General features: G+C 41.9%; 6 protein-coding genes and 1 pseudogene across 6 annotated transcripts; 6 read left to right on the forward strand and 1 right to left on the reverse strand.

The window, feature by feature from the left end:
- The first annotated feature begins 5594 nt into the window (after window positions 1-5594).
- Window positions 5595-6518, forward strand: LOC145403359 (larval cuticle protein A3A-like). The gene is made up of 2 exons (XM_080275146.1): window positions 5595-5669; window positions 6186-6518. The coding sequence occupies exons 1-2, from the start codon at window positions 5595-5597 to the stop codon at window positions 6516-6518; spliced, it is 408 nt and encodes a 135-aa protein (XP_080131272.1).
- A 4111-nt stretch (window positions 6519-10629) lies between these two features.
- LOC145403360 (pupal cuticle protein Edg-84A-like) lies at window positions 10630-11869 on the forward strand. Its single transcript, XM_080275147.1, has 3 exons — window positions 10630-10641; window positions 11240-11308; window positions 11537-11869. Exons 1-3 carry the CDS (start codon window positions 10630-10632, stop codon window positions 11867-11869), a joined length of 414 nt encoding a protein of 137 aa, XP_080131273.1.
- Window positions 11870-19975: 8106 nt separating this feature from the next.
- LOC145403361 (pupal cuticle protein Edg-84A-like) lies at window positions 19976-22527 on the forward strand. The gene is made up of 4 exons (XM_080275148.1): window positions 19976-19987; window positions 20860-20928; window positions 21138-21460; window positions 22365-22527. The coding sequence occupies exons 1-4, from the start codon at window positions 19976-19978 to the stop codon at window positions 22525-22527; spliced, it is 567 nt and encodes a 188-aa protein (XP_080131274.1).
- A 6729-nt stretch (window positions 22528-29256) lies between these two features.
- On the forward strand, window positions 29257-31196 carry LOC145403363 (pupal cuticle protein Edg-84A-like). Its single transcript, XM_080275149.1, has 3 exons — window positions 29257-29268; window positions 30587-30655; window positions 30864-31196. Exons 1-3 carry the CDS (start codon window positions 29257-29259, stop codon window positions 31194-31196), a joined length of 414 nt encoding a protein of 137 aa, XP_080131275.1.
- A 9516-nt stretch (window positions 31197-40712) lies between these two features.
- On the forward strand, window positions 40713-41768 carry LOC145403204 (pupal cuticle protein Edg-84A-like; annotated as a pseudogene).
- Window positions 41769-48417: 6649 nt separating this feature from the next.
- LOC145403364 (uncharacterized) lies at window positions 48418-52305 on the reverse strand. Its single transcript, XM_080275150.1, has 3 exons — window positions 52237-52305; window positions 50186-50248; window positions 48418-48759 (listed from the first exon to the last, which is right to left on the reverse strand). Exons 1-3 carry the CDS (start codon window positions 52303-52305, stop codon window positions 48418-48420), a joined length of 474 nt encoding a protein of 157 aa, XP_080131276.1.
- Window positions 52306-52546: 241 nt separating this feature from the next.
- Window positions 52547-56186, forward strand: LOC145403365 (uncharacterized). Its single transcript, XM_080275151.1, has 4 exons — window positions 52547-52606; window positions 54757-54819; window positions 55782-56036; window positions 56073-56186. The coding sequence occupies exons 1-4, from the start codon at window positions 52547-52549 to the stop codon at window positions 56184-56186; spliced, it is 492 nt and encodes a 163-aa protein (XP_080131277.1).
- Window positions 56187-72089: the final 15903 nt, after the last annotated feature.

The following is a 72089-nucleotide window of genomic DNA, read 5'->3' on the forward strand; positions in this document are numbered from 1 at the left end:
AACCCACCACCAACCCTTTTAGTCGCCTCGTACGACAAGCAGGGATACTGGGGGAGTATTCTTGAAACCCCCCTACCCCCAGGGTAGTAATAATACCAAGCACTCAGAAAGTGCAACACCTGCGCACACCATCTGGTCTAAGGGCCGAATATTTGACTTTACCCTGTGACTCTGAACTTCGACAGATTACTCAAAAAATCAAATTACTTCACTCTTGCCTGATCCTTAAACCTTCCACCAACTTTGGTTCAAATCAGATCAGTGCTGAGTTGACTGCCCAGTAAGCCTGACTTAATTTAAGCTTTCACTATGACCTAAAGCTTTTGACTGATTAACGTGAACTCGTCCACAAAGCTTAGTATGCATCGGATAAAGACTTTTTAAGTTGATCTTGCCATATGACCTTGCCCTTTGATTTATTATTCTTAAAAATCAATAGGTCAATCTTTTGGGTGATTCTCAACTCGTTCGCCAAGTTAGATCCAGTTAGACCAAACCTGCTTTAGCTATTTTGTCCACACACACACACACACACACACACACACACACACACACACACACACACACATACACACACACACCACACACGAAACGAACACTGACCTTGCCCTGTGACCTTGACCTTTGGCTGACTATTATTAAAACTGAATTACTCTCGTTCTTGCCTGACCTTTAACCCCCTCACCAAGTCTGGTTTAAATCAGATCAAAACTGAAATGACCTTGCTTCGTGACCCTGTCATTTGACCTGTAACCTTAAATTGATCGTTCTCAAACCTGGATCTTTTTATTCTTGTCCTATCACCATCCTTCCGCAAATCTTAGTTAAAATCGGCTCAAAACTGATTAAGCTGACCTTGTGCTGTGACCTTGACCTTTGATATATTCGTGCAAAGAACAACTGTTTTTTTTCCTTCGCCGACCCTCAACCTTCCCACCGAGGTCGGATGAAATATGACAAAAACCGAGTTAATATGTTCTCACACACACACACACACACACACACACACACACACACACACACACACACACACACACACACACACACGGGTTGAACTTTGACCCTGTCCTGTGACCTTGGCCTTTGACTAACTGTTCTTAGAATTAAATAACTTGATTATTGTCCTACCTTCAACTCTCTCCCCAAGTTTGGTTTAAATTGTAACTCTAAGCTTATACTGCTAGGTCTACGTTTGACCTACCTTTGTGGCCTATGACCTATTCTTATATATATATAGAGAGAGAGAGAGAGAGAGAGAGCGGGTCCTGCAGTGGATACTCAAACGGCTGCTGCTGCTGCTGATATATATATATATATATATATATATATATATATATATATATATATATATATATATATATATATCATTATGGATTCTCCCTCCACGCTTCCACCAAGCTTGGCTAAAAACATAACGCCTGCTGTCACTCCGCGAGCGCCTGTATAGTAATAATAATAATAATAATAATAATAATAATAATAATAATAATAATAATAATCACAGTTATTCACTAAGTCTAGCTAAATGAATGTTATGCAAATCGCAAATCAGGTTACGTCTGACTTGAAACTCTGACCCATAAACATGTTTTTTGCCAGCTCTTGTTTCTCAGGCAAGCACGATTTTGCAACCAGGTTGTAATATCCAGCAACGCTCCTGTGTTATGGCACCTTACGTGGAACTCTCCGTTGTATCCTCGCTAGTTTAAATTTCTCAACGTCTCTTCCTCAGCAATGTACTCCGATTATTACACCTTTACATCCTGCGTGTTACTGATGCAGTCTTAATCACCCTCTCATAGCACTGGCAGAACTTTGGCATTTTACTCTGGTTAGCGCCTAATGGTTTTATATAGCAGAGAAGTCCTAGCGGTCAGAAGGTTATTTTGTTCTTGTTGCAGTCTTCCGGGAAACTGATGGTAAGGTACTCCCATGTTTACAGTAAGACGGAAGCACAAATGGTCAGGGACGAGTGTGGATGGGTAAAGTCATATGACGGGTTGGGATGGGGGTAGGATAAGCAATAAGTACAAAGGATAAAACAGAAGCTAGTGACAGTAGGCAGTGGTATGGTGTGGGTTTGGACAGGATGGATTAGATGCAAGGCACACACGGCGAAACAGGGAACATGGCAGTTGATAGTAGTGTGGTGTAGGTCAGGAGGAGGATGGGACAAGTACGAGGCAAATTCTGTGAAGCTGAAGATCATGGCAGCAGACAATGGTATGGCGTAGGTTAGGGCGAGGGCAGGGTAGATACCAGGCAAAGGCGATGAAACGGAAGATAACAGTAGTAAACAGTAGTGTGACCGTCATCGTTTCTTACTCCCTCCGAGCAACACCACTCTTACACCCAATTTCTTAATTCCTCAAGTTCAAGGACATCTTTCTGTTGTGTTCTTACTATCCCCAAATGAACATATGTGACTCAGAGGAGACATCTGGTGGTGAGAGGGGGTTAGAAACAATCAATATTAACCCACTGACTGCGGGACGTCCTTCCTAAGACGAATTGCATCGGCTGGTGGCAGAAAAATTAAAATACAAGGTACATTATTTCAGTCATGAAATAAATACTTCCTACCAAGCACCTGACATTTCCTCCAAAGAACCATACCAGAAGAAGACCTTTGACACTCAGCTGTTACCGTAATACCACATGTGTAAATCCTTTTTCTTATTACTGTCATACGATTTAACTAGCTAACAGAGACCTTTCGAACTTGACAGGTTAGACACTTCATTAACTTTAAGTCTAATGGATTTCTTCCCTAGGCTGGACAAAATCGCCAGGTAGCAACAAGAACGAATGGTGCTCTCTCTCTTACTTATCATCTTCTACCCTCCTCAGCGAACCACGCCAACACAGGACCTTTGACACTAAGATGTTACCGTAATACCAAGGTAGTGATGCTAAGTTCAAAGTTTACGCCTAAGAAGATGTACACACACACACTGCTGACATTTTCACAGCATCACAACGCCCCAGGAATGTCCAACAATGTCATTTTTCTTCTTATTAATATGCCCTTGCCCCCGGAGTGACCATTCTCCTTCCTTGGGCAACGCGGGAGTGAAAGCTTGAAAACTGAAAAGCCCTGACCCTCATACTAATGCAATCTGACGTGGTATATATAACATTTACGTAGCAATATTACCAAAGTTAATCCAACAAGTTTACTCTAAAAACTCGCACAGTCACCCTTGTAATGATTTTTCACCGATACAAAAAGGTAGGTCAGGACTTGTTACAATAGTTTTAATTATCTGTCAAAGATTTAACTTCGCCAGCTCACTGACGCAGTTTTGATTACAGTCTTCCTACTTCCAGACAATTTTATTGAACTTAGGAATGTCCTGGTACTGAAAAGGTTAATAAAGACTGCAGTACATCCAGTTCCTGCATTTCGAAAAGTCTCCCCAAAGCTAAATAAAATAGTAAAAAGACAGTAAAAAAGGTCATAAGATTTAAAGGGGTTAAGCAGAATGAATACCAAAACTCAAAAATCAATCTTACAAATGAAGCCCCCTAAAAGAAAAAAAAAAAATCACAGTAACCCTCGTAATGATTTTCCATCACCTCGAAAGCTAAAAATGGCGGATCAGGCCATGTTAGTACAGTTTTAATTATTGGCTGTCAGAAGTTTAAGGTATGCATTAATCAAACTCACTGTGCCGCGGTCTTTGCACTTCCTCCACATTCTGGCGGCCTCTACCGGTACAAGCTGTGCGGACTGTAATGCGGTCAGCCAGCATGTCACGTTGAAGACTGCTGAATGCTCCTTACTCCCATCGTGGTGCTCTAGAGGGAGGCTTTCATGTGGCAGCAACGATATAAACAGGTGGCTTCAATGCTTGTTTTTTTCACGTCACCACGTCGGCGCTAAGAACCACCGTCTATATGGAATACATGTTAGGGCTGTCTCATACAGGCCTGGTGTAATGGTATTAGCGGGGTGTTTTTACGATATGTCGGCGGGTCTTCTGGTAGATCAATAAAGTCTGCTTTAATGAAATTCTGATCCTTAAACTGTTCCCTGCCCCAGCCACAATTCGAACCAGGGTTCATTAGGACTGCAAGCCACCTCTCCTCTCTACTGATTCGTCCACCGTCTCCGTCGGACGAGAGAATCATCAGCTTGCAGTCCACCGGGTTCACTTTCAGTTGTGCCTGGGGTTGCAATCACCACCACCACCACTGCTATTTCTACTACAACTACTGCTGCAACTCCCATTATGGGATTCACAAATATGCGTAAAAAACTGATGCCTTGCGTGCACCTTTTCCTCCGACATTCAACCCCTTCACAGTAATGACGTATTTTTCATATATTCTTGCTATCCTCGAACGATTTCATTCAACTTAAGTATATATATATCATTCATTGCCAGACGCCATGTATCCCAGACGGGGTGGCCAAGGGCTTAGAGTTAATTGTTTTACAGGGAGGGGCACTAATCCTCCACCAACCCCACTTGACACGTAGGGAGATTCAACTTAAGACAAACTTTTAAAACGGGAGGCGTTTAGCCTCCCTTAACCCCTTCACTACCACAGATTTCCCTTAACCTGAATAAAATCATGTAGGTGGAAAATATTAATTAACAGGTCATCGTAGCGAGAGGGTTAATTATCTTCATTCTCAGGGATTTTACATTCTTTTAATTATCTCCATTCACAGAGGCTCCACACCCTTGCGAGTTCATCTTTTCATTATCTCCATTCCCAGCGAGTCTATGCCCATGTGAGTCTGCCCCCTCACCGCCTTACGAAGGTCACAAAAAATCGCCTTGCTCTAGAACGGTGGAAAATGAGAGCATCATCTCACCTTGAATCCTGTTGCTATAAACCGACAAAAACTCGACCCCGTGAGCGGAGGAGAGGGAGGGGGCGGGGAAAGGTGTGGCGGAGGAACAGGTGAAGAAATGGAATGATCGGGGTGAGGGAGAAGGGGAGGGGAGGGGAAGAGTGGGGCGGGATGAAGTATAAATAGGCTGGAAGCACAAGCCCAGTCAGTTAAGTCTCGACCTAACCACAGTCAACAATGAACGCTAAGGTAACAGCCCGAGATTCACTGTAATGTATATGGATCGTTTGGATGAGGTAGAGGAACAGATTACTGCAGGGATACACAGATACAACACATACGTCTGTAATCATAACATTCTATTATCAAACACCTTCAGACAGCACATCCTTTATTCATTAATCCTGCTAGCTACAGGTGATATTAATCAGTTAAGGAAGGCCCTCTAGAACTGATGGGGTTAGATACAGCCTTCATTAACCCCTTCATTACTAAAGGTCTCTCCTAAGCCGAATACAATAGTCTGGTTGCAGCAAGAATAAGCAATAAAAAAGACGGCAAGAATTTGTTGGGTCTGACAGAAGAACGGAGTATTGCCGGGGTACACACACAACACACATTTTTCTATTATTAAATTTTATTCTGCTGTATTTTATGTGTGTGTGTGTGTGTGTGTGTGTGTGTGTGTGTGTGTGTGTGTGTGTGTGTGTGTGTGTGTGTGTGTGTGTGTCAATATAATGAAAAGTGAAACAGTAGACAAACCTCTGTCTCTGTAATAAACGATAATATGCGTGTACAGATCGTGCTGCTCCTGGGCCTGGCTGCCGTGGTCGCCGCCGACAGAAGCTACGGTCGCCCTAGGGTGAGTCACAGCACACGTTAAACCAGCTCTTAGCAGCATCAACATTAAAATTTTCATGACATTTATTTCAGTCTGCAAAAACATTCAGTGTACATATCTTTGGTCACAAAAGTATCGGTGCACAAGGGGTCCGATGCCTACCGTAAACATTCGCAGAACTGCTGATGTATACCAACATATTGTGTGTGAACAGTGTCTGTTTGCTATATGTTTGCAAGAGGATATTGCTAGATGGCGATATATGACGCCTCCCGACATCAGGGCTACCAAAGTGTGGTAGGTCGGACACTAATATTTCGGTGCCCTTCGTTATGTGGTGCCAAATGTTTCACGCAAATTATGCACCGATACTTTTGTGATCCATAGTACCCACTGCCGACTAAGAGCAATCTCGGGAAACATAAGGAATTATGTATGCACGAGTAATATACAAGTGGTAGGTGTAATTGTGTTCAGTTTATGAATGTGTGAGTAATGTTTCAGTAAGTAACCAAGGTGTTGTCTCCACTCTGGCAGTATTCCTCTGGATCATTCGAGTCCTTTGAGTCCGGCGAGGCGAAGTACGACTTCGACTGGGCCGTGCGCCACGGTCCATCCCGTAACGACTACGGCCAAAAGGAAAGCCGCGACGGCGAACACACCCAGGGATCCTACTACGTCCAGCTGCCCGATGGTCGCCTCCAGACCGTCAGGTACCTCGTGGACGGCGGTAGCGGCTACATCGCCGACGTCCAGTACGACGGAGAGGCTCGTTATGACTCTGCATCCTTCGAGTCCTACGAAAGGCCTTCCTTCGAGTCCTACGAGAGGCCTTCCTTCGAGTCCTACGGGAGGCCCCGCTACGGTTAAACTACTTTGACACCAACAAGTCAAAGTAAACTGACTCCTCCAGTGACCCGCCAGTGTGACCCTACCTGCCAGTACGACAGACCCACCAGAATGACGTATGCTAACTTTTCTTACTACTCGACCCGATTTCCCGTAATTATTTATTTTGTGATGTGTAACTTAATTTATTGAATAAACTCTATTTTACATAAAAAGATGATTACATCCCTCTTACTCTAATTCATATATCATCCTAGCTGCATAACGCTTTTTCTTCAGTTGACGGAAAGAACTCATACGTTCACAGCTGGTCTGCATCATTAAGGTCTAACACTAATGATGTGCTGGAGCACACATATGTAATTCAAATAACTGTATATGCACCGCAGAAATGAAAGAACATATACTTCATTTCATAAAACATCACTGAAAGAGTAGGGACATTGCATTATTCGATCACTGTCTGGTACAATAACTATGAAACAGTATCCTCTGATTAAATGATAACTAAATTATAATGATATTGTCTGGTGTCAAATAGTACGTCACCTCTACACAAAATTTTCATAAAATGATGTACACGTGAACAAAAAGTGTCTGCTCGAACTCTACACCTACCACTACTGGAGGGAAGTCGTGGCCAACGTCAGACAAAGAAAAACAAAATCTGCTGTCCAGTGTTAAGGCAGTAGTTTACAGGTATGTTTGGCCACGCAAGGAAAAGTTGTTAGTGGCACTACTGCTCGTACACTCTACACAAGCTTCAAATCATCAGTAACAATTGTTTGTTCAGTATGAAACTCTGTCTTCGACTGATTTCATCCAGAAGTTGGGGGTAGATGGTAAGAAATTTTGGCTCATTACGACCTGCACCAGTGAATCAGTACAAGATTGCTATGGTGGCAGTATCCAGGCCAGAAAAAAAAAAAAAAAGTGTCATTTCAATAACTGTATCTGCTGCTGGCATCAGCAACAACAGAAAACTTCTCAACTATTTAAAAAAAAAAATCTATTTTCTCCAAAGTTCAAAACAAGACACCTCACCACACAATGAATAAGTGCACATATTCTCTATAATAATTACTCGGTAATCCGGAAAGTTTTTTTTTTTTTTACTTAATATCAAAAATTGTTTAGTGATGCAACAATGAAAATTATCTTCCTGCATCGAAAGACTAGCAAGTTATACAGTGCAATATGGCGACAGTTCTACTGCTAACAAGTCAGGGGGAGGGCAGAGTGGGCAGCTGGGAGACTATGGGCCTCGTCACACTGTGGTCATTACTCAACATATTCTGACGCGTATTGTTCGATCACGCAGGTTTATGTAAAAGCTAAAATGAGAATACTCTTTTCATTAGGCCACGTTCTAGATATTTTGTTTCTCAGGTGCAAGTGACACTGACAAACGTTATACCCAGAAACTGGCCCAATGAAACGAGGTGGTCATAATCCAACATACCCCGACCTACATAATCAGATAATTTGTGTCAGAATATATATTCAATTACGACCTCAGCGACGAAACCTTAAGGGTGCATTTACTGTGCAACTGGAATAAATTTCTGACACAGTTTGCTGGATCATGAAAGAGTGGACATTCATTTGTGTATATACCATTCGAGAAACAGTCGAAAACAATTCAAGGCATTCTTGTTATAGTTTATATGGTTTTATGAATGATGAACAAGACTGCTGGACCGTCCTAAAGGTCGCACTTATAAACGCAAATGTTCCTGAATTGTTGCATTTCTCAGGAACCAGTTATCTTACATCAACCAGCGAGTTCATTACTTCATGTCACCAACCCTGGTGAAACTTTCATTAGCAGCCTTCATTGTCATACAGTGCAAGTCACTGTCTTGTGATTCGTGTTTTCAATTCAGCTCTTTTGAGCCTTCTTAGAACCCTCAAATATAAAAGCTTTATAAAATAAACATTATATAGATTTCTCACAAAAATGGCTAAATGAATAAAAACCAATTTGACTAAAATACAAAGCTGGCAATAAATCACAAATCTTGTTCGCTGCTGCTGAGACAAAGGTTTGGCAATGAACGCTTGGACGGCACTGCGCCTGAGTGGCACTGTGACGGTGGAGTGGGTAAGATGTGTGCCGCCCACTCCTCTGTCTCCTTCCCCAACCTTTCCTCTTTGTGACAATTGTATTAAGTATGTATTTTGATGTAGCTAAGTTGTGTTCTTCGGAAGGTCCGGCTGCAAAACAGCTTTCCCGTTGTAGCTTCTGTCTATCTATCTACTTATCCATCTATCTATCTATCTATCTAGAGAGACGGGGGAGAGGGGGTCTGTAAACAGCGCTCTACTTGAAATTTGCCTGATGGACTGGTGTTGTGTGGTCAATCAACGTGCTGGTGCGGGCATGGGTCTGACAATGGGAGTAGGAAATGATTAAATGACACATGGTGGGCACTGACAACGATTACTGAGCCATTCCTTCAACACAAGAGAAACTGCCTGGTGGAGCGGATGAGGAGTTTTATATACCCTATGGCCTACCCTGTATCTATCTATTTACATCTGTTTGTCGGATTGTCTATCTGTATCTTTCTGTCTTGGTGGTAGGTGGTGGCGACCATCATGCACACATTTGATGTAGTGCTACCAACTTCTTTCGTCACCTCTATCACTTTTTCTGTGTCTATCCTCTTTCTTCTTATTTCTCTCATCTTTCCTGTCACTTTTTATTACTCATCTTTCCTTTCCAGGTGGCTTTACACTGAATGACATGCCAAATGGTTTCCTGTCAGCTAGGAACCCATTTACAACGCTGGGTAATAACCATATAACCATCCCATACGTGTTCCTTACGTGTCAATAAGTTGGTTGGCGGAGGGTCACTGACCCAGTAAACCATTAACTCAATGACAAACGACCACACCTTACGGGATTATGGCGTCTGTCTATAGACAGATAGATAGATCTTTCCATTTACCTATGTATCTATTTATATTTTGTGTCCAAATATCTATCTGTCTGTATCTATCTATCTAATGACTGTTCGAATTAAAAGCCATAATTTTCACAGACTATTGCATATACTGTTACGAAAGGTGAATTGTACAAAAGATCAAGTGCAGTAGCTAAGATTTACATCCCAAAATTCACACATGTCAGTAACAGCATCATGAGTAGGTCGAGCGGTGACAAACCGATATCATTCTCCTGCCACATTCCTTCCGGATCATCCTGGATGACCTTTGTAAAAACCCTTGTGCTCTGTGTCTTCATATCTGGTAACGCTTTCAGTAATGCAAGGAGGTAGGAAGTGTCCTGAACAAACTCCCAAAGAAAAAAATTCCAGTGGTCTGGTGACCAATCAGTACAGACATAATTACGATACGTGTATACTGTTAAATGTTTTAAAAGTAAATCTCTCTCTCTCTCTCTCTCTCTCTCTCTCTCTCTCTCTCTCTCTCACGCACACACACACACACACACACACACACACACGTGTGCGTATATATATATATATATATATATATATATATATATATATATATATATATATATATATATATATATATATATATATATATATATATGCTAAGGTAGTAACATGTAAAGGTGTGTTTCGTCATTTGTTGATGCATGCATGTGCTGCTGGTCCTCAGAAAATGTGCGTCATTGCATATGCCGACTATAATACATATAAAAAGTTGGCCCTGTGGAATCAGCATTGGTATGTATTCGGGATATGAATAACTGATTATAGTGGTGGTTCACAGACAGGAGGCACAGACATCAATTATAAGTCATTCAAACGTAATATGAAGAGGAACATGCACGTGACGAAAAATTCTGACATACTGATAACATACCGTCGGCTTGCACAAATTCATAGCAATATTCAGTATGATCTACAATCTAAATTATCAAAGGATTATGTGTTTACTATATAAATCTCAGCCAATAAAAGACTCCTTACGATTATCATGTGGTTCAATCAGGTCACCTTGACTCTTGTTCCTATCAGTCGGCAAAAACCTGACCTCAGTGCATTAGTGGGAGGAGGAGGAGGAGGAGGAGGGGGAGGAAGGGGCAGGTAAGTATATATTAGGCTGTAAGCGGGAATCCAGTCAGTTAAGTTTCGACCTAGCTTCACTCAACAATGAACGCAAAGGTACAGGTGCAGTATTATAATATGTTATTGGGGTGCACCAGCGTTACCTTTGATTGCTGAATCATAGAAACATAATCAGATATTTATACCGTTCATATAAAAAGGCTGGGAAGTTACATACTAATAAACAGCAAGGTATTCATAAATAACACTTTCCAGGCAACTGATTGTGGTAGCCTAAGGGAAAAATTATGATTACTGCTAACCAGAACAATGATTAAAAAAAAAAAAAAGCAAAAGGAATCAAGCTTCCTTAATCAGCATATATTAAATGCGACAATAAAAACGACCTTCAATATGGCTGATAGCTTACAGCCTCATCATGAAACAAACGGTAAAGATAAATGTAATTCGCAAAACACCATATCACTTTACTTATATGGATAAAGGTATTCTGTTAAATAACTGGGAAATGACAAAATATGAATGCAAACTGGCTTAGTTATGTGTATGTGTGTGTAAGCTGTGTATGTTCTTGTCCCCCAGATCGTGGCTTAGTTATGTATATGTGTGTGTAAGCTGTGTATGTTCTTGTCCCCCAGATCGTGGCTTAGTTATGTGTATGTGTGTGTAAGTTGTGTATGTTCTTGTCCTCCAGATCGTGCTGCTCCTGGGCCTGGCTTCCGTGGTCGCCGCCGGCGGTAGGCCCAGCTACGGTCGACCCAGGGTGAGTCACAACACACGTTTAACCTTAACCTTAACCTTCACTTCTCATGCGTTAAAATCAAACCTAATGTCAAAACTCCATTAGTCTGGTGTATTCAACCCTTACCAACAAGAGTAAGCATGAGACACATTCGGAACTATGTAATACATGTGGTACGTGTCACTGTGTGTAGTATATGTATGTGAACGTAACGTGTTACTAACCAAGATGTTGTCTCCACTCCGGCAGTATTCCTCTGGCTCATTTGAATCCTTTGAGTCCGGCGAGGCGAGGTACGACTTTGACTGGGCCGTGCGGCACGGACCATCCCGTAACGATTACGGCCAAAAGGAAAGCCGCGACGGCGAACACACCCAGGGATCCTACTACGTCCAGCTGCCCGATGGTCGCCGCCAGACCGTCAGCTACCTCGTGGACGGCGGTAGCGGCTACCTTGCCGACGTCCAGTACGAAGGAGAGGCTCGTTATGACTCTGCATCCTTCGAGTCCTACGAAAGGCCTTCCTTCGAGTCCTACGAGAGGCCTTCCTTCGAGTCCTACGGGAGGCCCCGCTACGGTTAAACTACTTTAACTCCAACAAGTCAAAGTAAACTGACTCATCCTGTGACCAGCCAGTGTGAATCAACCCACCAGTCTGACCTCGACCGACGTCTCTCACCACTCGACTCGATTTCATTTGTAATTTATTTCCACATAATGTTATTTATTAAATTATTCATACAGTAAGATCTCTGCTAACTTTCTATCCTGGCGCTATTCAATTACGTATTTACCAGAACCTGCTGTTGGCAAATGTTTAACTCACTGCCTGAGATATTTTTGTTTAGTTTTCATCAGGTACTATATACAGTACTCATAAATTCATACTGACCTAACATCAACCCACTCTAAATTCAGGCATCAGATCCAATACATTACAATGCCTGTGAAATAGACTTTATTATTATTATTTTTTTTGACAATTTCAAGGTCGAAGGAGGGTCACTCTTGTCACGTGCATTACTCATCCATACATATATCTATCATTTCTCTTGTTCCCCCAGATTCCATGCCCCACAGTCCCACACTCACTCTTGGTACCCAGTCACCTTCATCTTGGCCTTCCACGACTCCTAGCACCATCAGACTCAATGGAAAACTCGCTCTCTCTCTCTCTCTCTCTCTCTCTCACACACACACACACACACACACACACACACACACCTTTTCTCCCTTCCTTCCTTCCTCTTCTGTCTTTTTTTTCCTTCATTCTTTCCTCCTCTTTCTATCTACGAGTGACTCTACACTGAGTGACAAGCCAAATGTTTCTTGTACACCAGGAAACCATTTACTACAAGGGTGGTAACCATATAACCAAATTATGCCGCCTGGTGGTTTAGTGAGTAATTAAGGTGCTTCAATCGGATTGGGCTGATGCAGGTTTATATCCAAGGGGTGGTTGGGGTTTATTGCTCACGTAATGCCTCTCAGAGATGCGTGAGGCTGGCCCCGTGGGGCGTGGTCATCAGGAGTCCCACACTGCTTAAAACGGGGCCGGGGTAAACGCTTACCAGCTGCAATTTCGTGTTCCTAGGTTAAAAAATATCGACGAGCATAACGAATTATTGTGACTCTGGAGGCCGTCCTCTCCCCCATGAGGGGTGACCCTCAGTGGTTCCACCCGTCCTAAACCGTGGCCAGGGTAAACATGTGTCATATGCAAATTTTAATGTTCCTTGGTTAAAAACTTTGCCAGTGTAAAACGGTTTCATCAGAGATCATTGGAGGCCACCACAACCCCTCAGGGAATGGCCTTCGGAGGATCCTACAAGGTTTATAACCTGGTGCGCAAAACGTGTATTCCTTGGTAAAGAACTGGCCATGTCTAATGGTTTTGCATGGGACAACCGGGGGCCGGGTCCCATTGTGCCTGGGACCTGGTGTGAGGGGAGGTGTACCACTGTGCAAAATTTCGTTTCCCTAATACTCCTTCTGTAACCCTGAACCGTCTACTTCAAGAAAGTACTGTACAGTAATTCAGTGAGAAAGGAAGAAAATGATGTAGTCATGGACAAGCACAGTATTCGGGCGCCCTTGTGGGTACAGCAATAATACTGTTTTTCTTACATAAATCTTATTCACCGAAGTTAGTACTGTGCAACCTATTGTTGTTTCCAGACTGAAGCGCTTGATCAAATGACCTTATTTTGGCGAGATTAAAGACATCTAATCTGAAATGATAACACCCTAAAGAGTATCAAGAAAGAAAACTTCAAGTGATGTTTCCATCATCGAACTGTTGACGTTGTTGTGGTCCCAGGCTCACCTGAACGTATGTCCGGTGGAATGCAGGCTCAAGCTGCCTTTATGCAATCAATAATTCTCGTTTTGGTGGACAAGGGGGTGCTTAGGGGCTTTTGTATATCCAATCAATGGAACTACCAGGCTATACCGGTACCATATCGTGAAGGCGTATGTGTGTAATGCAGCCAAAACTGGATCCAGTGTTCAGCCGCCATCAGATTGTTCTGAAGATGTTTCCAGGAAGGAACGACACACTGCCTTATACATCATCATTTGGACAGCCACTCCGAAGTCTAAATTAAAATCAACGTATCTCAGCCCGACGCATCCAAAGCCTTGAGCAAGGTTTAAATAACGCAGAGACAGCAGTTGCATTAAGCCTAGTTAGATTACAAGAAATCTTACCTGGCTATATAATAAAGAAGTAAATAAATATACACATAACGGTATATATATATATATATATATATATATATATATATATATATATATATATATATATATATATATATATATATATATATATATATATATATATATATATATATACAGTAAATATATATATATATATATATATATATATATATATATATATATATATATATATATATATTTCTATACATCTATATCTATCAATCTATCTATATTTATCTATCTATCTATTAATATATCAATCAATCAATCAGTCTACCTATCTATATATCTATATATATCAAACTATATCTATCTATCTATCTATCTAGAGAGAGAGAGAGAAGGGTCCTTAAATAGCGCTCTGTTAGAAACTTCCCTGATGGATGGTGTTGCGTGGACAGTTCAACCTGCTGGTGCGGAGGCGATTTTTTTTTTTTTTTTTTTACCCCCGGGTATAATTAGTCACCCAGTTGTACTGGCCAAAACAACCATGTTCAGTACACTTACGTAACTTTATATATGAAAACTATGGAGCTTGTCAATACATCTTAGACAGGACTAATAAATGGACACAGTATAAAACGTATCCACACATAACTTGATGAAGGGCACAAGATATCAGGGGTGGTAGCGGTGACTCTTCACGTTAGTTACTGGACACTACATTCTTAACTCTGCTGGGTGTTTTCTCTTGGGTTTTCTGAGAAGGGTATTTTCCTGAGGGGTGTCGACGAAACACAGTACTGTAGATGGCCTTTCCTTATTAACTCTGCTGTATCTTCACACATATTAATTGACGCCAGGGACTCTGAACTTGTTCCAGGTTAGGGCAAGACCTGAAAAACAACTAAAAGCCAGATGCTGGACCCAGTCTCAAAAGTAGAATACTACGCCAGAACTTCGTTGAAGTCCACTCCCAGACTTGCACCCCTGAAAGTGTTGAAACTTTAACGTAGTTTCAAGCTAAATACTAAGGCGAAATTATTATATTTAAATGTGAAAAAAAATTAAATCATATGAGTATTTCAATGAACTAAGACAGTTCAGCTGCACTTTAACCACTCTAACCTTTATTCTTTAGAGTGACACCGATCAGGATAAGAACTCATCACCCTTATTTCATGATTATACAACAAATTTCACTATCAGAATGGTGTACAAGACTGCATATTTTTTCTCTAGGGTGGAAAGATGCTTACTCGCTGTTTTGTACCTTTTCCCATTTCTTAAGACTTTCATGCAAGTTTCACTTCAAAACATTAGAAATGTAGGCCTAATACTATCAAAATATCCTTTAGGGGCTTATAAGTCGATGTACTAATAATTCATAATGGGGCTAGGGGAAGAAAAAGCTTCCGCCTGGAGGACAGGCCGTCACGCCTCAGGGAGACCAAAACAGAAAGAGGACCTTTGTCCCCTCAGGGAAGCGCACTAGTCTCCCCTCGAGGAACCCTTATGATAAAATCTGTAAAACTGTCTAGTATTTTTTCTTTCAGGAATACGGATAAATATCACAAAATAGATAGGAACACACTGGTAATACATTAGTCTCAGGTATCATCGTTCAACTGAGAAAAAATAAATACTGAGACGATGTAATGAATACACAGAACCCTGGCGCAAGTGTATAAAAATATGGGATATCACGGTGCTAGAAGTAAAAATATCATACGCATTTATTTTCAAGGAGTACACAGTCACGTAGGCAATATCGGCTCGAGTGCCTCGAGAAAAGAGTCGGCAACGTTGCACCTTCGTCATCCCCCCAAATAAAATAAGGTTAACGTTAGATTAGGCCCCTGTTGATTAGGTACAGGTGAGTTTCATGTCAAAACACGGCGTTCCGGATGATTTTTTGGTTGATTAGCCGAACTGTTTCATCTATGCCCGAGCGAAAGCGCAACGTTGCAGAATCACCTCTCGCTTTACTCGCTTCGACCTTGGCAATATGACTGGATGACTATTGCATGTGTAGACGAAGGGAAAAAAAAAACAGGTGTGCGGGCATGGGTCTGGCAGTGGGAGTAGGAAATGATTAAATGATACAAGGTAGGCACTGACAACGATTACTGAGCCATTCCTACAACACAATGAAACTGCCTGGCGGAGGGGATGAGGAGCGTCGTATATCCTATGGACAACCCTGTATCTATCTCTTCATTTACATCAGTCTAAATATATATCCTCCTGTATCTTTCTATCTATCTATCTATTTACATTTGTTTGTCAAAATATCTACCTACCTGTACCTTTTTTCTATCTTTTTACATCTGTTACTCTAAATGTCTATCTGTATATTTCTGTGTACCCTATCTACCTATCAATCTACATGTCTAACTCTCATTCCCTTTAAAATCCATAATTTTCACAGATGATTATACATACTGTAACGAAAGGTGAACTATATAAAAGATCAAGTGCAGTGGCCAAGATTTACATCCTAAAATTCACATATATCAGTAACAGCATCATGAGTGGGTCGAGCGGTGACAAACCGATATCATTCTCCTGCCACATTCCTGGATCATCCTGGATGACCTCCACACTCCTTCTGGATCATCCTGGATGACTTTTGTAAAAACCCTTGGGCTCTGTGTCTTCATATCTGGTAACGCTTTTGCTAATGGGCAGAGGCAGGCAGTGTCCTGAACAAACTCTCAAAGAAAAAATTCCAGTGGTTATGGTCTGTTGACCCATCAGTAAAGACAGCATTACGATACGAGTATACTTTTAATGTTTTCAAAGTAAATATCACACACACACACACACACACACACACACACACACACACACACACACACACACACACACACACTCATGCTTCCCCTATTGTTAATGATGAGCTCCCCCTATTGTTAATCCTGTTTTCTTGCTTGGATTCTTTCTTCTTCAATTCTGGCGGCACATCTACCCTTCTGAATTAACCGATTCCGACCAAACTTGGGTACAATGACCAGCCTATGACCTAGCTGTGTCCATAAGATTTTGGCGGCTAGGCAACAGCTCGTTGCCTAGCAATGGCCGGAAAACCGCTTTTTTGGTACTTTTCACGTTTTGAGCTGTAGAAGCATTACTAATGGTGTAGAAAGCTCTGACTTCTTCAGGTGTAATCTTGAGGTCATATCCTATCGGAAGTGTGGCATCCATTTTCCTCTCTCTCCTCTAGTTTTCGAGTGGCAACCCTGCGAAGATTGGCCTCAGTGTCCCTAGCAACCAGTACCAGTTTTCAGAACTGCCCCCCTAGTTCCCCAGCAGCTCGATGGAATTGAAAAAAACTTCGCATGCTTATAGACACTGACTAGTACTACAACTTCCTTTTGTAGACCTATGAGTTACATTGGCCAGGTCATGGGACAGATGCTATCAAATGCAAAAACGGTGAAAATAGCTAAAATCACGAATATCCTCGCACGAAATGCTGAGGTTCCGAAGATTATTAAGTCAGGGCCATGATTCTTGGGTAGAATGATGCACTGTAGTAACTCCATCCAAAACTGACATTTTGTGTCGAATCTCAATTCCAGTCGCTGGCATTGCCACTTAGAAGTTGTATCTCTGGTGGGTCATACCACAAATTTCAAGTTCCTAATCTCCACAGTGGGTGGATGGAATCGAATGAAGCTTTGCATGGTTATAGACGTTAATGAGTACTACAAATGTGCTTCGTACATATATAGCCCATATCTGCCAGGTCAGGGGTCAAAGGTCAGCAAGTCCAGAATATAATTATGAAAAGTGCTAAAATTACGACCATGCTCGCACAAAATGGTAAGGCTCCGAAAATTATTAAGACAGGATCGTGATTCTTGGGTGGGATGTTGTTTCGGTACCGCCATACAGGAGTGACTTTTCATAGTGAGACTCTTCCGGTCGCTGACCAGGCTTGGTCCACAAAAAGCTGGCCATCGTTGCCTACCAGCCTTTCTATCTGTCTCGGTGATAGACTATCTATCTATCTATCTATCTATCTATATATATATATGGGTCAAAGTTTTTTTATTTCATTAACTCTTCTCTTAAAGGCTCCCTTCAACCTCTCTCTCTTTGCTGCACTGTTGCATCTTTATCTCTTTTCTATTACTACTTTAAAGGTCACTGCTCCTCTGAACTGTCTGCCTGCATCCCTCCACCACTACGGCGGGTGCTTAGCACCTGTCTAGCAACAAACTCTCATCTCTTTTCTGTCCAACTTTCTAATGCAAGAGTTAACCGTTACTCCTAGTCTTTCATGGTATGCAACAGGTGTATTCTGGAACTGTCTCCCTCTTTCTGTACTTCCTACTGTCTATGACCTCCAGTCTTTCAAACGCAGTGTCTCCAGGCATCTCGAAATGAATAGATCTTGAATTTGGCTCCCTGTTATCTTGTTTTTATTTTATTCTTGGACAGAACAGCCTTGCGGGCTTCTGGCCTTTGGTCCCTTCCTCCATGCCTATCTGTCTGTCTGTCTATCTATCTATCTATCTATCTATCTATCTATCTATATATATATATATATATATATATATATATATATATATATATATATATATATATATATATATATATATCATCAGCCGTTTGAGTATCCATTGCAGGACCAGCCTATCCCGACCGAAGTGGGGACGATACGGCCTATGTAGCCCTACCAAGTGGCTTAGGCTGTCTGGCCGAGATTGTATGTAGAGTAAGAAGTGCGTGTAAGTGTGACTGTAATGGAGTGGTTTTGGATGTGTGTGTAGTCAGTGAACCAAGTGTAATCGGCACACACAAGCCAACTGGGTGCAAGCATACTTTATAGTATGCGACACAGGCTCAACCACAGCACCCCTTATGTCCGCCAAGGCAGTACGTGACCGAGTGAACACTCACAAAGTTTATTACCCAGGCGGGGCGCGAACCCTTGTTCTCCCATATACGAAAACGCACATTCGACCACTGTACCACGGAGGCTCCATATATATCTCATCTCATCTCATCTCATCAGCCGTTTTGAGTGTCCACTGCAGGACCGGCCTATCCATACCGAGGTGGGGACGATACAGCCAATGTATCTCTACCAAGTGGCTTAGGCTGTCTGGTACAGATTGTGCGTAGGGGAAGAAGTGCTTGTAAGTGAAATGGTAGTGTTGTAGTGGCTTTGGATGTGTGTGTAGTTTGTGAACTAAGTGTAATCGGCCTGCGCAAGCTGACTGGGTGCAAGCATACTTTACAGTATGCGACACTGGTCCAACCACAGCATCCCTGATGTCCGCCAAGCAGTATATGGCCAGAAGAACGCTCCCAAAGTTTATTACCGTGGTGGGACGTGAACCCTCGTTCTTAAGTGTACAAAAACGCACACTTTACCACTGTACCACAGAGGCTCCTCCATATATATATATATATATATATATATATATATATATTTTCTCAGGTGGTGACATCTACAGGTGTTTCACCATTTGTTTACTGATACAAGTACAGCTGGTTCTCAGAAAATGTGCGTTATTGCATACGAGTATAACGAGCTTAATGCATTTTTAAGGGTTGGCACTATGAAATCAGAATTATTAAGTTTCTGGGACACTAATATAACAGATGGTAGTAGTGATTCCCGGAAAGGAGGCACAGACTTCGATTATTATTCATTCACACCGTATAATAAGGAGGAAATGTCACTAATAAAAAATACTTATACTGATAACGTACCGTCAGCTTGCACAAATTAATAGCAATATTTAATAAGAACGACAATACTAAATTATCAAAGGATTACGTGTTTACTATATAAATCTCAGCCAATGAAAGACTCCTTACGATTATCATGTGGTTCAATCAGGTCACCTTGACTCTTGTTCCTATCAGTCGGCAAAAACCTGACCTCAGTGCGTTAGTGGGAGGAGGAGGAGGAGGAGGAGAAGGAGGAGGAGAAGGAAGGGGCAGGTAAGTATATAACAGACTGCAGGCGGGAGTCCAGTCAGTTAAGTTTCGACCTAGCTTCACTCAACAATGAACGCAAAGGTACAGGTGCAGTATTATAATATGTTGCTGGGGTGCACCAGCGTTACCTTTGATTGCTGTATCATATAAACATAATTAGATACTTATAACGCTCATATAAACAGGCTAGGAAGTTACATTCCACTAAACGGCAAGGCAATTATAATTAACACTATGCATGCAAGCAACTGATTAGGTTAATACTTTTCAAGGAAAAATAACGATTACTAGTAACCAGAACAATGATGAAAAAAAAGCAAAATCTATCAACCTTCCTTCAACATTATATACAATATGAGATATTAAAACTACTTTATATATCGCTGATAGCTTACAGCCTCGTGATGAAATGAACAGTAAAGATAAATACAATTCGCAAAGCATCATATCTATTTATTTACTTGGATAAAGAGCTCTGCTTAAAAACTGAGAAGTGACAAAATATGAACACAAACTGGCTTAGTTATGTGTAAGTGTGTGTAAGCTGTGTATGTTCATGTCCCCCAGAACGTGGCTCAGTTATGTGTATGTAAGTTGTGTACGTTCTTGTTCCCCAGATCGTGGCTTAGTTATGTGTATGTGTGTGTAAGTTGTGTGCGTTCTTGTCCCCCAGATCGTGGCTTAGTTATGTGTATGTGTGTGTAAGTTGTGAACGTTCTTGTCCCCCAGATCGTGGCTTAGTTATGTGTATGTGTGTGTAAGCTGAGTATGTTCTTGTCCCCCAGATCGTGGCTTAGTTATGTGTATGTGTGTGTAAGTTGTGTATGTTCTTGTCCCCCAGATCGTGGCTTAGTTATGTGTATGTGTGCGTAAGCTGTGTATGTTCTTGTCCCCCAGATCGTGGCTTAGTTATGTGTATGTGTGTGTAAGTTGTGTATGTTCTTGTCCCCCAGATCGTGCTGCTCCTGGGCCTGGCTTCCGTGGTCGCCGCCGGCGGTAGGCCCAGCTACGGTCGACCCAGGGTGAGTCACAACACACGTTTAACCTTAACCTTAAACTTCACTTCTCATGCGTTAAAATCAAACCTAATGTCAAAACTCCTTTAGTCTGGTGTATTCAACCCTTACCAACAAGAGTAAGCATGAGAAACATTTGGTAAGTGTCACTGTGTGTAGTATATGTATGTGAACGTAACGTGTTACTAACCAAGGTGTTGTCTCCACTCCGGCAGTATTCCTCTGGCTCATTTGAATCCTTTGAGTCCGGCGAGGCGAGGTACGACTTTGACTGGGCCGTGCGGCACGGACCATCCCGTAACGATTACGGCCAAAAGGAAAGCCGCGACGGCGAGCACACCCAGGGATCCTACTACGTCCAGCTGCCCGATGGTCGCCGCCAGACCGTCAGCTACCTCGTGGACGGCGGTAGCGGCTACCTTGCCGACGTCCAGTACGACGGAGAGGCTCGTTATGACTCTGCATCCTTCGAGTCCTACGAAAGGCCTTCCTTCGAGTCCTACGAGAGGCCTTCCTTCGAGTCCTACGGGAGGCCCCGGTACGGTTAAACTTCTTTGACTCCAACAAGTCAAAGGATACTGACTCATCCTGTGACCCGCCAGTGTCATCGAACCCACCAGTCTGACCTTACCCGACGTCTCTCACCACGCTGCTCGATTTCATTTGTAATTTATTTCCACATAATGTTATTTATTAAATTATTTATCCAATCACAACTCTGAGAACTTTCTATCCTGGTACTTTCAATTACGTATTTACCAGAACCTGCTGTTGACAAATATTTAACTCAATACCTGATATATTTTTGTTCAGTTTTCATCAGGTACTGTACCGTATACTTATAAATTCACATTGGCCCTAAATCACCCCACTCACCATTCGGGCATAAGAGCCGGAGCTTTACAATGCCTATGAGATAGAGCCTTTTTGTTTTTTTTTGACAACTTCCTGATCAAAGAAGGGTCACTCTTGTCACGTGCATTATCGATACATACACATATCTCTCTGTCATTTCTCTTGTTTCCTCAGCCTCCATGCCCAACTGTCTCACACTCACTGTTGGTACACAGTCACTTTCTTGGCCTTCGACTCCTCCCACCATCATACTCAGTGGAAGTCTCGTCATACAACTCGCAAATAAATGTTTTTCACCTCCCTATTGCATTCTTTCTTTATCATTATACCTATTCAGCATACTCACTTCTACAATTCAATCAACACACCTTTAATTCCATGTCTTTTCCCATCGACGCGGGATACTTACATACTTTCTTTAGAATCTCATCTCTGCTAGATTTGTCTCAATTTTTGATATCTATGCCTTACCAATGTTGTTGTAGTTAATGTAGCTGTCACTGAAACTCCACGTTCAAGTGAATGTGAACTCGGAAAACTGCAGGCTGATGCTACTTTTTCCTGTTGTCCACCATCCTTTTTTGCAGAGGACAAGAAAGGGACTCAGGAACGTTTGTACAGCCGGGCAGCAGAGCCATCCGGCTTTGTCGGCGCCACTACGGGAAAGTGTCCCTCACTATGGTCGCGGCGGGCAACTCTGAGGTTGTTATTATCGTGCCCTTGCAACCTACCATTGAAAAGCGCATCTGACTTCGTGTATAATATGAGACGCATGATTTCGTGTATAATATGTTCGTGTATAATAATATTCATGTATAATAATATTTGTGCATAATAATGTGATTCGTGTATAATATGATACGAAATCGGACGCACTTTTGAATGATAGGTTGCCAGGGTACGATAATGACAACCTCAGAGTCGTTTGCCGCGACTATAGTACCTTACCAAAGTCACAGTTGGTAAAGACGAACCTTTGAAACAACTTCTCCACTTTCTTTACACATTTACTTCTCCTTTCTTTGACTGCACCAGAGTAATTAAACTTCTACCAACTAATGTCTCTCTCCCCCTGCACCAGCTCATCACACTGTCAGTTATCTTCCCTCTCGACTAGCATCACTACACTGTTTGGATTATCATCTTTTATATCTCACCGATCACCGACATGCACAAAACTTGGCCCGGACTCCATAAATACACTTCCCTCTTCGCAGGCAACACAACATCATCATCAGCATATATCAGATATGAGCACACTGTTTCATCCCTCAATCCTTATCATCGGTATCATTCCCACATCTTTAATTTCTTGCTATGACCTTGCTCATGACCACAGTATATATCTATAATGAATAACCATGGATACATACGTATTTCTGTCCCATTCTAGCAAAGATTCTTTTTCACAACATTTATCTACCCCGACACATGCTTCGATACTAGAAACAAAATCCTCAGAACAGTTTGCCCTTCACATCACACACATTCATACCAAACTTACCACCACCACTTCTTTCAAATTTTATTCCAGCAAACATCACACGACTGTACTCAGCTGAAAGTGAGTCATTTCGGACGATTTTTTTTCAGCTAATGAGCTATGAGATGTGGTATGTGAAGGAGTCCACTGTCCACGCAGATGATGTAATGCGACCTTCAGTCACTCTACAAGACATTACAAATTATTTGCTATGAGCCAGGAAACCATTTACTAAGCTGGGTGTAACTACATCATTATGTGGGCGGATGATGATTTAGAGGGTTAAAGAGCACTAACTGGATGAGGTCCGAAGAGGTTTATATCTGAGGAATGATTAGTTGCTTACATACTGACATTCAGAATTACAGGTAAGGGAGACTGATTAACCGTGTCTCAAATATCGTGACTGAAACAGCCTAACTCTCCAATCGAAATCACAGGTGAAGGTCATGCTGCTTGGGTTTGCTAACCTATAAGGAACTGTGCCCACAAAATTTCCCTCCAAATGTACTACTTGCATATTTCTACCTGAAATTCTGGAGATGTTTGCACGAGGCAGTAAGATGCAAACGACGTGAAGTGGAATGGCGGGTGGCTGCTTCACCATGACAACGCATCTAGCTGTGCGACACTCATTACCAAACAGTATGAAAGAGACAAACAATTATTCTAACAAATTACTATATTCGCCTGACTTACAATAGTATCATGCAACCTCTCGTTTTACAAGATATGTAATATGATCTTTCCAAGATAAGTCCCGAGTAAATGAAACCCCAAGCATGTTCAAGGATGATGCAGGATTAAGCTGAATATTATTAAACATTAGTGGGTATACCTGTGGAAGATTTTGTCGAGTTGATAGGTGTAAGAACTGAGTCTTTGATGCATTAAAAACAACATGATTATTTTTACCCCAGTCAGAGATACGAGCCAAGTCAGACATTAGGTGTGCCATAGCCTCATCCCTTGTTTGCTGAAGTAACTGCTGAGATGGACTCTGCGGGAACCGAATGAAAAGGTGAAGGGTGGAATCATCAGCGTACGAGTGGATAGGGTTAGATGTACAGCTTAGATGGTCATTGATGAATAAAAGGAACAGAGTTGGTGATAGGACGGAGCCCTAAGGAACACCACTGTTAATAGATCTAAGAGAAGAACGATGGCCGTCTACAACAGCGGCTATAGAACGACCAGAAAGGAGACTATAGATGAAGGCACAGATAGAAGGATAGAAACCGTGAGAGAACAGTTTGGAAATTAAAGATTTATGCCAGACTCGATCGAAAGCCTTTGAGATGTCACGTGCAATGGCAAAGCTTTCGCCAAAGTCCCGAAAGGAGGATGGCCAGGTTCTGAAACGTAGGTGAGAAGATCGCCAGTGGAGAGTCCCTGACGGAACCCATACTGACGATCAGAAAGAAGGTTGTGATAGGAAAGATGTTTTAAAATTTTTCTGTTAAGAATTGACTCGAAAACTTTTGAGACACAGGATGTTAAAGCCATTGGGTGGTAGTTAGAGGGTTGGGAATGGTCACCCTTCTTTGGGACTGACTGAATGAGAGCAACTTCCAGCAAGAAGGAAAGGTACAAGTTGACAGACAAAGGAGAAAGAGTTTACCTATGCAGAGTGTAAGCACAGAAGCACAGTTCTGGAAGACAACAGGCCAGTGATGGCAGAAAATACATTAGCTGAAGAAATTTTAATGTCAGCCATGAGGTAGTCAGAGGGGTGAATTGATGGAGGAGCAGCACCGGAATCGTCTAAGGTGGAACTGGAGGAGAAAGTCCGAGCGAATAGATCTGCTTTTTCAGTAGAAGAAATAGCTACAGAGCCATCAGAACAGAAAAGAGGAGGGAAAGATGATCAGGTAAAGTTGTCAGAAAGGTATATGGCAAGGTGCCAGAAGAAGAGGGAAGAATTCGAGTTGAAGAGTTGAGAGCATTTAATACGGATGAAATTATTTTTAGCAGAACCAAGAACAGACTTAGCACGATTCCGGGCAGAAACATAAACAAGATGTGATTCAGGTGTGGGTTGGCTCTGGTACTTTTTATAGGCCCTCTCCTTGTTGTGGACAGCATTAGAATATATATATATATATATATATATATATATATATATATATATATATATATATATATATATATAGATAGATATAGATAGATAGATAGATAGATATAGATATATAGATAGATAGATAGATATAGATATATAGATAGATAGATAGATATAGATATATATAGATATAGATATAGATATATACACACACACACACACATATATATATATATATATAATATATATATATATATATATATATATATATATATATATATATATACCATAATACGAGAAGGAATGGCTACTTAGATCCAGCCTCATCATTTTCCTCCGACTGCATGGCATCCGCCAAGCTCATTAGTGCCCCTCAGTGCAGACCCTCAGAATTTAGTGCCTGGCCCTTGTTACCTCAGTGCTTATGTCATGGGACGAGGAGATAAACACTAAGAATACAACGATGAATCTGAGCAGATGTACACTTGAACCACGGTAGACCTCCACTCTAAAGAGTTATCCTGCAATCCACGTAGCATGAACAAAGGCAAATTCCTGCACCACGAAAAATACAGCTATCACCTAATGCTAACCGGACTGGAGACACTTCATGACCATCTTTATACTTAAGAAAATGTTGTCAGTGTCTTGACCACAGAAGACAGTAGATATTCTGAAAATTTTCTTATGTAAAGATACGCAGAGTGATTGCCTTATCAGTAGCCTTACCTGGGGCTAGGCTGGAGTTGTCCCTCGGCTACTCTTCGATATAAGGAACATACAAGCGGCCATATCACTGTCTGAACAAGGTGGGCTACTGGTTACTCTTCAGTAATCATACTAAACAAACAAGTGCAGATGGAACTGCCCCTACACGTACCTATTACACCCGGAGGACAGTGCTCCCCAACTCACCAGGTCTCATATCGAGAGTTGTGCTTGATATATGGAAGTTCCTTTCATAGACCCTTCAATGCATTTTGCACATTATGCTATAATGTGCACAATATATGTATATTTATGGTCTCCACCATTATCGTAGTAAGCATATTGTATTTTACTGTTTCTTCTATTTCTCTGAAGCACTTATAAAATAGGTTGCTATCCCTCCATTTCTTTACCAGTTTACTTCAAACTTTCTACATGTGTTTGCTGGGTAAATACTGCAGAATACTTTCTTCATTTTTTGTAGGCTACACTTCCGCTTAGACTTAGAGTTTGATTTTTAAAATGAGTTAAAAGATATTATCGTACAGACACACATACTTTGCGTAATACCTGAAATGTGGCAGCATGAATCCGCAGAATTTACAAACTTTCGTGAAGAGACAATTTTGAATGATTGTGACCTTTTCTTTGGGGGTGGGTGGGGGGAGGGACCATCGTGCATTCCCCTGGGAGTATTGGCCTTGTTTTCCCATTTCCTCTGGAATGACTATGACTATATCGCAACTACTTTGTGTTCTCCGTAAAATTACCTCATCTAGACTCTTGACTGATGGTACGAGTATCTTACGGGTTTTGGGGACGGCTGTCTTAGATGATACAAGGTACATATTGATAACGATGACAGAGCTGTCCCGCATCCCAAGTGTGAATGCCTGATGGAATGGAAGACAAGTGTTATGTGTGGATTATCTATCTATCTATCTATCTATCTATCTATCTATCTATCTATCTATCTATCTATATATATATATATATATATATATATATATTGCATATAGGGTCGTCAGCATTTAAAACAAATCATGATTTTTGCCACATGCACAGATGCATCCAAACAGTGCTTGTCCCTAACTGTGTCACTCCCTTCCCTCCCTCCCTCACGCACGCACTAAAGCACTGATTACTTTACTCACTTGAAGGATGTGGTACCGGACCTATGGAAGGAGTGTTTGGAAAAAGAAACTTTGCACACTGCAGACTTCCTCCGCGGGGCAGGTTTCAAGCAGAGTGGGACTTCAGACAGCCACTATCCATGGAGGTTGTGGCCCCCATGTGTTTCACTTAAGTCGATAGATACCGCCAGGCTTTTTAAAAATAGGAACACGAATATTTGCACAATGGCAGAGCTTCAATTGCGCCAAGTTAAGAGCATGATGGGATTCCCGAGGGTCGCCGCCAAGGAGGTGGGGGGTGAGTTGGTCTCGGAAAAAGTCGTTATGAACGACCAATGTTATTCGCCAAAGAACATGAAATTCTGCCTATTGACAAATGTTTAACCCGAACACGTTTTGGTATGAGTGGAAAGCACCAAGGGTCGCTCTTCATGAGGTGGAGGTCACCCCTCAAGATCCTGAAAAGTCATTATTCACGGCCATATTTTTTAAATTTACAATCGCGAAAATTTTGACTATTGGTAACTTTACAGTATATCCAGGCCACGTTTTAGGCAGGGTGAGATTCCGACAACCCCCCACCCCCCATTATTGGTAACTTTATATCCAGGCCACGTTTTAGGCAGGGTGAGATTCCGACAACCCCCCACCCCCCTTCATCATCCCTATGGTCTGCGTGTCGGCACCCAGGAGGGACAATATCATAGTGTTTACCTACGAACATAGAACTTTGCTCAAAAGTAGATCTTTACTAGGCCAACATTTTAGGCGGAGTGAGCCACTCATCGGCCACCCCCTCGAGGGGTGGAGGAGGCCCGAGGGGGTCCTGGTCAAAGCCTTTATGCACGGTCATGGCTTTTATCCTAGAAACACCAATGTGTTTTTAAGGGTAGACGTTCCCCCTGAGGGCAGTCCCCCCCAGGGGGACGAGGTCACAGTTTCAACGTAGGCACACAAAATTGTTCACAGCAGCAAATATTCACCCGGACCAAAGCCCATAGAGGGTGGGACCCCCGGTGTTCGCTCCTCCGCCTCCCTCGTGAATAATTATTTTTTTCCCATACAGTATAGCAGGGGTGGGTGCAACTATCAAAGGTGTCCTCTATCTTCATCTTAGTCCACAACACATACTGTACTGTTACGAAGGTGGACTGTCCATGAGATCAAGTCCAGCAATTAAAAGTTACTGTGTGGAATTCATAAATTTCAGTATGAACATCATGGGTTGATCAAATGGTGTCAAACAGATATTCATTCACCTGCCACAATCTTCCTAAAACAACTTGGTTACTCACTTTGCTCAGTGTCTTTATATCTGGTAACGCTACTGATTATGAAGGGAGGAAGGCACTGTCCTGAATAAGCACCCCCCAAAAAAAAAGTTCCATATGGTTACAGCATGGTCACCAGTCGGTACATGCATTATAATGAGAGAGAGAGAGAGAGAGAGAGAGAGAGAGAGAGAGAGAGAGAGAGAGAGAGAGAGAGAGAGAGAGAGAGAGAGAGAGAGACAGACAGACAGACAGACAAAGTGTGTGTGTGTGTGTGTGTGTGTGTGTGTGTGTGTGTGTGTGTGTGTGTGTGTGTGTTCAAGTGGTGACAATGAAGAGCGTGTTTCATCATCTGTCCATGCGTGCAAGGACGGCTGGTCCTCAGAAAATGGGCAACATTACATAGGCAGCGAGTATAATGCACAAAATAAAGAAAAATAATGATAATAATAGTGGGCAATAAGATATCGGCAATGATAATTTTCTAGGCTGTTAATATAACTGATTATATCGGTGATACACCGACAAGAGGCAAAGGCGTGAATTATACTAATTCATTAGCACAGTACCACGAGCACAGAAAAATGCTGCAGCTGCACAATCTCGAGAAACCCGTAAATTGCCATCATACTAATGACTCCTTATGATTATTATCTGGTGCAGTCAGGCCACCTTGACTCTTGTTGATGTCAGTCGGCAAAAACCCAATCTCACTGAGCTAGTGGAAGGAGGAGGAGGAGGAGGAGGAGGAGAGGGCAAGTAAGTATATATTAGGCTGCGAGCGGGAGTCAAGTCAGTTAAGTTCTGACCTTGCTTCACTCAACAATGAACGCAAAGGTACAGGTGCAGCATACGGACCACTAATACCTTCAAGAGCTGTTAAATAAGAATATACTTACAGATACAGTACTTATAAGGTTCATATCAATAGGGTGCAAAATTGCATAGCTATATATATATATATATATATATATATATATATATATATATATATATATATATATATATATATATATATATATATATTGGGGTGGAAAGGTATATGAGAGAGAGGGGTGTGAGTTGGGAGCAGGGCAGTGAAATGACGGGGGACATGGCGACTTGGAGGCGATTTGTTTGTGGCCACCCCAAACGGGATTGAGGCGTCTGGCAATATATATATATATATATATATATATATATATATATATATATATATATATATACACACACACACACACACACACACACACACACACACACCATGCCACTCATAAATAACAGTTTATAGGCAACCGATAGGGCTAACTTTTCTAGAGGAAACATAGTGATTACCAGAAACCAGAATAATGATGAAGTAAAAAATACAAAAGCTACCAGCCTCCCTTCGTCACTATACGTAATATGCGATAATAAGAATGACCTTCAAGATGAATGAAATTTTAGTGGATTATGAAGTAAAAACAGTGATGATACTATAAATATCACTTGTTAAACACCATGAACATTTTTCTGTATTCTTAAAATTTTCTATTCACAAGCCGAGTAATGACAAAACATGAATGCCAACTGGCTTAGTTAGGTACATGTGTGTGTAAGCTATGTATGTTCATGTCCCCCTGATCGTGCCTTAGTTATGTGTATGTAAGATGTGAACGTTCTTGTCCCCCAGATCGTGGCGTAGTTATGTGTATGTGTGTGTAAGCTGAGTATGTTCTTCTCCCCCAGATCGTGGTTTGGTTAGGTACATGTGTGTGTAAGCTGTGTATGTTTTTGTCCCCCAGATCCTGGCTTAGTTATGTGTACGTGTGTGTAAGCTGTGTATGTTTTTGTCCCCCAGATCCTGGCTTAGTTATGTGTACGTGTGTGTAAGCTGTGTATGTTTTTGTCCCCCAGATCGTGGCTTAGTTATGTGTATGTGTGTGTAAGCTGTGTATGTTCTTGTCCCCCAGATCGTGGCTTAGTTATGTGTATGTGTGTGTAAGCTGTGTATGTTTTTGTCCCCCAGATCGTGGCTTAGTTATGTGTATGTGTTTGTAAGCTGTGTATGTTCTTGTCCCCCACATCGTGGCTTAGTTATGTGTACGTGTGTGTAAGCTGTGTATGTTTTTGTCCCCCAGATCGTGGCTTAGTTATGTGTATGTGTGTGTAAGTTGTGTATGTTCTTGTCCTCCAGATCGTGCTGCTCCTGGGCCTGGCTTCCGTGGTCGCCGCCGGCGGTAGGCCCAGCTACGGTCGACCCAGGGTGAGTCACAACACACGTTTAACCTTAACCTTAACCTTCACTTCTCATGCGTTAAAATCAAACCTAATGTCAGAACTCCATTAGTCTGGTGTATTCAACCTTTACCGACAAGAGTAAGCATGAGACACATTGGTAAGTGTCACTGTGTGCAGTATATGTATGTGAACGTAACGTGTTACTAACCAAGGTGTTGTCTCCACTTTGGCAGTATTCCTCTGGTTCATTTGAATCCTTTGAGTCCGGCGAGGCGAGGTACGACTTTGACTGGGCCGTGCGGCACGGACCATCCCGTAACGACTACGGCCAAAGGGAAAGCCGCGACGGCGAGCAAACCCAGGGATCCTACTACGTCCAGCTGCCCGATGGTCGCCGCCAGACTGTCTCCTACAGAGTGGATGGCGGTAGCGGCTACCTTGCCGACGTCCAGTACGACGGAGAGGCTCGTTATGACTCTGCATCCTTCGAGTCCTACGAAAGGCCTTCCTTCGAGTCTTATGAAAGGCCTTCATTCGAGTCCTACGGGAGGCCCCGGTACGGTTAAACTACTTTGACTCCAACAAGTCAAAGTAAACTGACTCATCCTGTGACCCGCCAGTGTCACTGAACCCACCAGTCTGACCTTACCCGACGTCTCTCACCACTCTACTCGACTTCATTTGTAATTTATTTCACATAATGTTATTTATTAAAGATTTCATACAGTAAGAACTCTGAGAACTTTTTATCCTGGCACTATTCAATTACGTATTTACCAGAACCTGCTGTTGGCAAATGTTTAACTCTACTTGACATATTCATCCTCACCATTATTCTATACGGTGAGGATATACGAATCGCCCCTGTTCGCCCGTCTGTTCGTCTTTCCGTCCGGGCCTGTATCTCAGAAATTACTGGGTTGATTGGCTTCACATCACACAAAAACATAAAGTATGGGTCGAAGTTGATGCCCATGTATGTAAAATTGCCAAACTGTCTACTTTATGAGCAATGACCATATAACAGATACTGTCTTGTGTTATCCATCTTTGTCTTTCCGTCCGGGCCTGCATCTTGGAAACTACCTGGTGGATTGGCTTCATATCACACAGAAAGATAGAGTATGTGTTGCAGCTGATGCCCATATAATTATGTACAACCGTCATATTGTCTGTATTTTATGAGCTATGACCATATATGGAAAATGTCTTGATAAATTGGTTGTCTACTGGAGATTTCAATCAGACCTGCACAAGTACTCTGAAGATGAAACTTGGCGGACCGATTCCTAAGGGTTTATTAGCAGTAGCAGAGGCAGAATCATCCCCGCCATTCGTGTATGAGTCCTAGTTTATGCCCCTATATAAGAAATTGCCATACTTATTAGTGCATGTCTATACAGTATATTCTTTACCATATGGTGGGGATACGTCTTTGATAAAGGATTGTTTTGTTTTGTTTTCATCAGGTACTATAAACTCATAAATACTGGCTCTACATCAACTCACTCACCATTCAGGCCTCATATCCAGAGCTTCACAAAGCCTGTGAGATAAAGACTTTTTTTTTTTTTTTTTTTGACAACTTCCAGGTCAAAGAAGTCACTTGTATCACGTGCATCATCCATATATATACATTTCAGTCTCTTTTTTCTTGTTTCCTCAGCTTCCACACCTCACTCTCTCACACTCATTGTTATATCTAGCCACCTTCTTCATGGCCTTCCAGAACTCCTCACACCCTCGCACTCAGTGGCAGCCCATCATCCAAATCACACGCATATACCCTGCCCCTCCATTCTCATCTACTGCATTCACTTTTTTTTTTTTTTTTTTAAATCATAACATCTAAGCACATACATTTCTAGCTATTAATCAAGAGACCTTCTACATCCATGTATTATACATATCCCTGTTTTTTTTCTTTTTTTTTTTATATCGAAAATTCATGCCTACATATATTCGTTAATAGTCCCATTTCTGCTACATTACAACCTTGCTTTTTGAAGCTCATGTCATACCAAGGCTGCTGTTGTTGAAACCTCAGGCTCATATAAATGTGAACTTGGCAAACTGTAGGCTGAAGATGCTTTTTCCTACAGTCTACAGTACTTTCATCCTTGCGTAGGACTGGGAAAGAGTTTAGGAACGTTTGTAAAACCGGGTAATATAACCTCCGGGTTATATCGGTGCCATCACGGGAAGGTGTCCCTCACCATCACCTTACTACTGCCAGTGTGGGCAGTAGCATACCTCCTTTGAGCCAACTAATTATCCGCTTGCTTTACATATTTGCCCCCCTTTTTTTTTTTTTTTTTTTTTTTTTTTAATGAACCAAAGTAATTGAACCTTTACTAATTGATGGTTCTCTACATGCACTATGGTCGCGGCGCGCGACTCTGAAGTTGACATTTTCATGCCCTGGCAACCAACCTTCAACTGTGCGTCTGATTTCGTGTGTAATATGATACTCTTGTGATTCGTGTATAATACGTTCGTGTATAATAATATTCCTATAATATATTCGTGTATAATAATATGACTGGTGTATAATATGATACGGAATCGGACGCACCGTTGAAAGGTAAGTTGCCAGGGTACGATAATGACATCCTCAGAGTCGTGCGCCGCGACTACAACACATCACACTGTCAATCATCTTCTGTCATAGCCAGCATTGTTTCACTATTAGGATAATTAACTTTTAGACCACGTTGCTCACCCACATTCACAAAATTTTGCCCGTTTTCCATAGATCCACTTCACTACCAGGAAGCAACACAGCATTATATATATCATAGAAATACTGCCTCCCTCACTGGATGAGGAGGAAATGGAAAATGTGAGTAAATTTAAGTACTTGGGTAATGTGATGAGTAAGGATGGAAGTTTGGAGGGTGATGTGGTTGAAAGGGTACAACATAGAAGAAGGTTGCTGGTTCCTTGAAAGCAATGATAAGAAACTGGGAAGTGAGCATGGATGTGAAAAAGTTACTACATGACAGTATTGTGATACCAACTCTAACGTATGGAAGTGAAGCTTGGACCTTGTTGGAGGGACATAAGTCAAGAGTGAGAGCAGTGGAAATGAGATTTTTGAAAGGAGCATGTGGAGTCACAGGGAGAGACAGACTGACAAATGAGGATATGAAGGAGCGTTGTGGTGTGGATGTGGATGTGATTGGAAGCGTTAGGAGAAACACACTGAGGTGGTTTGGCCGTGTGGAGAGGATGGAGAGTGAGAGACTGACGAAGAGAGTCTATGTAAGTGAGGTGGAGGGGGAGAGAGGGAGGCGAAGGCCAAGGATGAGATGGAGGGATGGAGTGGAGAGGTATATGAGAGAGGAGGGTGTGAGCTGGAAGCAGGGCAGTGAAATGGCGGGGGACAAGGCGACGTGAAGGCGATTTGTTTGTGGCCACCCCGTATGCGATTAAGGCGTCTGACAATAGACAGATAGACTGTTTATCACCAGCATCACTCCCATCTCCAAAACTCTTGCTATGACCTCCCTCATGATCTCATATGCTGCATGATTGTATGTAGTCTACACAAACTGAACAATCATGGAGACATCACACACTCTTGTCTCACTCCAACGCTGATTGCCATTCACACCATTCATCTACCGTTACGAATGCTTTGTTAACCTGAATAAAAACTGTACAGCATTCATCAGTCTGCCTTCAGCACCACACACACTAAACCTACCACGATCGCTTCTTTCGGATTTTACTTTAGCTATCTCCAGACGACTTTACTCATCTGAAAATGAGTCAGAAGAGTTTAAAATTTAATTGTGTCCCCATTAATCATCTTACGTTAGGAACAATTCTAGTGTTATATTCCAGTCAGTTATGTTAGGAACAACTCTAGTGTTATATTCCAGTCAATTATGTTAGGAACAACTCTAGTGTTATATTCCAGTCAATTATGTTAGGAACAACTCTAGTGTTATATTCCAGTCAGCGTCAGACGACTTTATTCAGCCAAACGAGTCACAGATTGTGGTAGATGAGGCACCACCGTCCAATCACTCGATGTTGTGCAACACGGACAAGCCGTGTGGTTTCGTGCAATGTTGGAAACCATTTACAATGTTGGGTGGCAAGTATATAACCACATGGACGTTTGGTGGTTTAGTGGATTAAGGCGCTCCAACCGGATGGCACCCGTAAGGGTTTACATCGAAGGAATCGTTAAGGTTAACTAGTCACATAATGCCACTCAGCTGTACTGGGTAGTCTAGCCACGGGCTCATACGCTCTAGATAGAAAAAACAAAAGTTTGATGATCGGCAGATAGTAAGCCCGAGACTGATAACATCTCCCATAATTCTGCAATGTACATATATGTCATGAATGTCTTACAATTCTTTGTACATATTTGCTTCACTATCAGTATGTAATTATGAGGGATTAAACATTCATTATCGACATGGAAATATGGGAGGTTATAACAAGGGGAATTGAAACCGGAGCACAGGAGGGGGATGGTGAAGGGGGTTCTATAGCAACTTTGATTCACGCAGATACTTCGGTGATGTTTGCCATTTGTGAATATGGCCTTGCAGAATGGCTAGTGTATTTTGCGATCCTTTGTAAGCCTCGATACTTTAAGACAGAAACATAAATATAAAGTAAAAGTTAAGTGACAGATGTTAACCTTCTGGGGAGCCCACCATCCTCCAGCAGGAGTAGAGTAATAGGTCATTTTCCAAAGTTATTTAAAGAGTAAGCCTCGTGTTTGGATTTACGTGCTCCCAGACTATGAACGAGAGGGCGAAGTGCTGTAGGCTATGTACATTCCCTATAAATCGGACGTATAGTAACCTCGGGCTCTGGAGGGACAAGTGCTGACAAATCCTACTGTTTCCTGAGTCCCTTTATCACGAGGACGCACTTTGTAACTTATTAAGGCTAACCAGGTGATTTTCTCTAGCTTAAGATATATTCCTCGGGATGAAGGTGTTTAATTCTCTTGAGCTTAGTGTCCTCCAGGAAGGGTAGATGGGTGGGAGATGCCTAATGTTTGGACCTACTACCTTCACGAGTATGAGTAGGGTGGACAAAAGGGTGGTGGAGAGAGAGAGAGAGAGAGAGAGAGAGAGAGAGAGAGAGAGAGAGAGAGAGAGAGAGAGAGAGAGAGAGAGATTCGTGAAATAGGTGGAATTTGTGAAAGGTGTGGCGAAAGGAAGTCCATGGACTAAAGGACTGAAGAGTATGTGCTTTGATGTAATGGTCAGTGGGCGCATGGATGTGACAGAGGCTGTCAAAGACTGTATATGAGTGAGTCTGAAGGTACAAGGAGGCAAGGACGACCAAGAATAAGATGGCTTGATATTATAACATCGGCGAATCGAGGAATGGAATGATGAAGAATCAAACGAAGTGACAAAATGTAAAAGTTAAACTCAGTTCCACGGAGTCTGACGCACTGATTTTGCCCGCCGAGGACAGGTGGATCTGGTAACACTGTGCGACGTACTCGGGCGGTGAATGGTGGATTTCCGTTGTGTTTGAATGTGCACCAAATTGACTTTGTATTCCAACCAAGGCCCTCATTGATTTATAGAATTCCAGAATATACAGATACAAATTAAAGCAATGATATCTTTAAGGATAAATATGTGCCTTTTAAATTACTAGAGATAAACCTGAACGACAATGATAACAAAAAGTAAGTAAAATCGTGACTGGACGCAAGCGGACAAGTCAGCGACTGATTTAAATTCATTTCATTATGTTTGATTTCGTTTATACTGCACGCGGTTTTATTATAGCAGCAAATTTCAACTATTATTTTCTTATGGAGTTTGCTTTTATCTTACTTTCCTTTCTTCCACCATTAACAAAAATTCGGTTCATTCTATAATGATGTAATCCATTACTTTCCCGGCTCTTTGTCGAGGGGGCAGAGATACATGCTTGAGGATGCACTGTGACCAGGGATAGGGTGTCCGTCTGTATGTCTGTCTCTTATGATACGAAAATGTTAGGGAAAATCAACACCAAACTTATTCATGTAAGAAATAATTCTACTGAATCTGACTATGAATACAAACAAATGCAGATTTTTAAAGCTACTGTTACCTATGAAGGTAATGAAAATGTGTATGTACACTATATATACTGAGAATAGAATAGCATGTATTGGCCCCAGTGAGGTGTGTGTGTGTGTGTGTGTGTGTGTGTGTGTGTGTGCTTACACAAATCATAATTATTAGAAGCTAAGCTAAGCATATCTAGGGTAAGGTTGTATATTAGCAAATGAGGTAATGAAGGGCATGGTGAAGACTGTAGACTGTAACACTGTGTAGCAGTGGTGGGAAACATTCGAACCTTCACAGGACCTCGGGACCACCTTGATATGAACGTCTGAATTCCCGCCACAGTCGCTGACTTGTCCGCATGCATCCAGTCGCGACTTTACTTACTTTTTGTTATCATTGTCGTTCAGGTTTATCTCTAGTAATTTAAAAGGCACATATTTATCCTTAAAGATATCATTGCTTTAATTTGTATCTGTATATTCTGGTATTCTATAAATCAATGAGGGCCTTGGTTGAAATACAAAGTCAATTTGGTGCACATTCAAACACAACGGAAATCCACCATTCACCGAGTACGTAGCACAGTGTTACCAGATCCATCTGTCATCGGCGGGCAAAATCAGTGCGTCAGACTCCGTGGAACCGAGTATAGTGGATGAAATATGCATGGTGAAGTTTATGACAATGGTTGTACGGATTATTTTAGTCCACGGCACTACAGTACATCACAGATGTTTCAAGGATGACTCAATAACGTGATGCCTGTTAGTATAGATGGTGCACGGAATAAATGCAGGTGTGGCTGATATTGCATGAACGCTACTTCGGTGTCCTACTTTTCCGGAATCTACCGACTCACTTTCGTCTTCAGTGTCTGAACTGAGTAGCCTAGATTTGCGTCCCCATGCTCATGATGGGGCAATTATATATATATATATATATATATATATATATATATATATATATATATATATATATATATATATATATATATATATATATAAGCGTTTACAGCTCTGGTCAGTAGAAGCATTGCACTAGCGCATCACAGTTCAAATCCAAACGGTGCCTGGAGTCTTTTCGATCATGAAAAATGCTGCCAGGAGTGTACGGTGGCCTCCCATCTCTAAATGATTTGGACTGTGGTAGCCTACTGTAGGCTTGGGCCCTCCCAAGTCCCTGGAACCCTCAAGGGGAAATATAGGAGTGGTTGATACAAGTGAATCTGAAAAAGAAATATGAAGGAACACTCAGTTAGTCTGGGGGACGAGCAATGGACCTCGCCCTGTGACCTTAACCTTCAAGTGACTTCTCAAGATCGCATTACAGTAGTTCATTCTTCACTAAATAACCCTTTCCACCAAAACTCATCCAAATCGGATAAAAAATGTGTTGGACTTACCCTGTGACCTAATGTTCTCAAAATCCAGTCAATTCATCCTTGGCTAACCCATAGTTATTTTACCATGTTTGGTCAGATCAAATCAAAACTGAGTTATAGGGTCGAAGAATTGACCTTGCCCTGTGACCCTGGCCTCTGACTGATAGTTATAAAAATCGAATCACTGCACTCTTGCTTTATAGTTAACCTTTCCACTAAATTTCATCTAAATCAGATCAGAACTACTGAAATTTATCTTGCCATGTGGCCTGGACCTTTGATCTGCAGTTCTTAAAAAAAATGTCAGTTTCCTATCTGACTCTCAACATTTCCACCAAGTCTGAATTAAATCAAATAAAATCAAAATTATTGTATTTATTTTGTTCACACACAGACACATGAATGCCAAACTTTGACCTTGTCCTGTGACCCCGGACTGACTGTTCTCAAAATCGAATCTCTTCTTCCTTGGATTACCCTCGACCATTGCATCAGGTTTGGTATAAACTGGATTAATGTTTAAATTTGCCCTCCCATAATGATATCTGACTCTGACCTTTGACTGATCATTCTCAAAATCGAATTCCTTCATCCTGGCTTTACTCTTAACTCTTCCATTAGCTTTCGTCTACCTCGAAAAGAAAAATCTACTTAAACTAATCTTGCGATGTGACCCTGGCTTTTTACCTACTGTTCCCCAACATATTACCCCGCTTCCTTGATGATACTGAATTCTTAAACCATATATTGTCCACTTTACATCAAAACTGGTATGGCTATTTAGTTCACACACAGGCACAAATGGACTAAGCTTTGAACTTCACCTTTGCCTGACTGTCAGCAAAACTGGCTCCCTCCGTTCTTGCTCTAAGCTCATACCCTCCACTAAATTTGGTCAAAATCATATCAAAACTGGTTAAGCTATGTTATGTGACCCTGACCTTTGACCTATTGTCCTCGAAAACATTAAGTCAAAATCGGACAAGAACTGTTTGTCTTATACTGTAAACACACACACACACACACACACACACACACACACACACACACACACACACACACACACACACACACACACACACAGTAAAATATTACACCCTCAGCACTACATGTCTGCAGGTGTAAACTACGTTCTCCATGACCAATGCTCAAGACCTATTTACACTTTCTGTATGGTCGTTGGTAGCATAATTAAAAGTACCATTTGCTTATTTTCAAAACATTCTAAAATATACTGATTTTTGAGCATGCAAATAATATGCCGATTTTCGAAGCATGTTAATAAATAATGTGCTGATTTTTAAAGCATATTAATAAATCAATATGCTGACTGTCACAGCATACGAATTAGTAAATAACACTCATAGTTATAGTCAAAGTCCAAAATTTCCAAGAATAATAGAGTTGAAGCTTTTATGCTGACCACTACTAGCTGCGGTTCTTACCTTCATTGATTTGAGTCGTAACAAAATATCCAGTGACGAATCATCTAATAACGAAGTGTTCGGTTCCAACCCATGTGATGACGAATTAAGCTATGTGGTGGAGACGTGGTGAGCAGTTCTTTGGTGACGAGATATGTGATCATAAATTGTCTGGTGATGAACTATGTGGTGACGAATTATACTGTGACGAATTACATGATGGAACCGTTTGGTGACGAACTGCCTGGTGATTAAATATGTGGTGACGAATTATGCGGTGACGAACTGGATCGTGACGAATTATGTAAGGAATGGTATAGTTATGTACTATGTAATGACGAACCGTTTGGTCATAAACTGCCTAGTGACAAATTAAATGCTACTTGTTCGGTGACTAACTATTCGATGACGAACTGTCTGGTGATGAATTATATGGTGACGAGTTATCCAGTGAAGAATGATCTCGTGACCAATTATCCGGTACAAAATTTCCTCGTGACATTATCCAGTGACGAATTTTCTGGTGACAAATTATCCGGTAATGAATGATCTGGTGACGAACTGACTGGTGATGAATATTTCTAAAGGCCCGGGTATATTTTTTCTTAACTTCATCGGTCGGCGTACTCGTAGTGATGCTCTTCTCTGTCTATTATATCTACCTATCTATCTATCTACCAGTTACAGTTTCTTTTAGGACTACTTCTGCTAATGTCATCATCATCATCATTTTGTTCACTTAAGGATGCCGTGCGGTAGGATCCAGAAACAGAGAAAGTCAAGAGTACAAAAAAGGAAGAACTATCAGCAGCATGCCCGGTGAAATAGACCAGGCAATCACTGACGCATCATTTAGGCCCGTGGAAACAGGGTTAGGATGACGATGATAATGATGGCGATGATGAATGATGATAATGATGATGATGATGATAATATTGAAGGCCATTTCTAAAAGCGATGTTATTATTCTTTCAAATCTAATGTTTAAATCTGTCATAACCATCACTATAATGTGGGATAATCAGGTCGCCTTGACTCGGGCTGCTCTCGGACTGCAAAAACTCGACCTCTCTGCCTTTGTGGGAGGAGGGAGAGGGGAAGGGGAACGAGGAGGAGGAGGAGGAGGAGAGGAAAAGGGACGAGGGAGGGAGGTGGGAATGTAAGTATATATATTAGGTGCCAAACGGGAGACCAGTCAGTTAAGTTTCGACCTAGCTACAATCAACAATGAACGCTAAGGTACAGGTGCAATATTATGCATACTGCGGTTCTTGAATGTTACCTCTGACTGTTAGATGTATGCACACATTCAGATTCTTATAATGCACATATTAAAACAGTGGGTAATTATAAGCCAATAATTACAGACAAATGATCAGGTCAATTTAACTGACGGGAAATTGCAAAAGTCATCCGTCTTCCCCATTACCATATTTTCAGCCCTTCATACCCCTGATAATATTGAGCAGAATTGTCTATAAACAGTAAGGATATCCTGCATCTTATTCATAGGGACAGATATATATTTAGTCACAAAATATCCAATTACCAAATACTGCAAAATGAAACTACTATCTGGCTTAGTTGTGTAATCAGTGCTTGTTTATGTTGTTTACGTCCCCCAGATCGTGCTGCTCCTGGGCCTGGCTGCTGTGGTCGCCGCCGGCGGTAGGCCCAGCTACGGTCGACCCAGGGTGAGTCACAACACACGTTTAACCTTAACCTTAAACTTCACTTCTCATGCGTTAAAATCAAACCTAATGTCAAAACTCCATTAGTCTGGTGTATTCAGCTCTTACTAACAAGCGTAAGCATGAGACACATTCGGAACTATGTAATACATGTGGTACGTGTCACTGTGTGCAGTAGATGTTGTGAAAGTAACGTGTTACTAACCAAGGTGTTGTCTCCACTCTGGCAGTATTCCTCTGGTTCATTTGAATCCTTTGAGTCCGGCGAGGCGAGGTACGACTTCGACTGGGCCGTGCGGCACGGACCATCCGGTAACGACTACGGCCAAAAGGAAAGCCGCGACGGCGAGCAAACCCAGGGATCCTACTACGTCCAGCTGCCCGATGGTCGCCGCCAGACCGTCTCCTACAGAGTGGATGGCGGTAGCGGCTACCTTGCCGACGTCCAGTACGACGGAGAGGCTCGTTATGACTCTGCATCCTTCGAGTCCTACGAAAGGCCTTCCTTCGAGTCTTATGAAAGGCCTTCCTTCGAGTCCTACGAGAGGCCCCGGTACGGTTAAACTACTTTGATTCCAACAAGTCAAAGTAAACTGACTCATTCTGTGACCCGCCAGTACGAACTTCCCTGCCTGTCTGACCTATCGCTACCCGACTCGATTTCATTTATAATTTATTATCAAAATGTTATTTATTAAACTATTCATACAAAAGATCCATGAGTACTTTATATCCTAAACTTTATCCCATCATGTATTTTCTAGAAATTCGTGACTGGAAAGACTGCGACAGTAAAACAAATAGTGCCTCTATACCCTGTGCTTAAAAGAGAGAGAACCGCAGCACGTCATGTGGGTTATGGTAAGCAGTTCCTGTCAAAGACCAAAAAGAAACTTTTAAAATGCATGAATAACAAGGAAACTGGCCTCCTTCCGCTAACCAAATCATCGAACCGAAAATGCTCAGAGTCGGTGGCATTAAAACAATAAATTCTGTAGACATTTTAGTATAAAAAAAAATATGAGCGCATTTCCCTCATATAACTTGCATGTTGTCAATCACTAAAAACTATATGGAAACTGTTGTACATTATACAAAGAATGGCGAGGGAAAAAAGGGTGATCACAAACAGAGTCTGCTTTCAAGAAATGGTGAATGAAAGCCAGCCATCTGGACACACCCAACACTGCAGTGATTTAGGTCGTGATACATCCCAACCAGCCAACCAGAAAAATGCCATCAGATGATGGGAACTCCTACCTCCGTGGTCAGTAAAGGGAAGATGAGAAGCAAGGAGCAACAGGATGAATGTGACCAGCCATCAACTAGGCCTTCGCTTTAGTCATCTGTTATTAAAGCCATATCTTAATTCTAGAGATGCCTCGTGGTCACCCTCTGGGATCAAGAGGTGTAAAGTGACTGTCTGTCCCACCTGGATAGAATGGTGGGTAACCCAGCAACCTGGTTGTATTGTGAAGCACAGAGTGAACCTTCCAATACCCACATTACTATGCCAGGAGGCAATATATGGTGATATATATAACAGTCTCAGTTCAGTACTGTACTATTCAAACATCCATCTACATTTATGCAAGCTTTACTACCATAATCCAAAAAACAAAAAAACAAAATCTCAATACGGCATTCAGCTATTTTCCTTCCCGCACCATAAGGACGTAATCTTTCACAGTTCTCCCCTGTTTACTTTGTAAAATGCTTTTTCCAAACAAAACACGCATTGAATACCTGGCACTGCCTCACATGCTTTCCTCATTATGCGCCTTACTGCAGTCAGTCGGTCCACATATCACCTAACACCCCAGAAATCACCCTGTCCATCACCCACCAACTGATACTCGTCCTACCTTTTCTGTCATTCTTCGTCTATATACCTTACCCACAGCACGCAGACTTATTCCATATTAATTCTGCATAAGCTTCGGTCACTTTTACTTTAATAAAGGTCACATTTACACCCTTCTTTCAACCTGGTAGCAACACGTTCATGCAGGGTCTTTGGCATAGGTCCCACAAACAGTTCACTGCAGCTTTTCCACTATATACTATCTGACACGCCAAAAACATAGCAGTTACGATTGGGTTCACTTCTACTTATGTATCAACGTCCATCCATCCATCATCCAATCCTACGCTGCCCCATGAGAAGCGTAGGAGCCCGGGGCTAGGCAGTTGGTCCTGACATTTAAGATGAGAGTGACCAACCTCACTCATCCCTAAGTGGCATTACCTGAGCAATAAACCCCAACCATCCCTTGAATATAAACCTTCACCGGCTCAATCCGATTGGAGCACAATAATTACCCACTAAACCACCAGGCGCCAAAATATGGTTATATGGTTACCACCCAGCGTAGTAAATAGATTCCTGGTGTACAGGAAACCATTTGGCTTGTCACTCAATGTAGAGTCACCCATAGGCGGAAGGAAGAGGAAAGAATGAAGGAATGAAAGACAGAAGAGGGAGTGTAAAGTCACCCGTAGGCAGAAGGACGAGGAAAGAATGAAGGAAAGAAAGATAGAAGAAGATGGAAGGAAAGAAGGATGGAGGAGAGGACAGGGCAGACACCCGAGATCAGCACTACATTGAGTGAGTGGATGGTGAGCGCCATAAGTATTTTAAAAATGCCACATCCGCTCTGCATCAAAACTGGCAGATACATTGAGTGTCAGTCTGGTAAAGGATTATGGCCAAGATCGATCAAAGGTCTAGGTCACAGGTCAAGGCTAAATTTCCACTCGTTATGTTACTTCATTAATGCCTGATTCGGTCTGCAGCAAAACAAGTATATACGTCGTACGAGGGAATGGGAAACTGGGATTTGATTACTACGTAGCTCAATCAAAAGCCAAGATCAAATCTCCGAGAGCTTTCCATTAGGGTACTTCTGCATCAACAGCCGCTGCTTTCCTATTTTTCAGTCTCTTCCCACCTGTGATCACCTCAGCTACTGACATGTTTTCTGGCACCATTTCCTTCCTTGTGCACCATCCAACCCATTAATGTTTACCGCTACGGTGAACCATCAAGCAACACATTCATCTGGTAGGTGTCATGTTACCGTAAAATAGCGCCATAGAAATCCTGCCTTCCTCTGGCCACTTTGTCAGTCATCTTCCTTCCCTTATACCTGTACCAAAAAGCCGAGTATCCAAAAAACCTTGCCAACACAAATATCATAACAGTGTACTGTGTGTGTGTGTGTGTGTGTGTATATATATATATATATATATATATATATATATATATATATATACAGTATCTATATATATATCTATATATATATCTATATATATATATATATATATATATATATATATATATATATATATATATATATACACAACATAAAAAACGAGTCAGAAAGCACGCACACACACACACACACACACACAAAGCACACACTATGACACAGAGGACACACAACAAACACAAAGTACTCTACGCACACACAATTTGGGAGCAACTGCGTCAGACTAGAATGCTTGGCTGTTTCTGACAGCGCCTCTGGCCAGACTGTAGTATTTTCACCAGCCATGCTACAAGTAACCATGCTAGCGATTTATGCGTTAGGTCGGACATCCATTTGTACGTGATCCGTGGTTCGTGTTTGCGTCCGTGTCCTTATCCAAGTCAGTGTATCCGTGAGGTGGGATGAATATTTATATATCCGTGAAAACTACGTATGTGAGGCCAGGTATCTCGGGAAGTCTCAGTAAGACAATTTGTCCGGCAACAAACAACTTAGGCCCGATTCACACGACCCGTTTTGGTTCCGACAGGCAGTCCGCGAGCTTGACGCCGTCAGAATGTGTATTCACATGACCCGTTCCCGGTCCGTCCAGCATCGTGTGTGTGCTCATTGTTGCGTGAGGATGATGACCGGTCAGTCTCTAAGGAATTTGGCGGCAACTGCTCTACTATTAGAAGAGGAGGAGGGAGAAAAGGTTCGTGGAAAGAGGAAAAGGTTATGGGTACACCAGTCTCTGAAAAAGAGAAAGTTTGAGGGAGAATTCTGGACCCTGTATAAAGAACTGGCAGATGATGAGGTAAAATTTTTCAGTAGTCCTGCTGGAGGACTACCTTGGAAGTGATACAGCATGTCCTGTATTAAAGCTAGAAAAAACAGTGAATTTTACCTCCAAAGATTATGAGTTATAATTTTTTGTATAATGACACACTCACCTGGTTTGTTTACTTCCTCGCCAGTCACTTTCCATATCATATCTTTATGCAGATTATCACTGTACTCTTGATAGTCATATCAAATAACTCTTCATAAGAACGCACAAGTTCGATCAGCCTTTCGTCCATGATGCCAAACAATGAACTGTATGTTATGTACATGGACAAGGCAGTAACAGCGAGTCGTGGAATGGACGGGTACGCTACGTGTCCTCGTTCACATGAGCCATCACCAACCCGTCAGGCCGGCGTCAAGTCGCCAGCTATCCGGCCAGGATTTCTCTAGAAGATATCCGTGACGGGTCGGTCGGCTGACGGACTGTTGCAGACGTCGGGTTTGCGAGTCATGTGAACAGTTACATTAGAATGCATGTAAGAAATCTCGACGGTGTCTAGCCGGGACTGCCAGTCGGAACCAAAACGGGTCGTGTGAATCGGGCCTTACTCCGTCCATCAAGCTGGATCGACGCATACTAAATACTGCATGAGCAATAATCTTCCTGTTGCAAAACACTTTATACTGTCTGACTTGGATTTGCTACAATACTGATATGCCGCGATAAATACATACATACAGTACATGCATACCTGCATGCATACATACATATATACGTACATACATAGAGTACATAGGCCTACATACATATAAACATACAGATACACATACATGCATACAAACAAACATACATACATCATCAACGTTAGGGGTCATATGAGGCGATAAAAGGTGAGCTTCCTGGATAAGGAAACATACAAAAGTAGAAGGTATAATGAAGGAAAAAAAATTGATGTGGGCAGATCACGTTTTTATAAGAGATATACAACCAGGGTACCTGAGTGGCAATCCAGAGACTAAGACATAGCAAGGAGCGGACAGAGAACAAGATGTCGACATGAGATTCGGATGATTCGCAGGGACTGGATGAAACAGGCGAACAGCCAATAGGTAACAGTCGAAAAAGATGGGAGAGGCCATTGTCCTGCAACAGACCGAATCAAGATGGTGATGATGATGATATGATGTGTTGTGGGACTGCTGAGATTATAGCATGTCGCTTAATGCACTGAACAACGATTGTAGTCCTACAGGCAAGAGAGAAGTAGACAGGCCTCAGAGGAGACAGGTGACGGGAGAAGGGCTTGGCAATTTGAGAGAGAGAGACAGATAGCGAGACAGGGAGGTAGCTACCCGGGACTTATACTCGTTCCGGTGAGAGACTTGTTAATATTTCCAAGACAAATAAAAATAGTCCCATACTATTCTTTACCTCTCCTGTCACTACATGACACGATTACTGTTGTTCTGAATAAGCAAGTTGCAGTTTCCCCTGTTAATTCATGGTGACTGTTTTAGCTACGAAAACTACAGTACATTAAATATTTATCTTAATGTAAATTTTCCTTTCACCCCTCATGGTAATTCACACTGAAATAAGTCGGGTCAGTAAATGTGAACTACTATTTGTGCTACAGTCAGAAGTGGTTCCCCACGAAAGTCTCGTTCCGTAGTTGTATGCATGTATATATGTATGTATGTGCAAATATATATATATATATATATATATATATATATATATATATATATATATATATATAATAAACAGATTTTGAGAAGATGAAGTCATACCCCGTAGTCAGTATGAACCTGAGTGTTTTCAATTATCCAGGTATGAACAATGATGGGTGTTTAGATGAAGAATTGCAAGAAAGTGTATAACAGGGAGGGAAGGCTGCTGGTACATTCAAGGTCTATAACATTCATTCATGCTCCCCTTTTCGCGGCATCAGCACATGCCTTTCTACCAGCGAGTCACAGTGTGGTGGAAGAAAGGTAAGGACAAAGGGGAACAGAGACCCATGAGGGTGGAGGAGAGGGTAAGTGTGGAGGGAAGTGGCAGAGAGGAATGGGAGGAAAGAATCAAGGATGGGGTATGTAATGTAGAGGGGATCACAACCATGTGCTCAACCTTCCTTCAATCACGACGAAGGGTATGAGTTGAAACTTGCCTGGTAATGTCGGACTAGGTAATATATCAGAGTATTAGCCTAGTGATCCAGTTGTATAAATGCCCTAGTCGGTGTGACGGCATTCCATAGGTTGGATCTTCAAGAGGTAAGTACAAGTTTTTCGTTTATTTGATGTCAAGTAGGGAAGCAAACCAGTTATCTGTCTTTAAATGTATTGCTGGTTGATTTGTTTGGTTGGGTTGTTGGTAGATAAGGGTTGATTAACGATATGGCTGGCTGGAGAATGTTGACTGGAGCTCTCAAAACAGCTGACGTTTGGTGGTCGTGGTAGCTGTTGCTCACTGTTATATCACACGCCCGTTTGATAGCACGAAATGAACTGAACTAAGGCAATGGCAGGATGTGACTTTTTATAAACTTTAAGAATGTAAAAAATTATGACATAAGGGAACGGATTAGGGGTACATATCAGTATGGACTACAGGAGCCTTGTCTCGGACTCCTACACATTCAAAGAGATACAAAGGGACTGGTTATTGCCACTTTCTTTTCTTTGTTTCTTTGTTTGATAACATGGATGGGCTGATTCGCAAAACAGCTAAACTGATAGATTCAAAACAGATCCTTCAGTGATGTTCAGTTAATGAATGAAACTGCAGAACGAATAAAAATGATTTTCTAGCAGAATGAAACATAAATAACTATACTTATCAAATATCAGAGGGAAGTAATTATATGCTTACAACGCTTTGCATGGTGTGTGTGTGTGTGTGTGTGTGTGTGTGTGTGTGTGTGTGTGTGTGGAGGATGGGGGTGATGATGATGTAACAAAAACAGTGTTAGTGGTGTGTAAGTCTTTTTTACAACAGCATTTTTGTTACATATTTGACTGGATATGACAGGATGTATAAAACTCACAATTCTTAATACGTACATGGTTTAATTTCTGCGTGATACGAAAATAAATTACAAATGAAATCGAGTTGGGTAGTAAGAGAAGTCACGGGAGGTCACGGAAGAGGGTCACCAGATGAGTCGGTTTACTTGAACTCCTTCGAGTCAGAGGAGATTAACCCTTGTAGGGCCTCTCGTAGGACTCACGGGAGGGCCTTTCGTAGGACTCGAAGGAAGGTCTCTCATAGGACTCGTAGGATGCAGAGTCATGACGAGCCTCTCCGTCGTATTTGACGTCAGCAATGTAGCCGCTCTTGCCTTCCACGTAATAGTTGACGGTCTGGAGGCGACCGTCGGGCAGGTGGACGTAGTAGGATCCCTTGGTGCTGTCGCCGTCGCGGCCCTCCTGGTGACCGTAGTCGTTACCTGACTTCTCGTGCTTCACGCGCCAGTCGAAGTTGTACTTTGCCTCGCGAGACTCATAGGACTCGAAGGACTCGTGTGACCTAGAGGAATGCTGTCAGAACAGAGACCACACCTTGGTTATTCAGTGGCATCTTACTCAGCATCACCTTAACACCTTACTCAACATCACCTTACTTTACATCTTACTCAGCACCACCTTAACACCTTAACTCAGCATCACCTTAACACCTTACTCAGCATCACCTTAACACCTTAACTCAGCATCACCTTAACACCTTACTCAGCATCACCTTAACACCTTAACTCAGCATCACCTTAACACCTTACTCAACATCACCTTACTTTACATCTTACTCAGCACCACCTTAACACCTTAACTCAGCATCACCTTAACACCTTACTCAGCATCACCCTACTTAACACCTTACTCAGCATCACCTTCCTTAACACCTTACTCAACATCACCTTACTTTACACTTTATTCAGCACCACCTTAACACCTTACTCAGCACCATCTTGCTTAACATCTTACTCCGCACCATCTTACTTGACACTTTACTCAGCATCACCTTACGTAACACCTTACACAGCATCACCTTAGCACCTTACTCAGCATCACCTTACTTATCATCTTGCTCAGCATCACCTTACTTAACTACTTACTCAGCATCACCTTACTTAACATCTTACATAACGTCTTACTCAGCATCACCTTACTTAACATCTTACATAACGTCTTACTCATCATCACCTTAACACCTTACTCGGCATCACCTTATTTAACACCTTACTCAGCATCACCTTACTTAACATCTTACTCATCACCTTACTTAACATCTTACTCAGCATCACCTTACCTAACACCTTACTCAGCATCACCTTACTTAACGCCTTACACAACATGACCTTAATAACATCTTACTCAAACCCAAATTACCTAGCACCTTACTCAGCACCACCTCACTTAGCACCTTACTCAGCAGCACCTTACTTAACCCCTTACCTTACTGAACACCTTACTGAATACTTTACTCAGCATTATATTAACACCTTCCTCAGCATCACTTTACACCTTACTCAGCATCACCTTACTAGCACCGTCTTTCTTAAACCTTCACACCTGACTCAGCAGCACTTACCATGACACTCCGTTTATCTACACAGTGACGCAGTAGTGCTCATACATACATACTGAAAACATTGACACTATTTTTCGTAAACATATACTGAACATACACACTCTACTGCTGATACACACCCCGGATACTGGCCAGAGTGACACGAGAGTGCTCATACACACATACTGAACACATACACTAATGCTCCTACATATGCATGCTATACACACTGACAACCTAGTGTTCATACAAAATTATCTTTAAAAATTGAATGAGCTTATCTTTGGCTAGGTTAGGACTAAGTTCTGATAAAGCTACCTTTGACAGGAAGCTTTATTTCTGATACTGTAACATAAGTAGAGGTGAAGACAAGAGCTGGTGTAATGTGATGTAACTCACCCTGGGGGTACCATAGCTATCGTCAGCAGCCACCACGGCAGCCAGACACAGCACGAGCACCAACTGACAACACAACACAGTACCACCAAATTAGCTATACTCAAACTGGAAGTGGTCTTGTAATCACTCATCACGATAAATATACAAAGCTCGTTTGAGAATTTTGAGAGCTTCAGAGAAAAAGATTTGTTAAAAAGTATCTATTTTCCTATTTTATAAGCTAATATCGATACTTCTCTTTGTTTCCTTAACACCGAATGACATGATAATTTTTAAGTCATATTGTTATATTATTTCTGCAAGAGTTTGGGGTGTCAAATCAACTGATATCAGTTTTCTTACTTCCTACACAATAATTACTTAACCTGCTACAAACAAAACTGGTCATTGTATCTCAAGAAAATCAAAGAATATCAGTCTCTCTCTCTCTCTCTCTATCGGTATATAAAACATGATGATAACTGTACCTTAGCGTTCATTGTTAATTACAGTTCAATCGAACCACAACTGACCAGGTTACCGCGTCTGGCCTGTTATATACCCGTTCTCTCCACCACACACACCTCCTCCTCCTCCTTTGCTTGACCATTAAACTTTAATCCGTTTTTTCAACAGCACTTGCCTGACGCAACCTGATGTGCAACTTAATAAGTACTCTACTTATGATTATTGTTCATTTTCAAAGAATTCTTTAGAGTCATAATATTATAAAATGATTTCGTCATAACTGGACTTTCATCTGAAAAGATTAATTTTTATGTAGTCATAAGAATTTGCGATGCCATGTTTATGTAAATAGTCATACTTTAACTAAGATATTTTCTGAGTACAAATTTACTTGTAAACTAGAAGCACGTAGGTCCTTCTCTGGTATACACCCTCAAGGATCAACCCCACCCATCTGTTTTCCCCCGAGGACCCTGTTCTTGCACTGACTTAATTTTCCTCACTGACCAATTACCCCATGGGCGAATTTCCCCTATGGACCTTTTTTTCCCCATGGACCAATTTCACCCATCCACATACTTCTCCTATGTACCTAGTTTCCGCCACGAACCTGAGTTCCCTCTGGAGCTATTTCCATCAGGAGCCGATTTGCTACCAGCAACCTATCTTTTACCACGATCTACTTTCCACCATGGACCAATGTTCCCACATGGTCCTTATTTATCCCATGGACCAATTCTCAAATTCACATATTTTCCACCATCCTCCCACCTTCCCACATACCTACCCACTGAACTCAGTATAATCTCAGTAGCAACATAATGATTCAGGAAGTCCCCCACCCCAGCACACACACACACACACACACACACACACACACACACACACACACACACACACACACACACACACAGCAGATTTGATAGGATAGATGAGGGGACACTACAAAGTATGAGCAAGCTAGTGAGTGGACTGAGCTTATGGGAAGAATATCTGATGAGTAAGGTTAAGATGTGTATAACTACTTTGTTGTGGTGATTAAACTGGTCTCCAGTGGCTTAAATGTTTGGTAACTGCAGAAGGGGCAGATATCATCACTTCACTTTAGTAACATTACTTCTTTGTTCCCTACAATACTTTCTTGATTCCATACATTATCCGTTCTTGACCCAACTGCTACGTGCAGATGAAGTGATGTTGAGACGATGCACCATTTATCTTTTTGCGCTCATCCGTAAGTCAATAAACTTGTACAATTGCTGAATCCCTCCCTGGTGGGCAGCGGTGCTGTGGTGTTGCAACAGGGCAATGTCAGTCGTCCAGTTTAGGTGTTTGACCCTCGCACAATTAATGAGGTTACTTGTTATGTCACACAATGATCTCAGCTTGGCTGTTTCTCGATCATTATCAGCACCTGCCGATGGATGCTGACTGCTTCTGGTGAAATGTTCAAGGCCTCACCCTCAGTATGACTGCCTCTTATACTTCTTGAACTATGAAAAACAATCACTGGTTCTATTCTAAAGAAGATAATAATGAAAGTAATCCTTATTTAACCAGAGTCAAATACGCTGAAAAATAAAACTAATTCAGGCCAAACTCACATTGACCGTCACTGGTCCTTTAACCTTTTCGTCCCGCTCTGCCCACGCCCCATCACCATCTTGGCTCATCCTAGCAACCCATCCACTACTCTCCATCCGCCCATCCATTTTTTGCCTTCCCATCCTTGAACTTTATTTTAACAGTCTACGACACCTATCTTACAATGTACATTTCCCCGGTATGCAGATGGAGAAGGATATGTGGCATTAAGTCTGAAAGATTTGCCTGATTTAGATGCACGGGTTATCATCCAGAACGAGGAAGACCGAGCTATCCTACTGGCAGACGAGAATCTAGTAGAAAAGGACTATGGAAGCAGCTGATCACATCACTACCAGCAAAAAGCAGGCAGCAGTAGAGACGATGATGGTGACTGAGTCCTGGATAAAGGAGGGAGCATAAGGATGCACCAGTGTCATCCTGGATGGTGAAAATACAGCAGGCTCTTCATCTTCTATCACTAATGAGGAGTTTTGGGATAAACAATTTCTTGTAGAAGAAAAACAGGAAGCGTACGACGGACCAAGGTCTCCAAACAAGGGGGGGAGTGTGAAGACGATGGTCACTTCCGGACTTGCCTCTGCACTGCTCAGGAATGGATGACCATATATCTGCTAAGGAAACCTGCCAGTAGTCTGGGTAACAGCTCTATGGTGTTGAAAATCAGTCAGTCTTTGATTATGTGCTAGAAAGAGTGACACTGCAATCAAACTTTATGACAACTGCAGGTTGATTTTAAGACGAGCCATGCACTGTCTATTGTGCGGAATTATCTGTGCAGTAAACTCAAAATTCTCCTCCGATGAAAACCCTTAAGGGTCCCATTCGGACTATGAGTCTTAACTCGTTAAAACATTAGGTATCTATTTGGTTACATGGGTACCACCCAACGTAGTAAACTGATTCTTGGATTTCATGAAGTAATTTGGTTTGTCACTCAGTGCAGAACCACCTGAAGGTTTAACTCCGTCGAGTGAAATGATTTTGGACGCCTCACCTATCATTTACAACTATATCTATACCTATCTATCTGTATCTATCTATCTATCTGTGTGTGTGTGTGTGTGTGTGTGTGTGTGTGTGTGTGTGTGTGTGTGTGTGTGTGTGTGTGTGTGTGTGTGTGTGTGAGCTAGTGTGTACACATAGTGTAGGTGATGTGAGTGGTGTACATGGAATGTGGAGGGTCAGTGGTGTGCCGGAAGAAGTAATGGTGGTTCAAGAGAGGAACAGTAAGTGTACAGTGAGTGTCAGGTGTCAGACAATATCGTTTCTGCCGGGGCGTCTTCTTCTACTACCAGGATAATATGGCTTGGGTTCTTCTGCCGCAGACTTCAGTGGCAAAGGAGACAACTGGATAAAGAACCAGTGACCGACTCAAGGTACCCTGCTACTGCGTGAGGAATGACTGGTGACGTGGAGGGTGATACGTGTTGACTACTTTTATAAGCTCAAATGTATAGCTGGTGCATCTTTACAACTTCACTTTGTTAAATGACAACTATCAAAGTGTTGATAAACCGAGGACTCAAAAATTTGTTTAGTTAAGGGAACGAATAGCACAACTACCAAACTAAAGTGATAAAGATATCCAGTTCTTATGCTACTAAATGTTAAGCCATTGGAGATCATGATAACCACAACAAAATACACATACCTTACCACAGTTCAGTAATATTATTCAGTCCATCTCGGTACTATCATAAGCCTGATCTTACCATTTCATAATCTGTCACAAACCAGTACTCGGAAAACATCCTGGTAAAAGCATGCATGATTTCTAAATATACACACGGAAATATTCGCCATCTCAACATTTGATGACGGTACACAGACATTGGTATTCACAGATAAAAATCCAATCACGATGATAAATCATTTTACAGTTCATTACTCCACGACTTCTTGAAAAATCAGTTAACATTATGAAAGAAGTAATATTCATACTACATAACAGAGGTCAGACGAGTTCTGGTGAAAGAAAAAACACAAGTTAAAAAGTAATTTGGAAGCAAAGTAAAAGGAGAAGGAGGAGGAGGAGGAGGAGGAGGAGTGGATGAGTGTGGTGGAGAGGAAGGGTATATAACAGGTCACAAGTGGTAACCTACTCAGTTGTGAATCGACCTAACTGTAATTAACAATGAACGCTAAGGTACAGTGCCTGCTTTGCAGTATACACACTGACATTCACTTTCCTCGAATACAAGAACTTGTTATGTGGCAGATTAAGTAATTTCTTGTGCAGGCAGTCAAGTTTGAGGAAAGGCATTGTTTGGCTAGGCACAGGTCTCTCATACTGGGATGATAAAATATGTGACTTATCAGTTATTATGTCAGTCAGTACAGGGAAAGAACAACACACATAACCACAATGGCTTATATTATTAAAAATAATAACATGCGATATAAGAACATAACTCAGTTTAATCTCTGAAAGTATTCAGTACACCATGAATGGCTACATGATCACTTTCTAGTTGAATATAGTTAATTTGCTGGTATGTAATGCGTTGTGTTGGCAGTTGGTGCTCGTGCTGTGCCTGGCTGTCGTGGTGGCTGCTGACAGTAGCTACGGTCCCCCCCGGGTGAGTTACATCACACGTTGTAACTTGGTGCTGGAGAGAGATCGATATAACTGGGTACCTTCTCGGCCTGGTTATACATACGTCCCTCAGCTCTCTCCCCATCCCACGAAAGAAGGACGATGGACTGAGGGAGGAGGTGGTTTGGGCCTACAGTTCACCAGCTTCACCTCCAGATGAGTTTGGGTTGCAGTTACTACGGTACTAATACTCCAACCTTCAATTCTGTTACCCGTATAAAATGTAATCCTGCCCAGGTTACCTCAATCTGCGAAACATTTCACTGCACAACCCATACCAATCAAGAATACACTCATAAACTGTTAGGAACTTCACGTATTCCAGTACTAGTGTGACAATGTATCCAGTATGTATGTACTACCACATACGTATTACAATGTTCAGTAAGTGCGCATGTGCATTACTGTGTTAGAGTGTTCAGCATACAGTATGTGTACCAACATTAGTGTATCAGTGAGTTCAGTATGCGTGTGTATTGGCAATAGAGTGCCATTGTGTTCAACGTGGTTTATGTGCAGTAAGGTGCTTAGTAAAGTGATGCTGAGTAAGGTGCTAAGTAAGGTGATGATGAGTAGCGTGGGTGTTAAGTAACGTCATGCTGAGTACGGTGTCAAGTAGGGTGATGGTGAGTAAGGTCCTAAGTAAACTTGACATCGCTGAGTAATGTGTCAAGTAAGGTGGTGCTGAGTAAGGTTTCAAGCAAGGTGATGCTGAGTAAGGTGTTAAGTAAGATGATGCTGGGTAAGGTGTTAAGTAAGGTGATGCTGAGTAAGGTGTTAAGTAAGATGATGCTGAGTATGGTGTTAAGTAAGAAGATGATGAGTAAGGTGTCAAGTAAGGTGGTGCTGAGTAAGGTGTTAAGTACGATGATGTTGAGTAAGGTGTTAAGGTGATGCTGAGTAAGGTGCCACTGAATAACCAAGGTGTGGTCTCTGTTCTGACAGCATTCTTCTAGGTCACACGAGTCCTTCGAGTCCTATGAGTCTCGCGAGGCAAGATACAACTTCGACTGGCGCGTGAAGCACGAGAAGTCAGGTAACGACTACGGCCACCAGGAGGGCCGCGACGGCGACAGCACCAAGGGATCCTACTACGTCCACCTGCCCGACGGTCGCCTCCAGACCGTCAACTATCAAGTGGAAGGCAAGAGCGGCTACATTGCCGACGTTAAATACGACGGAGAGGCTCGTCATGACTCTGTATCCTACGAGTCCTATGAGAGACCTTCCTTCCAGTCCTACGAGAGGCCCTCGTTCGAGTCCTTCGAGAGGTCCTCACACGAGTCCTTCGAGAGGCCCTCACACGAGTCCTTCGAGAGGTCCTCACACGAGTCCTACGAGAGGCCTTAACATGGTTAAGCTACTTTAAATTCAATTGGTCTTTATAAACTGACTCACTTGTGGATATGCCAGTGTGACCACCAGTTTGACTCCAACCTACTTTTTTTGCTACATGACTCGATTTCATTTGTAATAATTGTCTCATGTGTATTTTATTAAACGTTTTTATCATTGATAATCCAATACTTTTATGTCCTTTATCACTTCAGTATTTGTTTTGTTTCTGTGGCTGAGTACTACATACTACAATCCTTAGTTTAGTGATTGTATGAAGATATCATTGAACTTCCTTTAGTTTCAAGATCTCTCTTTCTTTTAATACAGCAGGATTCAGCAGGATTAAGGCACGCAATTTTTTAGTGAATGTCTAAACATCCAGATGAGAACCTGGCATTACGATGTCATAAGTGATAGTAAGCAGATTCAAACTTTAATCAAGCTGCTATAACACCAGTTGAACGGGGCGGTACTCCCGAGGTGGATGGCTAGCTGGTGAAACGAAGAGGTGGAGTTCCTGTTTCACCAGCCCTCAGCACCTGATCCTGACCATCTCCTTTTGCTGAGCATTTTCAGTGTTTTCATTAACACAGGGAGTAAGTCAGCATACTCTCATGAACATCTGCCTCCAACCGTCTACACCATATTAGACATTACACTTTCCAGTCCATTACCCCCTTAACAATGGGCACTGCAATATTAAGACGAAATGCGGTGATACCTTGGATTGCCACCACCGGTAGGGTAGGGCTCTGATGGTCGTCATCAGGCGACTGTGCCGGCTGTGGCTGTTGCCACCCAAAATCATACTCGTCAAAGAAGAAGTGCAGGTTCAGCTTTATATTTTACCAACATTTGTTGTCTAAGTACCAATCCAAATTCCCTTCACAAATTACATGAATCAACTGCTTCTCTAGCCCTATTCCTCACGGAAACCCAAAGCTCTCCCTCTACTGACTTATCCCCATATAGTTTTCCTGGTTACCACCTCCTCACTAACTTTAGTAACAAGGGTGGCACTTGCTGCTATATTAAATCAGAATACGCAACTGACACAATCATCAACTTCTATTAATTTTGACTACCCATAATTCAATATAAATTACCTTAATATAACTAAATACATTTGTATAGTTTAGCGTTCCCACAATGCCTCATCAGAACCTAGTGTAGTTGACTCTACATCAACAATGACAAAGCTTAATCTCACCGTTACTTTTGAAACAACCGCGTTGAGTGATTTTAACGTCCATAAAGTAGAATGGTTATTGTATTCCGCCAGAAATGAATACTGGTCTAGAGCGCCAGCTGTTAGTTGAATCGTCCGATCTCATGCACCTGTAAAACAACCAACCCAAATACCATAAAATACTGACCACAGTGCCTATCTCTTGGACCTATTCCTGACAAATAACGCTATTAATACAGAATAGAGGTACTTTCAGCTTGGATCCTCTAACCACAATCTCATCAATGCTATATTCGTCAGTTCCCTCAAAACCTCTCAGTTACGAACCAGTCAGGGTGACCAGATGGCACTTTGATATGGCAGACTGGGATGGATTTAGAAACTGTCTTGCTGATATTACATGGGAATCTTTCTCTCCACTGACACCAATACTACCCAGTCCCAACATTCCTCTGAGTCGCACGAGTCCTATGAGTCCTTCGAGCCCTATGATTCTCGCGAGGGAAGGTACAACTTCGACTGGGTCGTGAGGCACGAGAAGTCAGGTAACGACTACAGCCACAACGAGGGCCGCGACAGCGACAGCACCAAGGGATCCTACTACGTCCACCTGCCCGACGGTCACCTCCAGACCGTCAACTATCAATTGGAAGGCGATAGCGGCTACATTGCCGATGTCAAATACTAAGGAGAGGCTCGTTATGACTCTGCATCCAACGAGTCCTATAAGAGGCCTTCCTACGAGTCCTACGAGAGGTCAGATTATGGTTTAGCCCAGGTAAACTGATTATTCTAGTGAACCACCAGTGTGACCTCACCCACCAATCTAATCTCACCCAATCTCTCTCGCTGTCCAGCTCGATTTCAACTGTAATTTATATCAACATCATGTTATTTATTAAACCGTTCACACTGTAAGACCTCTAGATGTCATGCAGTACATCCTTTTACTCAAGAACTATGAGTATCATGCAGTATATCCTGTCATTTATCCAGTCTGATATTTAACTGAACTTGCTGTCGGAAAAGAAAATACATCCCTTCACCAAATCTACCAGTGTCTCATCCTCTCCAACCACACACACACACACACACACACACACACACACACACACACACACACACACAAACGCGCAAGCTAGTAAGCTAACTTGAAGGCGAATGTCAACTAGAAACAATTTTCATTCCCATTTCATTTATAAGTCGAACACCACTGAAATAACTGGTTCTGAAATTGTTAGTCTAGTAGTTTTACAAATCCAGTATTCCAAGCGATCAAATTCTAACTAAAAAATGATAACATCCAATCCCGCTGTATCTCCGAAGAAGTGTAGGGCCCCAAGGCAAGGCTACCGTAGTCCAATACAGTTCTGGAATGACGAACAGTGTACTTCTGTTTATGGTATGAGATGACTGAAACCCCACTTGTCATGCCATGGGGACCGATACTATGGAAGGCCGTCTTTCTATCTAAGGCGCTTTGGCAAACTGACCACCTGGCTAAGCATATATCACCTGATCTGTCATCACCAAACAAAACCCTGCTCATACCCCTCGTTCTGAGTGGCGGAAGGCTGAACACATAATTTTGAACTCAACCTTACATAACATAATTATTCCAGCCTTGATCCCAACTTTACATCCCATATCCCATCCTTGGTTCAAAAATTACATTCACATACTCCATCCTTCATCCAAACTTTACATCACATATTTCATCCCTGATCCAAACTTTACATCACATATTCCATCCCTGATCCAAACTTTACATCACATATTCCATCCCTGATCCAAACTTTACGTTCACATATTCCATCCCTGATCCAAACTTTACATCACATAATCCATTCCTGATCCAAACTTTACATCACATAGTCCATTCCTGATCCAAACTTTACATCCCACATCCCATCCTTGACCCAATCTTTACGTCACATATTCCATCTTTGATCCAAACCTTACATCATATTTTTAATCCTTGATCTTACTTTCTTACTCCAATTAACCGCTTCCCACCGCTGTTCTCCCAACACCACACGTCTATTAGCCCTCTTCTCCCTACCCTCCTCCTATCCCTCTGTGATTTGCTGGTAGAGTGGCATATGCCCAATGTTGGGGGGAAAGGCAACGGGGAATGATTATTATTGCCTCTTATTTAGTACCTGCTTCCCTCCTTCCTCTCTATACCCTTCCTTCTAATTCCCATCCTTGCTCATACCTAGAAACTTTAAGTCTCTCACGATCTTCATTGTCTGACCACTCAGCTTCACTACGAATTTCATGACTTCATGCCTCCTAAAAACCGTAACTTTACAGCAACATTCACTTTCAAGTTTAGTTTCTTATACAAACTTCCAAACGTATGTACGAAGTCTGTGCAACTCTCATATCGTCTTCACGTAACGAAGCAGTATCCTAGGCGAACAACAGTACACGTACAGACAATTGCTACGCCCAGACCTCTCTCACAGGTGACACTCCAACTTCCACTGTCCCACCTTGGACTTGATTTTTTAAACAGCATCATCCTTCTATACATGCACCGTCGCGGTGGCTGAGTGGTAAGCATCGCTGACTGCGAAGCTGGTGCCCATTAGCGACAGGATTCGAATCCTGGTGCGGGCAGCTGGAGTCACTCTACTCAAGTGTCCATTCATTCTTAGAGGATGGGTATGCCAAGTACAGTACCTCACTTCTGTTTCCACCACAGTAATGTAATAACGAAATGAATTCAAAATAACTCTCTGTACTCTCTAATTCCAAGCCTGCTCCCTAATGTTCAAGTGGTGGTAAGTGGTGGCGACTATCATCCATTCATTAGATGTAGTGCTACCTACTTTTTCCTTCCTCTTTCTCATTCTGTCTCTGTGTCTACCTCTCCTCCTGACTTCTCCCTTTCCTTCCTGTCTTTCCACTTCAGGTGGTTCTACACTGAGTGACAAGCCTAATCGTTTCCTGTAACCTATCGTGGGAAACCAATTACAGTGGGGTAAAGTCGACAGTGCTATGGTGCCCCTGTTAAACGGGTAGAGAGAAAAATGCGGCGTCCTTTCAAGAACCAAACCTCCACACTATTCCCCACTGCTCGCTGTGGCAAGGCGCTGTTAGCCACATGACGAACATCGGTTCACTGCATGGGAAGGCCCTGCTGGGGCGGTTGCTTGCCTGCGGTTGATGGGCCAACTCGTCCAGACCGACTGTGGTTGATCACCACCAACAACAAGCCAATTCCAGTTTTCCAACTCATAACCTCCCCCCACTCCCTCACGTCCTGTTCTCCCTCTTGGTGAAGATGTCTTAGGTGTGTTGCCGTATTGTATATAAGGCTTGAAACTGGTACTCGAGAGATTTCTTCCATCCCTCCTTTTCTCACTCCAATTCTGATGCCAAGGATACTGACTCATGTAGAAAGAATGTCCTGCCTACTGGCAATAGTAACATTTCTTGTCCTTGGCTCAACAGTTGTCAAGACGATGATGTCTCCACATCTCCAGCATGGTTTATTTTGTATCACAACATGTAGTGGCACATCCTTTGGCGTTGTCGTTATTGCCACTCCTAATTCATATTTTCTTGCAAAGGAAGAAATCATCAGCCTTTGTCCCTAGTGCCAGCAGTTTTGCTTCGCTTGCAACTGTTCGTCTTCGATGCCTATAATCAACTGGTCAAGCAACATCCGATCTTGCAGGTCTTTTGAAAACGAGCTGAAATTGCAGTACTTTACGAGATCCATGAAGGCAGTCCCGTGAGTTGAGAAGTGTTCGATCCTGGCTCCAGCGGCCAGATCATCGCTGCTAGACTTTGTATACCAGTATTGGGATTCAGTAGAGACTGACTGCATCTTTGTTTGTATTCGCCGGAGTATCCCAGAAATGCAGAGTTATCAGGAGTACAGAGTTCTTCGGGACTGATCACAGACGTTGTTGATACCCTAAGGCTACAAATCAAAAGTGAGAGAAGTTCAAGATGATATTCCCCAAAATAAAAAGTTCAATCTTGAGAAACTCAGGGATGAGGAGTGCGCTGATGAGTACCGTAAGCAGCGGCAACCTTGAATGGGTTTGAAGTGCTCGGTACTGTCAAGGCCCCTGCCGAACATTGCGATGCCTTTAAGCATGCTACGCTGACAGCAGCTGATGAGTGCGTTGGAGAGTGCCTAAGATCAAGGAGGGATTTTGTCTCGCCGGCGACACTGGCCACAAGCGAGGAGAGATGTGTTGCCTGACTGGCTGGGGATTGGGAGCAGCACAGGCCTTTGCCTTGACAGGCACAAGTTTTACTGAGAATATACAAAAACTAGGCTGGCTGAAGAGTATGTTCCATGTAACCGTGAGCACTAATGGTGCACTGTTTTTAAAGTACAACTACGGACAATGAGGACATAAATATAATCACTCCTTTACGATAAATAAAGAGACGTGACCAGTGACTATTGAAAACCAGCCATACAATCTTCGGAGCCCAAGAAGATTCAGAACATTGTGTAAGAATATCACAGCTGTTTAGAACGATACTCTTGTCCTACACTGTATACTCGACACGATCAATATTATCATACTTGCCAAACAACAGCGATTGTGGGTTCAAATCAATGTGCAGAATACTCACATTACCGCATGTTCGCCGGGATGAGTATGCAGTTTCGATATGCTTTGAAATTGATAATCATACGCATCTACTTTTTATAATAATTCCTTTTTTAATACTTGTGATGCTTTACTATTTTAGAAGTCAATTGATGGAAATGTACGAATATATAACCTCAGTTTAAGCCGACAGTTTTGAAGGCTATATTAATGACAGAAGGTACTTTGGTATGAGCTTGTGGCTTAGGATGTTAACCTCCTTAACCCGATGAGTCGTTCTCACTACTCTGAGACGATTTTATATAACTAAAGAAAAGAAATCAGACCATAAAGAGGTTCAGGGAGACTATATCCTCGTCATTACAGAAAGCTCCTCCAAAGTTAACAAAATCGTCTGAAGGCAGCAAAAAATAAACTGAAAACATCCATAACTGGAGTGAAGGTGTTAAGCTATACTGCTTGACAATGAGATAAACTTATCTTTTACCAATGCCCGAGAGCGAGGTCTTGAAATAAAACAACTATTAAGGGCAACTATTATGATGAAGTATTTCCAGTTACACGTAAGAGATCATCATGAAAATACTTCTAACCTAATCAACCTATTCTATTGCTAAACTGAAGAGAATCATCGGAATTCTTCTTCGATGCCTTCTTTATCAGCATCACCATCCCAGTTACGGAGGGTGTGTGCGGCAGACTCAGGTGTATGTCCTGTGCCTTTGGTGGACTCACACGGAATACTTACCAGTTATTGAGAAACTGCAATGACAAGAACTTGAGTTTTTGGTTCGTATGCAAGACAAGTTTACTATAATTCCAAATGTCAGCGAACTCCGTCTGTAATAACTAGGGTCATATGTTTAGGCCTCAGTATGTCGGTGGCACTTACGCAACCAGGAATGTAGAGCACACGTAACATGGCTATTACCGCACAGTGTCACGGTCTAATGGCTTCCACTCCACCCCTTTGCCGCAAAAACTTAGCTTGAGTGGAAATGTGTAAATCTAGTGAGATCGTACCTAATGACACTCCATGATGTGCACACGGGCTCAGCCTACTTAGTACTGAGATATAAAGGCTTTTTTTTTTTTTTTTTCCGTGTCGCAATACGCTTGGTCATGGCCTGACCCAAGGGTGTTGCCCTGGTTACCCAGACAACACTTCAAGTTTTTCACCAGAGATTAGTATACTTTTAATGCGTATTTCTCTTACTGTTATATTTATTTTCCTACACATGACAAATTGTAACGTTCAACATCTAGATTCAGTAGTTTAAAATACGTTAAAATATCGAACGTTGCTTAGTTAGCTGGAAGTAATCTGGGCAACACCTCAAAAACATTTCTGGATCCGCCCCTGAAGGTATATGAGAGCAACACGAACTTGCTTTGTTCATGTAGCTGTTCACGTTGGAAAAAAATTTGAAATAGACCTTCACTGCTCTCAACCCGTAATGCAACAACACCCACTGCACAGGGTGTTCACGGTGCCTTCCCACTCCCCATCACAATTCAAGTTCATACCACCCATTCCCTTGTTCCCCACATTCAAGTCACTAACTCATTATTATCGTTGGAGAATATTTTGGAATAATCTTTCACTGCACGCAAACCACATATCTTATAAAACCCATCTCTATAAATTATACTTTCCTGCCCCTGACTCGCCATCCATCAAATTTTCAGCCCATCCCACCAACTCCTTTGTTCACCATGTCCATTTCTACAACCCCTCTTTGAAGATTTACATGAGGGAAATGGGAAGGAGGGCAAGGATGGATGAGGGTCGTGGCAGGGGTGGGGGGACGACGGGGTTATGTTGGTAGTAAGGGTTACGGGGCCACAAGAGTTACGAGGTGGCAGGGGTGAGGGTGGTGGCAAGCGGTAAGTTGACAGAAGGGGTGAGGCAGTGACAGACGTGAGGGGGTGGCAGGGGTGAGGGGGTGGCAGGGGTGAGAGGGTAGCAGAGGTGAGGGTGATGGTATGGGTGAAGAGGGTGGCAGGACGGTGAGGAAATGTTGATAAGGAACCTAACTTTTTTTACCTCATTTATTTATTTTTACTTGATTATTTATGTATATATCCATCTATCTATCTATCCAAATGTATAGGTGAACAAGTCATCACATTAATTATCATGAACTGTCCTGTATTTTCCACTCAATTTTTCAGCCTAGCTCGGTTCAGGAGTGTCTGATAGCTGTCCGAGTCGAGATGAAAGTATAAAGAAACGAGACAAAGACGGCGTAAATTCCAAGTCTATCATTTGGGTTCCAGTGTCCAGAGACCGTATTCTCGTCGGCTTATATTTCCAGCACCTCTTCCTTACCAGTTTATTTCTGCATATGGCACGGTGGACACTTCAGTACGATGACGTCTCTTTATTCTGTTCTTGACACCTCCAGACGACTCCATTTAAGTTAGGAAAGCCTTCCAGTACTGATTTGGTCACTGAAGGATGTACATGACCCTTCCACTTGAAAAAATCACCATTAAACTGAATACACTGTGGAGAACACGAACAAACACTAAAGATTGTGTTGTCGTACTGAAGTCAAAGAGAAACGTATTATTGCAAAATTCTCAGCCACTTCAACACGGAAACGTCTTTAAATATTTAGTTCTTGTCGCCTCCAGTAGAATTTCCTTAGTTGAGGATAGGCTTTCCCCGCTTCAGGAATTTGGTGTAGCCTTCATTAACGCCTTCTCTGCTATATGCCTCTCCTCAATTGATTAAAACAGTTTGAATTTAGTCAAAGCAGAATTATATAGACGTCATCGAATTTTTAAAATCAATAAGAGACAATGAGGGTATAATGAGAGATGTATATGCACTCTACCCCACTGCTGACAGCATTCTATAAAGTGGTATGCAGTCTGGCCACTTCTTGGGCTAAATACTGGAGGGGTTACGAAGTTCCTTAATAACACTTCCTGTCAGGCGATGTACTATATATTTTATTATTGCAAACACATGATTTTAATTTATCTTTGAAGAAACTTGCCGAACTGGAAGTTAGATATTGCCTTCATTGGCCCTTCACTAGTACATGTCTGTCCTAAGAAGAATAAAATCGTCTGATGGTATCTTGGATGATATTCAAAGATTCGTCATCGAATGGACAAGGTAACACTCAATCCTTAACAGCCTGTTCTGTATGTTACAAGTTATCTTCAGCACTTTTTTTTTTTTTTTTGCTCCTGCTACCTGCAAACGATGTTCCTCAATTTAGGGGGGACATCAAGGGGTTAATGAATCCTCTACAAATATGTAATACACATAACTCTAATATTTCGAACAGAGTTTACCATGCAGAATAAAACTGACCAGAGACAGCAAGAATGCGATATGTGTCGTCACTGCAGGCCGGAAGGATTTGTAAACGACATGATGAGGTAATAAAAAGAAACACTTAACCTCTCCAGTTCAGAAGTCCCTGAAGGTGAATAAAATCGCCTGATGGCAGCGAGAAAGAACCAAAAAACCAACTCAACGCATTTATACTCTGCACATTTTAACTAGGCATAAATCTGTCATCTCTATATTCTGAATTCAGAGCCACAGTTAGAGATTAAAACTAGAACATTTTGCTAGTCACGAATCAGTGCTATGGGAAGGATATAGAACCATAGCACTTCTTTTTCTGTCACCGAGCTACGTGAAATTGACTGCAAAAAAAACGAAAATCTCCGCCTAGTTAATATGAATGAACTACAGTAGAGTGGAATGCGGTCTGGCCATATTATTCTTGTGCCCAAAGGTGTTCTAGTATCAAGCTCTTCAGTACGAATGCCTCTTGCAATTCGTTCTTGCTATCTCCAGAAGATTTTACTCTGCATTAGAGAAGACTTTTCCAACTACAGGAGTTCAATACAACCTTCATCAAACTTTCAATACGAGTGGCCTTTCCTAAGCTGAATAAAATTGTCCGGAGGTGGGGTGAGTAAATTGACTCCTTAAAAATTCTGAGGCCCTTTTTCATTCATGTTGTTACCAGACGATTTATTACGATCATGAGAGACTTCTGGAACTGGAAGGGTTGGATACAGGCTCCATTAACCGCTTCACTGCTAAAGGTAATCCATAAGCTGAAGAAAATCGTCTGGAGATGGCATGAATAAAGCAAGTCATCTGATTGAAGGGGTTAATATAGGACGTTATCGCAGAGAGAGAGAGAGAGAGAGAGAGAGAGGAGGGGGGACGAAAAGAAAAGTCATGCACAGGAAAATCAAAATTCATAATGACCTTCCTACCCCACTGCTGGCCGTACTTCCCAAGGTGGAATGCTGTCTGGCCGTTTCTTATGCTCACAGGCGTTCAAACAGTGAGAATTCTATCACGTCTACACCTTCATCCCGTCTTGAGCACGTCATTCTTGCCACATACGGACGATTTCATTCAGCTGAGGGGGGAGGAGAGGAGGCTTTTCGATCAGGAAGGGTTTGCTCATGCCTTTCCTAACCTGAAGCTAGGATCAAAAGGGCGTCCGCAGTCTGAAGGGGTTATATAGAAAGCATGGTGAGGGAAAACCAAATATTTGTAGTGGAATGACTTATAATTTGTTTTTGCTATCACCTGACGATTTTATTTGGCTTAGGAGTGACCTTCCGAATTGCAAAAGTTGGATGCAGCTTTCATTTAACCCCTTCAACCCGGCGACGTGTGTGTGTGTGTGTGTGTGTGTGTGTGTGTGTGTGTGTGTTCTGCAACCTTCAGACAATTTTATTCAGCTTATACGAGAACCCTAATAGAGAAGGCGATATCTAACCCCTTCAGTTCGAAAAGACTATCCTACGCGGCTGAATAAAATCGTCTGAAAATAGAAATAATAGAATCAAAACAAGGAAACTCAGAGAAGCCATACCCCCGCCAAGGTAGCATTATCTGAATTTCATGATTTTCTTGACCCTGACCTTTACCTTCGACCTTTTTCACCCAACATTTAATCACCCTTTCCTCTGATGGTCCTCAATCATTATTTTACATGTGGTGCAGTGCCAGCAAATAGTCCTTTATGTAATGTTGGCAGAGAGAGAGAGAGAGAGAGAGAGAGAGAGGAACCAAGCTTAAATCACAACTTCCTTGGTGGACGTGTTAACCTCTTCAGTACGAGAGATCATTGGTAAGCTAAATATAATAATCTAGAACTGTCAGGAGTAAATAAAAAAAAAGGCGAGGGAAAATAAAAGATAACTTGATGATTGAAATGTGTGAATGTGTGATAAGGTGTGGCCATTTTTCGTGTTGACAGACTACCCGTGATAACTGTGGTCTTGTTTATATTGTTGCAAGAGCTGTTTTTAACCCTCTAGCGACATCTCTTATGTTTTATTGCTAGCTTTTACATTCTGTTCTATCTCTTACTTATTTCTTGCTATCTCTTACATTTTATTTTCTCTTACTTTTCTTCTTGCTGTCTCTTACATTTTATTCTTCCTGTCTCTTACATTTTATTCTTCCGGTCTCTTACATTTTATTCCTGCTATCTCTTACATTTTCTCTTACTGTCTCCTGCGATCTCATGCATTTTAGGGACACTTCGAACTGCAAGAGGTAGATACGGTACAGTTTTATTAATTCCTTTGAAACTTAGATACCCTTTTCTAAGCTGAATAAAGTGGCCTGGGGGAGGGATAAATAAACTAACATTAAAAATAACATATCAGCGAATTAAAAGGGCAAGGAAAGGGAAATAAATACACGTGCGACCTCCCAATCTCATTATCCACTGCACGGTGTAAATTGGCATGCAGTCTGGCCATTTTTTTGAGCTTAAAGGTGTTCTAACATTGATACTGGTAATTGGGGATCTCGTCTACACCTTTGCTGGCCAGGTTTTTATACTCTGATGACGTGCCAGTTCTTGACTTATATTTCAGTTAGTCAGACGATTTTACTCAATTTAGATGCTTTCCCTCATCTTGGGGTGAAAAAGTCTCCAGCGACCCTTTACTGATGTGAGGAGTCTTAACCATTAATTATTCTCGTTACTGTCACGTGAGTTTATGCAGCTTGAACTGTTTTCCGTCCTCTAAGACATACAGTTATGAGAAATATGAAAGAAAAGTGAAAAATAAGAAAATCGCTGTAGGACAGGTGAGGGAAGATCACTACCAGATGGGGTGAATAAAAGAATGAATACAATTATACCGTAATGGAAACTCTAACGAAGGCAAAGATAAGAGACGCTCACAAACATCAAGTAAACCCTAATACTCGTACACTACAACACACATAGGTGACCTCTGACCTTCCCCTGAAACTTTGACATTTGGATGGCTGTTCTCAAAATTGAATTCCTCCATCCTTCGCTCACCCTGAACCCTTTCATAACGTTTTGTATTAACTGGATAAAAACTGTGTAAGTTAACCTTGCCATCTGCCCTGGACCTTTGACTTACCGTTGTCAAAGACAATAGATCAAACCCTTGCATGACACTTAGCACTTCCACCAAGTTTGTTCTAAACCAGATCAACATTGCTTTAGTTATTTTGTTCAAACAGAGACATATGAATCAAACTCCTTGTCCTGTTACTTTGACATTATTCTCAAAATCAACTGAATTTTGTTTGCCTTAATTTCAACTTTTCACGAAGTTTGGTCTAAATCGAACCAAATTTAAGCTGGCCTTGCCATGTGAACTCAACCTTTGACCTTTGGTTCTCAGAAAGATACCATAGGTCAACCCCTTGGCTGGCTCTCAACATTTTTCACCAAATCTGGTTAAAGTAGGAGCAAAACACTGATAAAATTTTTCCGCAACAACTCACTCTCTTAGTTACATTCAACTCGGGATCACACTTGCATCGCCAGTCAGTAATTAGGTAAGATGTTAAGATGGTTGTCAGTACCTAAAAATCAAGATTAGTTACAAATAATGAAGTACACTAAGATACAAAGGGGAACATCACAATTTAATGAGCCCCCAAATATACCGTAAATAATATATACAGTATACTGCAAAAAGACCCGAAAAATAACATTACGACGCCTCGTATTTCGTGGCTGCTGAAACTGGCAACGCATGGTAAACTAAAAAAATAGAGAGATAACACTGCAGGTTGTTATTAGGGATGTCTCGTATATCATGTGTGTTAAAGCTGGTGAAGCATGGACTAATCAAGAACAGAGAAACAACCCTGACGGATATGAAAGGGAAGGCCTCGTATTTCATGGTCGGTGAAAATAGTGGTGCGAGGTGGTGTGAGAAAGCTGGCTCAACTGGTCCTCTTATCAGTCCGGAAGGCGCCCCCAGTGACTCACAAGCTGGGTGTGGTCAGGGAGTACGTTGCCATTAATTGACTGATTTCACATGCCCGCCCACCACTCCACTCTTGCTCCACCCAGCCTTTCGGGTCAAATCGGGTCATGTTTTTACTTTTCAGTTTTGAGGCCATGTCTTCATTTTTGGGACAAGTTTTTATCACTCTCCTCCCGCACTCCCCACAGTCTCATCACCTCCACTCTCGCCGCAGTGGACGCTCAGGGCCAAGGCCGTAATGTGTCATGCATAACTGACAAGAACCAGTAGAAAATTATGTAGTTTTCAAGCTTGATCTTCCTCATACTCTAGTTTTTAACACTCACTACCACTACGAGTTTTACCCGTGCCGTAAGACACCAGTTATGATAGAAACCCGTGCTGGTTAGTTTCTGCGGCGACAACACGATAGTGACTGTATTGTTGTTACCTCTGAGGCAAGAAACCAGGAGAAAACTTTGATTCAAACCTTCATTATGCCCATAATTATCTGCCGTCTACAAGGACTCTACCCCACCACTCACCACCAATGCAGCCCAAACCACCTACACCTCTAGGCTCATTTCATCACTTTTTTCGGATTCCTCATCGAATTTCCTAATAAAACATTTACTTTTTTTTTTTCACAGAGTCTACTAGTCCTGCCCTATCAATCCACGCACCATAATCCCAGCACCTCTTGCTGCCCACCTAATGCATTTCTCCTCCGATGAGAGAATACCGTAAAAATGACGTCAGCCACCGATGCACCTACAACGCCCATCATCCCAGGGCATACATCCTCTGTTGTACCCCAACGCCCACCGCCCTCCCACTCCATCCTACACACCCCTCTCTGCCCACCCCACCCGGATCAAAAACTTATTTTGAAACCACTGTACCTATAGAGCACACACCTTCACAAGTATGACCTGAAGTGATCTGTGTTAACCTTAATCGGTCTGCTGGACCTGAAAGCCCTGAACTGTCTTGTCTGGAAACTCACTGCACCGATAAGGTTATATTTTGGCATTCACCTTCAGAGCTTCAAACTTGGGATTTGATGGAGTTGACTGACCTGAAATTATTTAAAAGAACCTAAATTAACTGAAACAAGACTGGACTGATATGGCTGGCATGAAATGAAATGAATTAGAACTAGAACAACGCAAAATTGCCCAAGGAAAATTCTGATAAAATAAAATTTCCCACAGCCATTACCTACTGGAAGCCGAGCTATGAAGGCACCTTGAAGTCAAGGTCACTGATCTTATGCATGGCACTTTAGGACATCACAGTCCTATATGTCCACCAAGTGGACATCTGAAAATATCCTCCACGAATGAAAGTGCTGAGGATCAAAGAAATGGGTGGGATAAGTTGGCATTGTGGTTGGGGTTGGGCAGGGGCCAAGGGAGTAGCTTGTGGAAATGGGTGGTGTAGGATTTACGGTTTGAGTGTGGCAAAGGTTTATTTCAAAGTTTTCTTCAACACCACCACCAGCAACAACAACAAGGAAAGCGAGTGTAGCCGTCATTTACCTGACGTCTTTGAATTAAAAAATGATTCAATGAATAAACAACCAAAATGAAAACTGTAGAGCACTGAGCGATCTACAGGTATACCATAACTTGCGGTCCAGTTCATTACAAAGGAATTACACAGTTGTTAGAATAAAGACCCACCGCACTTGGCACTTGGATTGCTTAACATTAAAAAAAATAAGTTGTTGAGCTGCATCCAGATTCATTCGTTACAGCAGCAAATTATCTATCTATCTATAGCCAGACGCCATAATTCAGTAAGGGTGGCCACAAACAAATCGCTTCCATAAGCAACTTACTCGTTATTAAATAAGAAAGTTCATTCCCTGTAACTACGGCGTCCTCATGCAAAAAGAAAAAAAAAAAAGAAAAAAAAAAAAAAACTCCAGTGTCAGAGAAACAGTCAATTGCACAATGAACTAATGAAAGTGTTGGTAATTAAGTCAATATGTGGACACTTAATTTACACAGGTTCACAGAAAGAGTCTGTTAAAGAGCACTGGATCGGGTTCAACCACATCAGCTTTGAGTTTTTTTTTTTTTTTATTTTTTTTTATTATTTTTTTTTTTTTTGATAATGAATGGAGGAAGGAAAAACAAAGGAAAAAAAATAAGTCCATGTGCCTAAAGGCATCCTCCATTCATAAAATACTTATAACAATTGGATTTAAAATCGAGAGGATTAAATGTATGTGGGAAGCAACTCCCAGGAAGTGAATTCCAGAGAGTAGTAGTTCTGGGGATAAATGAATTGTGATAAGCAGAGGTTCTGCATTGTGCGGGAGAGAGTGTGAGTTCATGGGCGCTCCCAGCTGCCCGAGTATTTCGGGAGAAAATGTGAAGGGGAGGCACAATTGAAGCCAGTTCGTTAGAGCACTTACGGTAAAAATATCGATAAAATAGTGCTAAAGAAGCAACATCTCTACGTACTGATAACGGAGGAAGGTCCTGCGTTATGGCAGGATTACTGATTCATCTAATGGCTTTATTTTGAATTTTGTCCAACTGTCTCAATGCAACCGCTCCACATCCACTCCACAGTGGTGAACAGTATTCGATCTGAGAACGCACATGACTTTTGTATATTGTGGCCATCTGCTCGTCAGTGAAGAACTCACGAAATCTGTACATAAGTCTCAGTTTTTTAGAAGCATTTTTAGCAAGGGATTTAACATAAGCTGTCCAGCTTAGGTTGGGGTTTAGAGTAACACCTAGGATATCAATTGTAATGGATATGGGAATACTGACATCATTTAATAGTATGTGAGAGTCTGAGGGATTCTTTCTATTGGAGATATGCTCTCTCTCTCTCTCTCTCTCATTCAGCTTAGGGAAGAACTCTAGCAATGAC

Source organism: Coenobita brevimanus, chromosome 60, assembly GCF_032717465.1.
Source record: "Coenobita brevimanus isolate Jiangsu-jjx chromosome 60, ASM3271746v2, whole genome shotgun sequence".
Classification (NCBI taxonomy): domain Eukaryota; kingdom Metazoa; phylum Arthropoda; class Malacostraca; order Decapoda; family Coenobitidae; genus Coenobita; species Coenobita brevimanus.

What these genes read in the sequence shown, in the direction of transcription:
- LOC145403359 (XM_080275146.1), top strand. Translation starts at nt 5,595, where the DNA reads ATGCGTGTACAGATCGTGCTGCTCCTGGGCCTGGCTGCCGTGGTCGCC. An exon ending in GAAGCTACGGTCGCCCTAGG is followed by an intron (nt 5,670 to 6,185) that starts GTGAGTCACAGC and finishes CCACTCTGGCAG; the next exon opens with TATTCCTCTGGATCATTCGA.
- LOC145403360 (XM_080275147.1), top strand. An exon ending in CCAGCTACGGTCGACCCAGG is followed by an intron (nt 11,309 to 11,536) that starts GTGAGTCACAAC and finishes CCACTCCGGCAG; the next exon opens with TATTCCTCTGGCTCATTTGA.
- LOC145403361 (XM_080275148.1), top strand. An exon ending in CCAGCTACGGTCGACCCAGG is followed by an intron (nt 20,929 to 21,137) that starts GTGAGTCACAAC and finishes CCACTCCGGCAG; the next exon opens with TATTCCTCTGGCTCATTTGA. An exon ending in GAGTCCTACGGGAGGCCCCG is followed by an intron (nt 21,461 to 22,364) that starts GTACGGTTAAAC and finishes CCTTTTTTGCAG; the next exon opens with AGGACAAGAAAGGGACTCAG.
- LOC145403363 (XM_080275149.1), top strand. An exon ending in CCAGCTACGGTCGACCCAGG is followed by an intron (nt 30,656 to 30,863) that starts GTGAGTCACAAC and finishes CCACTTTGGCAG; the next exon opens with TATTCCTCTGGTTCATTTGA.
- LOC145403364 (XM_080275150.1), bottom strand. Translation starts at nt 52,305, where the DNA reads ATGAGCCAAGATGGTGATGGGGCGTGGGCAGAGCGGGACGAAAAGGTT. An exon ending in AAGGACCAGTGACGGTCAAT is followed by an intron (nt 50,249 to 52,236) that starts GTGAGTTTGGCC and finishes TTGTGTTGTCAG; the next exon opens with TTGGTGCTCGTGCTGTGTCT. An exon ending in ATAGCTATGGTACCCCCAGG is followed by an intron (nt 48,760 to 50,185) that starts GTGAGTTACATC and finishes CTGTTCTGACAG; the next exon opens with CATTCCTCTAGGTCACACGA.
- LOC145403365 (XM_080275151.1), top strand. Translation starts at nt 52,547, where the DNA reads ATGGAAGCAGCTGATCACATCACTACCAGCAAAAAGCAGGCAGCAGTA. An exon ending in CAGCAGTAGAGACGATGATG is followed by an intron (nt 52,607 to 54,756) that starts GTGACTGAGTCC and finishes TTGTGTTGGCAG; the next exon opens with TTGGTGCTCGTGCTGTGCCT. An exon ending in GAGAGGCTCGTCATGACTCT is followed by an intron (nt 56,037 to 56,072) that starts GTATCCTACGAG and finishes CCTTCCTTCCAG; the next exon opens with TCCTACGAGAGGCCCTCGTT.